The following is a 70,751-nucleotide window of genomic DNA, read 5'->3' as shown; positions in this document are numbered from 1 at the left end:
AAGTATTATTCCTATTAAGAGACAGGAAAAAACTCCAACACAGAATGTATCCAGAAAAGTTGCTGCAGGTTTCACAGCACTGTGTGTATAGAACCTGCAAGAGAAAATGTGCCCCATGCCTTACACAATTAGGGTCACCACAACATGAAACTGTGGTAGCACACACTATTCACACATGAAAATGGCGAAATCTGCAATAAGATGAGAGTAGGTGGACACATTCAGTGATTCTTATTAATATCCGAAAGCAACACTTGCTCTCATTCCATTTTTAAAATCTTTACTTTTCTAAGAGAAAAAACTACAGCAAATTTTCTGTTTGCAGTCTTCTGCTTACCAGACTATATAGTCATACATGTTTAGTTAGACAAAGTGTTAGTCTTAGTTATCTTTTCTTTTACAGTCTTTAATTCTTACCAGTATAATAAAACTAAACATTTCAGCCTTCCCTTCACTATCCAGTCGAATCAGTTAAGGACTTAAAATGGAGAAAAGGATCCTTGCTTGACATGGGTCCTAAGAAGAGCTACTCAATCATCTGTGAAAGAAATAACTTATCAATTTATGATTAAAACAAATATCTGGATTATTGTCAGTAAACCAAGACAATTTAATCTATAATAAACTGCCAGAAGTGAAGAATGATAACATGTGAGAACCACTTTTACTATAACCACACCACCTGAAGGTAACCTCCACCCTTTTTAGAGACCAGTGAGCAGATGGATGCTGCAGGCAGCATCAACTTCCACTAAAGATCCACTTCTCAAGGAGGGCATCAGTGTCCTGGCCAAAATCAGTGCAAGTGTCTTTCAGTGTGGCTGCTACCCTTATCTGCCCTGCAGCTGGCCACATTCTCAGTATGGATATCCTGTCACATGCAGCAAGGGTACTAACTACCAAGAAATAAAACCCAACTCTACACATTCAGCACTGAGACAGGCAAGAATTGCCACAAAAAATACAAATGGGTGACCAGCCAGCACTGTAACCCAAATCACCAGAAACTCCACATGCAACTAGTGAGGATCTTGCCCTTTGTAATAGCTGGTTTCAGGCCAAGAAAAAGTTAGACATCCACAGGGATGGCTGTGAATTGGCCAGTCTCCATCCACAAACACAGAAAGCTGCTGCAGTTCAACCCACAAGTGTTCTTGGAATCTGCTTGCTACAGTTTTTAAAAAGGTCAAATAGAAGGTGCTCAGAAAAATAGTTATGCTGTGATCACTCTGGCTGCTTTAATTGGGCAGCCAACTCTGCCTTGTGATAGACAGCTGGGAAATGCAACTAGTGAGAGACTACTTTGTATCCACATTTAAGCACTTGTGTTTCAGTGAAGCATGTGAATTGTACAACAGGAATTTAGGGGATGGAGCAGCTGCATTATGAGGGGAGATTTCTCTCCTTAATTTGGATACATGCAGGCTGAGTGGGATACAATTGAGAATTACAAACTCATGAAGGCTGTAGAGAAAGTGAGAGCAGGACTGTTACTCACCAAACCTTGCAATACTGGAAGTATGGGCACTTGTTCAAACTATGTGCAAGATAGATTTAAAACAGACAAAAGCTATAACTTTCCTTTACAAACATAGCAAGTAGTGAATTTCTGGTCTCATGAGATTGAGGAGACCAATAATATCAGCAGGCTAGGAAAAAAAAAAAAGCAAGCTATACCAAGAGGATTAATTTATGGACAGCAGTTCCAAAACAGGTAGGAGAACAGGCACAAGTGTACCTCCTAACAATCCTAATCCCATGACTGTGGATGCTGGGAAAGAATGAGAGGAGGGCACAACGTGAAATGGTCAGGAGCAGTACCTGTGCACTGATCAGAAATGACAACTAAATTTCAAGTTTTATAAATTCTAAGTGAATCTCAGGCCATTTATTAGGAATTGCTTTACTTCTCATTGTCCTGAGGGGAAAAAATTAATTATGCACATTTTCACTACTAACCACTAGATGTCACTCCTCCCATTTTGTTTTCATAACTATGCTCTGCAATATTTTTATCAAAAAAAAAAAAAGCTGAATAATCATTCTACGGAGAAATAGCCAAATGGTCAAATATGGCACAAAGCTTTCACAAACACAGCCTCTTCGTAAGCCTGAAGTAAAAAAATCTAGCTTTCAAATACTCACAGGTCATGGTGTTTTGGAGTTGAGGCTTAGATTCAGCACCACTTCCAGTTGGAGAGGGTGCAAAATATAGTCTCCACAGTTATAGGTAGAGACTTATTAACTATCCAATTAATTTCCAATTCAAACACTAACAAAGTGAAAAACTTGGGTAGAAAGCAACATCTCTCAAGCCTCTGCAGAGTCCATTATATTCCCAGAGCCTATGCCTTGAACAGTATATTCCTTATATGATATTCCCTTGGAAAACATCTTTTTAGTCCACAGTCAGCTAAAAAAAAAATTAAAAAATCAGCTACTACACCTCAATTTCCATGTAAACCCAACCCTACCTCCAAAATCCCCAGTAACAAATTATCTCCTCTGTATGAATAGATGGTTGTGTGTGGCATCAAGCACATTCAATATGATACATACAAAAAATGTAATGCATTAGCGAATACAAAAGTATCATTACTAGGAAATTAGGTTTTAGCAAAGCAGGGTAATAGTGATGAATTGCACTGTACAATTCTTTAAGGATAGGGCTGGATTTGTCGTAATTTGGCTGGGATTCTCTTCAGAATGCTTCCTGTGCATTGTTTTCTGGTCCTTGATTGGCATCCTAATGTCCCGGCTTTCTCTAAGCAGAGATATATAGGGGAAGGAAGCAAAGAGGAGACTAAGATATTGGTAAAATAAAAACAGAGCTATATTCTAGACCACTTTCATATTGGAAAGTGCATTTTCTTTTAAGGCCCTATATGTTTTATTTCTGGGAAATAGACTGGAGAAAGAAGCCAAGAACAAAGTTCCCACTTACAAATCACCTTTTCTGAGCATCTCCAGCTTGAACATTTAACTCTGTGGCTCTGCATCAATCTGGTTAAATTTAGGTCTTCAAAACTCAGCATTTTTTAACAAACAAGAAGTGCACACACACTCTTGAACTCAAGCAAAATGCAAACTAGGACACTAGCACAGCCTCTCTGGTCCTTTTCTTACACCATGTATAACTCAAGAGTTTGCAGAGGCTCAGTCTGGAGAAGGAAATGCTGCCAACTCCTACAACACTTTTCAAAAAGTTTTGTTCTCTCTGCAATTTTTTCCACTTTTCAGTCAGAGAATTGTTCCCCTCTCATGAGGAATTTTAATGGAACTCAATTTAAAAATTTGCATGTGGAGTTTTTCAGCCATTCTCTACATTTTGTGTTGATGTTACTGCTAAGACAAAAGGTGGGATTTTGGCATCAGGAATACACCGCAGCTGCACCCACTAACACTCCAGTTTCCTCACACTTCCTGTGCTTTCAAAGATGGGATAGAACGCTACTGACTAATGCATTGTGCAACCAAGAAAATGCTTCCACACTGCAGAAAGCACAAAAAACCCCCACCATCTTCACGTCAGTTAATAATTTGGGCACAATAGGACTACGAATGGTGTGTGTGTAGAGTCAAGAACCAGGAGATTAACACTGACAAAAAGAATGTATCATTTCTCAAGAGATAACCCCTCCTTTTTTTTAATGAAATGTTTTATTAATATTCTTCTAATACATTCCTCGAGGTATAATAATTCCTTTCATCTATGACATAATAGGGCAGATGGATGCATTCCTACTCTAATTTCAATAAAGAAAAGCAGGATGGAAGTCAGATCCATCAAAATTTTATTTGCATTTCCAACAGTGAAAAACAAAGTTTTTCCTTAGCATAACTAATCCCATTCCGAACAATTCTCTCCAGTCCCCAAACCCCCTCTTGTTATAGGAATCAACCCACTTTCCAAAAAATATTGAAGAAATCTTTCCAGATGCACAGAATTTTTATTCACTTACAATTTCTGTAGCCTAGAAACAAAATTAAAGAAGGTTGGCTTGCTGCTTAGGAGAAAACTCACGTTAAGTCCCTGCTCTGCCAGTGTCTTCCTGTATGATCTTGGACAAGTCATTCAGGACAAGTTTACACCTCACAGCAGAGAATGATGTAGAATGCTCTGTGCTGCAGGTTCCCAAGCCAGGAACCACACGTGGCACAGCACTGCTGTACCAGTATGAACCACAGTCAGCACTGGTACGTTCAGATATCATTGCACGGAGGTGCTTGAAAACCAGTTGCCTGGCTCACTCCACTGAGCGTACTGCTCGAGGTCAGTGATCACACAGCCTGCTCAGGTGTCTTTTCACCTACAGCAAAAGCACATGCTTAAGTTCTCCATCTAATTTCTCTATTTGCAAAAGGGGAAGAGTAGCACTTTCATGTTTTGCAAGGATGCTGCAGGCATACAAACAAAACCATGGAAGCATAGACAGAGTACCAGAGAGGAGGGAATGCAGCACAGATCTCAAATGCATGCAGCACTTGAAAGTTTCTCTCCTGAAATAACTTTATCCTAAGATTCAGAGAGGAAAAAAACAAACAAAAAACCCCCATAAAAACCCAAACAACTATTACCACTAAATGACAAAGTTAAAACAGGAAACACTAAGGACAAAACTGTGAACAGAAAACTGCTCAGGACCAATTTGAGAAAATAATAAAAAATTTCTTGAGGAAATACCTTTGCTCTTGGGAAATGCCAGTTTATTGAAATTTCTTAAAGAAAAATAAATTTCTCCTAAGAAAGGTTACTCAGGTTCAAGGAGGATTTTTTGATCAAACCAAAAGGGAGAGGTGCCAATTCCAGAATGTACTGACCATCTGCAGAGTCAATGATAAGACTGACTTCAGTTCAAATCACATGCATGACGAGACTTGGCACAGTGAAATGAACCTAAAGCTCCAAGTAAGTTCCTGACCTGGCTAGTTTGGGAGTGGTGTCTTTTGTATGTATAATTGACTCTGACCCATATAAGAAAGACTCACACTATAGCCCAAGGTCAGCACACCTGTTTGGATGCAAGAATTGTGTGAAATAGAAACTTCAACATACATAGCATTGTTGGGATTTGAAAGCAGTTCTTCCAAAAACCTAAATAAATACCCTGCATGTCAGTATACTCATTATTCTGGTTCCACTTAAATTTTCAGAAGTGTCTGTTCTGTACTAGTGTAGAACAGGAAAAAGGTTTTACGGGATAGGAGCCTGTTTCCCCTCCACCTCTAGAAAAAATATCAGACAGATAGAAAGGAAATTAAGAATCTTACCATAAAAGAACCTTCTAGCTTTATTTGAAAGCTCACTGGAGAAGATAATGAACTTTAAAATCAGGTACACTTACTTTCAATTTATGTTCCACAATTTTTTTGCTAATGTAACTTCAGGTTTTAACTGAGCTATGTCTGTTTAGCAGTCACATAAAAGAAAGCTGTATTAACTCTTTTGTGACTCCTAAAACTGGAGTTTGCCACTCTCTTCAGAGAACAAAGCCCCTTCTCCTTCCCAGCTAAGCAGAATACTTTATACCTGTTAGCTGTTCAAGTTTCTTTCACTGAAGTTTGATGTGAAACTCTATCAGGCTATGGTCTTTGTCTGAAGGAGATAGCTGAACTTCAGAAAGCGTTTCTACTTACAAGTTCTTTCACTTGTCACCATGGTATCATGGTACTTTTTCTGTTCCCTATTTGGATTAATAAATCTTCAGGTACCAGTTCTGCACACAACCCAAAACTCTAGCTTTTGGTCTCACACCCTGCCCCTAAGCTGGGGTGGCACAGAGCATGCAACATGATGGGCTGTTTGCTTCCTTTCCCAACCCTGAAACTCCACACCCAAGCCCTCTCCATGTCCCTTTCATCAAGCAGCATTATTACTAAGAACAAATCAGAAACTCCAAATAAAACAGTCCAATTGTAAAGTTCCGATCACCATCTGTGGTCCTCTCCTTGTTTCAGCAAGTCCTAACCTTTCAGCCCTCCTGAGTCCCAGTGTGTGAATCTCCACGTGTCGGATGATGCATGGCTGGTGTATCGACCGTGTGACAGACAGGACAGAGAATGCCGTGCCACAATGTGCTGGGTTATGTACCAACTCAACAGGCCAATGATAAAGGAAGATAAATGCAGAAGTTTCACAAATATTTGCTGACATTTGATAACTTGATTGGATCTAAGTCTCCTCTCTCTTAGATCTGATCTACACAAGAAAGGTAATCAGTATGACTGCACCTGAATAGGAAAACATGTGGAGTAACTGTACCAGTTTCTGATGAAGTCATTCTTAACTGCCCACAGAATAGGGCTATTCTGGCACTGCTATGCCAATCAATCTCCCAGAGAGACTAAAGGTTACATCAGTTTTGCAATCAAATAACAGAAGCTTTGCTGTTATCTTCAGAGATAGTCCTGATTAGAACCAAGGCAAGAGCTGAATTAGGGGCAAAGGTAGAGTTCCTGCTCTGGGCAATGATCTACTGCCGCACATGCATACTGCTCAGCAGTATACTGATCACATTGGGATTTTCTGCACAGCAGAAAATTCCATCACACAAAGATAGTTGTATGAACAGGCTAAAGGCAGTACAGTTGTGAGCTGGAGAAAACTAAACATAGATAAAGGAAACACCACAGAAACAAAACACACCACTTAAAACATGAGTGTCAACCCTCTATCTTTAACTGAGAGCAGCTTAAAAAACCAACCAACCAAATAAACAAAAAAGCCACCAAACCAAACACTTAAAAAAGGTAGTTCACATATTGTGTAAAAAAGATACAAAACCCCCTTCCATTAAGCCACTCTGCTCCACCCTGATATACACTATTTCTCTCATTTAAGTGCAGTAACTGGAATCCAAGAGGCTGTTTGTATGAGCAAGGGTCATTCACGGAAGTGAGTCAAGCTTACCTCACCAGCAAGAGAGTCCTTGAAATCAGCAAAAACCCTTTCCACCTTCAGTGGTCAACATATTAGGCCACTGATTTTCAGGCACAGAAGAAAGGACCGTAAAGGATTTTAACAGGTCATATAGGTACTTTCTCCTCCTCCCAAAAGCAGGATCAACTCTAAGTCACAGAATCATTCAAGGTCAGGTTGGATGGGGCTCTGAGCAACCTGATCTAGTTGAAGATGTCCCTGCTCGTTGCAGGGGGGGTGGACTAGATGACTTTTAACGGTCCTTTCCAAGCCAAACCATTCTGTGATTCAGAAAGATCCTGATTTGTCACATGAGGCTTTTCACTGAGGTCTTGCAGGAATACAGGAAACAGAACCCACTCTGAAACGGTTACAAAAAAGGAAGTTAGCAGCACAGAAAAGCTTAGATCACAAAGAGTTAGGCCAAGATAGATAAAGACAGCACAACCCCTGCTCATGTTCTGAGCAACATTTAGTGTTATATGAAGGGCTCTGGTTTACACTAAGAAAAGGTATGTTAACTAAACTATCTATAGAAATAGTGGCCTAAAATTGCCACCAAGAACTAGAAATCTCTGATAAGTGTTTTAATTGCTCCTGTGCAAGTTCACAAAGACATTGCTTAAAGAACAGTCTGGTGCTTTTGAAGAATTTTTTTAAAAAACCCCACAAACACCAAACCCCACAACATAACAACAAATGATTGGCAGAAATTTTAAAAGAAAATAAATATTAATCAAAATGTAAAAGACATTATGAAAGAGAAAGTCCACACTATCGCTCACTATCCATGTTTACAGAAACAAATTTTGGATCCCCTCCAATAGAGACAAAACTCCCAATTCACCCAGAAGGAGAGAATGTATTTTTCAAGTGGCCTCTACACCACTTGAATACTTTTATCAAATATTTTATATCTTAGGAAATAACTCCTTTATTCAAAGTAGATCTGACGATTTCAATCCTATATCAACGTTATTTTGTTCTTTCACTAACAGCAAATCTTAACTCTGTCTTCGCAAAGCTTCACCCATTTAAACCAATCTCATGTGTGATTCACAGAGTATCTGCACAGGCTGCCTCTACAGAGCATAGGTAAATGAAAGATTTATATTGTTATTAAACAAAAATGGAATGTTTTTCTAGTCCCTCATCATGCTAGCCACAATAATCTGCTGCCAGAAATTAGAGGCAGTGTTTAATGTCTATTACACAGCCTGCACCACAGGTAACAACATTCAGACAAAGAAACGTCAACTGTGCAGAAGAGGCAACAAAGTCTCTGTCCTCCGCTGTCACCACAGTTACGTTCAGTCCCCTCCGCAGGGACTGCCTCACTCGCCATGGCTGGGCTTTATTCTTTCCCGGCTAAACAAAGTGTAGTGCCATGTTATTACCTTAAAATACTGATCCCCTGCTGCTGCAAAATTATTTAAAGTGATGGCTAGAAGGGAGGGACGCTGCCTAATAATTAACCAATATAAACTGAAGCAAAAATCCCCTGACAAGCCTTATTTTGAACCCTGATGATGATTATCAGCTACATTTTCTCCAACCGAGATTTAAGAATATATTTTAAGGCATTAAAGATACAAGGATGGTATTTCAATTCTACTATAACACATTATTTTCATTTTTAGGAAAAAAAATTCTTAACATGCCAAAAATGCCATCTAGTCTTTACAAAATCTCTGGCTGCAAGTCAGGGTTATTAGCATTTCCCTCTTACAGATAGAAAAGCTGAAGTACAGAAGGCAATGCGAATTACCAAGCATGAACTAGGGCTGGAACTCAAAATTGAAACCAGCATCCTTGTTTCTATGGACAGCTGTGCTTAGTTTCAGCCAGGGGAAGCAATACAGCTCTAAAAGAAGCATTTAAAGCTTTTTCACCCTGTCCTTTCGCCAGTGCTGTTACTGCAAATACACTTCACACTCAACCAAAAATCCAGATGATGTCCCCCAATATGCCTGTGGACTGCCATGGCATGACTGGCACACTTCTAGTCCTGTGTCTGTAGAGGAATTGGGGACCACTGGGGAAGAAGAGACCGAGGACATGGGAGGGTATGAACTTTTCTTACAAAATGCGTGCACTCAAGGGCCATAGAGTGATTCCTGCCACAGGCTGTGCTGCCTCTTTAGCTATAAGGAGTCAACTTCTACCAATCTCCACTTGCTCACACGTAAAAGGCAAAGTAAACCATAATACTCAAAACTTTACTGAAATGATAAATCAACACTGTTCCAGGCCCCCCTTCAAGAGAAAATCCTTATTCAGTGAAGAAGTATGTGTTTAAGTATTACAGTGCTCAATACAGGTCGCATGAAGCAATGCTGGTGATTTGTTTGGAAGACAAAAGGAAGAAACAGGGACGTGCATTTAGCTTAACTTTCCTGAAAGGAAATCAACCTTTCAGCTATTTGGGCAATGTTGAGTTCAACAGAGATGCTGTGTTCAAGTATTTTGCCCTCAGAAATGATCTCATGTGAACATCTGCCCATGGAGCATTACAGGAAAAGGCATTTCTTTCTGATATCCTCTGCCAGTCTCCATAAAGGCTATACCCAGTTCTCAGAACACATCAAATCCCATGGCAACCAGACCCAGGATCTATTTCCCTCATTGCCTACACTGATGCTAAAGGACAGCCCTTTGTTTGGAGTGCTAAAAGCCAGCATTTCAAGATGTCCTTCAGCAGGTTCCTCAACACCTAACCTGTTACTTTGTACACATTTCTGTTACTTGGTGCTTAAGTGAAAGAACACTTTTCTCTTATATTCGAGCTTTCAAAATGGATATTACAGGGTGGGGAGAAAATACAGCCAGTAGTCCTGCCCATGGCAAGAAATCACCCAGCTTTTATAGATGAAGACACAACCATTGTACCAGGAACACACTGGGCAAGAACAGGCTTCCACACGTCTGAATTTTGTGGAGAACCTCCCATCACAGATGTGCTTTTCACCATACTAGAGGAGGACTGAAATAGAGAATGATAGTAAAGCCAGAGCAAAGCACACAGTCTTTCACTTGTGGTGCATCTCCAGACCTTATATAAAGATGCATTTTGCCTCTCTGCAGGCAGAGGAGCCCTGCTGGACCCTTCCCACCAAAGGGACACACTTTGTGTGGCAGACTCAGAGATCAGCAAGAGCCACTTTGTGCCACCTGATAAATCAAAACAGGTACATCCCAATTACCTTCTCTGCCACTCGCTGCTTTCTACCTTGCAATTTTATCCCAGCTCTTCTGTTCCTCAATGTGGAAACCTGCCCCCACTTCCAGTGGGGCTTTACCGCCCAGCGGGGCCGGCTCCCCAGGCTCCCAGCCTCGACGCTGCCTGCCCTGCTCCCTCACCCACCCAAACCCCCAGCGAAGCCCACAGACCAGCAGACACAAGAGACAGCACCCTGCTGTCCCTCACGGCGACCGTTAAACGGTCGCTTCGTGCCCGACCCCGCCCCTCGTGGCCCCGCCCGCAGCCTCACCCCAGCGGCTCGCTCCCGCCCTCCCGCCCCGCCCCCCTTATCGCCCGGCCGCAGCCGCCTCCCGGCCTTATCACCCGCGGGCAGCGGCAACCTCACTCGCACCGGCCTCCCGCCAGCGGTAGGCCGGCTCCGGGCACGGCGGTGGGCGTCCGCCGTCACCCGGGGTCCTGCGAGACCGCCGCGCCGCCCGGCCCGGGTGGAACAGAGCGGGGGGGGGGAGCAGCGCCCAGCCCAGCCCCGGCCCGGCCCGGCCCAGCGCGGCACCGCCCCGCGCGGGGGCTTTGTTACCCCGCATGCAGCATCCGCCGGGGAGGCGGTTGTCCCCGCCCGGCCCCCCGCCCCGCGGAGAGCTCGGGAGGCGGCGCGGCGGGGGCGCCCCGGCGGCAGGCCCGCCCCGCGCGGTGCCCGCCGTCACTGCCGCGGGCGGTTGGGCCGCCGGCGCCTCCCCCGCCGCGGCGGCCTGATGCGGTACCCGGCGCCGCCCCGCCTGGCTTTTTCTGCCCTTTTCCCCGAAACCCCTCCGCCTTGATATCTCTGGGGACGAGGTGGGGGCAGTGACGCCCCGTGCCCGGTGCGCCGGCCATGCGGGGCGCGGCCCCCGGCGGCCCGGCGGCGGGCGGCGGGCGCTGAGCGCGGGTGGCGGCGATGCCGGGGGGCGGCGGGGCCGCGGCTGCCGCCAGGCGCCCCCCGTCCGGCGAGGCGGCGGCGGCGCCGCGGGACGAGGAACAGCAGGAGGAGGAGGGCGAGGAGGATCTCCGCGACGGCGGCGTCCCCTTCTTCGTCAACCGCGGCGGGCTGCCCGTGAACGAGCCCACCTGGGAGCGGATGTGGCGGCATGTGGGCAGGATCCACCCCGAGGGGGAGCGGGTGGCGCAGAGGATCCGGGGCGCCGCCGACCTGCCCAAGGTGAGACCACCCCCCCACACACACACACAGGGGGCTGGTGCGGTGCGGGGTCCCGCCGGGAGCGCGCGGGCCGGGCCGATCCCTGCGGGGCGCACGAAGGGAAGAGGGGAAACGGTGGCATCCCGCGGGGAGGCGTCGCTCGCCAGCCCCCCTTGGAGGCTGGGCTCCCCAGCTCGGGAGTGATCCCTCGGGAAAAGGGCCCCCCGGGGGTGCTCTTACAGGAAGCAAAGCCACGCTCTACCTCGGAGGTGTCAGCGGGGCTCTGCCCTGCCCTAGCGCACCAGCAGCACCCTCTTCTGAGGCCTTGCTGGAAAAGAGACTTCAGATGGCTAATGTGCGAGCCCCCTGGGAGGGAGATGGATTGCCCTAAAGAGAAGGACTGGATTAATGCTGAAAAGATGGGGAGAGTTAGATTTAGAAGAGTCTGAATACTTGAGGTGGGAGGGTGAGACAGGCAGAGGTGAGTCTTTGGACCAGTAGAAATCAGATTTGGGTACAGTTTCCCACGCCAAAAGGCATTCTTGCACAGAACGGTGTCTGTCAGAAAAGGCACTCTTGATGCCAAAGAGTTTTAAGAGAAGTTAGTGAATGCTTGCAGAGCTTGTTGCTGGTCTAGGGTCAGATGATGTGATTTCCAAGCGCGTTCCTGGCCTTGCTGCAGAGAACTCTATGAAAAGAGGAACTGGTGATCATTTCACTTAACCTTGTGCCCTTGTCCCATACTGAAACATTTGCATGTGAATTCTTGTGATTGTTACTATCTGTGTTGCACCTCAGCCAGAGAAAAATTTCCCCCTTTCATTGGCACCCTGTGAACAAAAGACACTGCAAACATTTGGTGTGTCACCCCATTGGTGGGTTATGAGAGTATTCCCATCACACTAACAGAGGAAATTCAAATACAAAAAGATGAAGCTTGTTCTGCTCAGGCTTTTTTAGCAAGAACTTACCTCCTTGGGAAGGTAATTTGAAGTATGCAAGAACATGTTATTATATAGTTCACAGGCAATCCGTACCGCTTTCCATGAGGAACTCTGGAGCAGCGTGTGATGCAACATCCTTTGTGCAGTGAAGAGTTATAGGCAATCTGTGGCAGCAACCAGAACAAATCTTGAATCCTGATTACAGTCCCTATTCTAACTCCAATAGACTTTTCCTTCCTTTTCAGATTTCCTTCCTCTCTTCTGACTTTGTCCTGAGCCTGAGTGAAGGCTGAAAACACGTTCGAGATCAATCAAACATGCACTACTTAATTTCCTGACCAAAAGGGCTGATTTGGCCAGGAGAGGTGAGGGAAGTAAAAGAAAGAAGCTCACAAACAAGAGTCCAGTGCATGAGGGGAGGGAAATAACAGTGTTCAGTCTCTGGTTTTGGTCTTAATGTGAAGTACTTCTGCTGTTCTCTATTTATAGTCTTGATGCCAAAGGGTTACAGTTAGGGGACACAAGTGGTATAAGCTCTTGCAATAGCAGGTGAAATTGGGCTATGCATTTTTTTTGGCGTTTGCTAGCACCCCTGGGAACCAGATCTATAAACTCTAATCAGCGCTCTGCAACCCAAGATCCCATGCCGAAGCTCACCAGGCAGACAGCTGAGAGGATGCTGGGATGCAGGAAGCAGCAAGGATGGATGGGCTCTGTTTCCCTACCTCCTTCTCCCCTCTAGACATGGGTTTTTATCTTTGAGGGCTGCATATATCACCACACATCTCCATGCCATCAAGTTTCTTTGAATGACTGATGCAACGCATGAGAATTAGGCTAGTGAGTGTACTCTGCAGGGCTAGCTCCTCTGAAAAGCCAGGTACTCTCCATGTGCTGGAAATTGGACAGTGGTTTGTCTGCTCTCAAATATTTGGCCTTGCACGATAGCCAGTATAGGGTGTTGGGGGAAATAACTCTCAAAAGAGTCGTCCATAAATTAAACTTAATGCTGTCAAATGATGCCTCCAGGAGGCTGTCATAAAGTCTAATATAAATATGTTCACAGATCAGCTGCAGAGGCTGTGTCTTTCACTGTGGTGTGAGAGCTCAGAGATCTCCATTGGTCTCCATTTACTTCCAGTACATTTGGAGTGTCCATCAAGTGAGCTGTGCTGTGGTGGCAGGACAGTTGGTTGGCCATGTGTGCTAGGCTTGGGAGTGGCACCCTACTGTAGGTTGTTTCCTTTCTAGCAACAAGGTGGAGTATTGCTCTGCTGGGAGCTGCTGGGACCATCAAATGCATGCACACTGGAAATACAAAGTGATGTGTGCTTGCCTCATTAAGAAATGATGGATTTTAAATGAGGTGGTTATGAAGGCAAAGACAGGAACAGTTGCATCTAATGGGTTCATATATAGACAGAGGGAAAAAATAGTTTCTTTAGCCAGGCTAATAACTGGCATTGGTATTGCTCTCATGTTGCTTGCAAAAGGAAGATTAGGGAGGTGCTTGGATCTACGTAAGCACCATAAAAGAAACTGTTGCTAAACTAGGCTGGCCGAAAAAGCACCTCTGTGATATGGGTAAGGGTGGAGCTTTGTCTGTGCCTCATTCCCATCTGCCTTGTCTCATGTACACCATGGCCCACTTAGTACGTGAAAATCTCTGTTGTTCTCTGGATCCCCTTTCTAAAAGCAGAGTCCCAACCCCATGCATATCGCCAGCCTGCTGGACTGCGTGCATCTAGGAGTGGGGTGATGCAACCCCTCCACACAAGTGATGAGGGACCAAGGACATGTTCACTCTGCTAAGCCTGGCAGAGGTATGTGCTCTGGGAAATCTGGGCTTTCTTCCTAGCTCTCTCTCCAGCTTTCAGAATAACTAAAGGGAAAGCAAAATAGATGTGATTTTCTCTCTTTCCTCTTACAAATAAATTCCTCTCTGCTTTCTGGAGGATTGTGAAGACTGTCTAATATTTATAGCCCTTCTGAGATGTGCAGTGGATGAGGTAAGAACAAAGTGTTAGGGTCTCCCATCCTGTCAGTGTGGGATTGAGGGATGGAGACCTTATTCCTCTCCTCCTGCTTCTATTGCCCCATTAAAATGCTATAGACCTGATGCAAAGGGAACTGTAGCCCAGTCTGGGCTGCAGGCCCAGATCTGAGAGAGAGAGCATGCTGTACTTTCATCAGTTTAATTACTTGAGGTGCAGAAGGCTCTTCTGCATTAACTAGTCCCCTGCTGAACTGGTTGCCATTATGCTGTCTCAGTTTTGCACAGTCCTTTGAGGAAAAGGGGATCTGGGGGCCTGTACTAGTAAAGGGAGGAATAACTACCCAGAATCATTACCCTGTGCTGTCAACATGCACTTAATCCATCGGTCTGCCTGAAAAAGCATTAAAGTCTCCATGCTGAAGAAATGAAACAAAGTTAGATAGCCTGTCCTGGTTGTCACCTCTTTCATTGTTTCTGCCTGGAAACGATTTCCCATGACTCAGTGTGTCAGCTCACAGCATCCAAACTGACTCAGCTTGTGCGGTTCCAGAGATGGCTCCATCCCTGCACCGCTCTCTGGAGCCTTCTGTGGTCCGGCTGTGGCTGAACAAACCCAGTTTCACATCTGCTCCTGCCGTTCCTGTGCTGCCTCCTGCAAGTGAGCCAGCTGGTGCCTCAGATTGCTCCAAGCAGGGTACAGAAATGAGGCACTGGAGATGGCAACTGGCACCTCCAAGAGGTGCTAGGAAAATGGGTACCAGCGGCCAAATGGTGCTACTTAGTTTTCCAAAAAAAGTAAAGGAAGATCAAAACACAGGAGAGAAAATGGGTAGAGACTGAGTTTAGCTCAGTGTTTACTTGCTGATGGTGCTTGGAGTTAGACTGAAAAACACTTACAGATTACAGTTTCCAGAGGCAGCGACAGCCCATCTCTCAAGGTTAAGCACTCTCTGGCCCCTGTGCTGTGCGGGCACATGCAGAGTGTGACCATGTGGCAAACCAGGACAGGGAACTGATCTGACTGAAAACTGCCTATGCTTGGCGGTTCAGCTTTCTGCTGCTTCAGGTGCCTGACCTGGTTCACCAGTCACTTGTGCCAACCCAGGGCAGAAGGAGGAGGTATGGTGGCCACAGAAATACCTGTGGAGGGTGATAAGTGGCTAAGCAGCGCTGCTGGCTACAAAACCATGGCCAGCAGAGGCAGTTGTGCACAGCGAGTGGAAGGCCCAAGGGAAGATCTGGTTCTGACTCACTCTTTCTTAGATGGGGATAGCCCAGCTCTGGGGGAAGTCTGAGGAGGAACTGAAATGCTAAAAACAAAACTGCTGTGAAAAGCTGCAGTCTGGCATCAGAGGACTGTGTGCAAGGCATGAGCTATCCTTCAGAGGGAAAATGCTGGGCTGTTTCTCCAAGCCTGTCAGTCACACCAAATTTGTGTCATCTTTAAATTTGTCCTGTGGACAGGAGCCTTCTCTTTCCTTAGACATATTTTCTGAGCTGCTGACAAGGCTGCAGTTACCTCCTGTGGAGCAAACTGTGAGGAAAATCTGACTGGACCAATAAGGCCAAGGCCTCAGAATGGGACAGCAGTCTGAATGGTGAACTTTCAGAAGTCATTCTCTGGCCATGTAATTCAAAACAACAGACACTGCAGTGGGGGGCAGTCATGATGCTGTCAAGCCTGTGTCCTAGTCAGTGCCAACTCACCTGAGATGCCAGGAGGCAGTGAGAGACCTTTATACCCTTGCCTGCAGGACTGCTCTATGCTCCAGTGGCTTTGGGGAAACTCACACTCTGTTTTTGCCTCTCTCCTTCTCTTATTTTTGTTTTGTGCCTTCCAGTTTGCATACTCAAATGAGGCCAAGCTCCATTGGGTGATAGCTTTCCTGTCTCATGTCTTCCCTTGTCATTTTATGTAAAATTTTATCTAATTTTTCCAATGTAACATTGCCTAAATGCAGGACCCTTTCACGCAGTTTCTCTTGCAGCTCTGTGGTGGTGCTTCATTCTGAATCTCTTCCCAGTTACCAGTGTGGGAACAGAGGAATGTTCCTGATGTGGTCACTTCGGGCAGCAAAACAGGGCTGGTTTCAGAGGAACACACTCCCTGTAGCTATGTGCCACTGAGTTCAGCAAGAAGCTGGAGAGGTTTGGAAGCAGTGATTTACGTTCTGCTCCCCATTTCAGATTCCCATACCAAGTGTGCCTGCGTTCCAGCCGTCCACCCCTATCCCTGAGCGCCTGGAAGCTGTACAGCGCTACATCAGGGAGCTTCAGTATCCTTTAATGTTACCTTCGTCACTGGTGTGATAACCCAGGAAGAGGGAGCAAGGGGAATTTCTTTCCCTGTGAAGAACAGAAAAGCTCCTTCTGTTGTAGCTGGAGAGCAACTGAAACTTGCTCCCTGAAAACAGGAGGCTGGATTTGGGATGATGGTTTTGCTGCTGTTTCTTTTCTGCCCAAGTTATCTTCTGATCCTGTTCGCTCCATGTAACAACCAGGCATGTTGTCAAGGGCCTTTCCCCGCTACGCACCCCTCTAGGTCAGTGGCTTTACAGTGCCATTTTGTTAAAAACTTGCGTATCTGAGACCCTGACAACTGTGTCTCAAGTGGACTACAAACTGTGTCACCTCACTGTTCAGGCATGGGTGAGCTGTGGAGGTGAGAAAACTGCCTCTCAGGTCATGCTACTCGAACACTCTGTAGCTGTCTAAAGGACCATCAGCCACTCTGCTTTTGTGCATCTGTGGTATCCTGCCCCTTTATATGCAGAGCTGCCTGTGTGACTGTGTCCTGGGAATGAGATTTCTCCATCCCTGTTGTGTGGGACAGCAGGTATGTGCCACGCAAGCACAGTCTGATCTCACTGATGAGATACAAAGCTAGCTCTGACTTCAGCCGAAAACAAGGTAAGGCAGCAGATCTTTTGGCACCTCTCACCCATCTAAGGTGGTTGTGCAATGGATTGGATCCCAGTCAGTCTTAGAAGAAGGTACCGTGAATGTTTCAATGCTCTGTGTGCTTTGTGCATACTGGAGCAGGTCAAGATCTATTGAACTTTGTTCTGCCCAGGTAACTGGAAAGCTGAGCAGAGCGTGTGCTGTCAGCATGGGCCTTTGGAAAACTGTGTGTGGGGAGGAGAAAGAAGAATTGATAAGAAGGAACTACAGTGGAAGTAAGGAGGGACTATAAATGGCAGAAGTGCAGGAGAGGGAGGTGGGAACTTTCTTGTGTTGTTATATTTGTGGGATCATGACTTTGCTGTGAGAATAGTAACACGAAAGTTCTTCAGACAGGTTTTCTTCAAACTCTACTTTCCAAGCTGCCAAGCCCTTAACTTCTTGCCTCCAGGTACAATCACACTGGGACACAATTCTTTGAGATTAAGAAGAGCAGACCTCTAACTGGGTAAGTCCTGGCAGCCCCTACAGCATTTAATCCTTGCTTTAAGTTGTTGGGGCCTTGTTATACCCACTGCTTTTTCTTCTATCCCCTGGCCAAATTCTAGGTGGCACTCAGGGCTTTCAGTACTGCAGCTCCATGCTACTTTAGGTGACTATTGTCTGTTGCCTGGGGCATGGCTGAGTAGAACTGCGTCTGGCCTTTGTCATGGACAAGAGTAGGTTTTGTTGTCGTGAATCAGTACATCAAATAAAATAACGTAAATGTACTTCAAAGATGGGCAGATTCTGCCTGCTTCTAATTTGGAATATAACTATATGAACTTCTGATTGATTCTGAAATTAGCCCTGCCCTAAACAAGCTTCGTAAAAGCCAAGTATCCTTACAGGCCTAACTCCCTAGCTCCTGTGAGTGCCTTTGCAGAATCTAGGCTCACTAAGCTTCTGGTGTCTCACAGTTTAAAGGAAAAGGGAAATTCTCCTGACTGCAGATTTTGGGAAGTGCTGTGCCCCATAAGTTCCTGGAGATAAGCACTTGATGTGTATTGACTCTCTTGGCCAACATATTGAGAGTCTCCTGAGACTGGCTTCTTACTATTGGTCTAGTCCATAGACTTATGTGACCCCAAGTATCTTGTGCTGTAATCAGTGCAATGTCTCCTCCACAGTATTTGTTGACCAGAGAGTAGGGTTGATGCCCGAGTAGACGGCTTCACTGTCCTTGGACCTTGTGAGGCAAACGTTTCTGGCTTTTGGCCCTTTGAGGCTTCTGCTTGTGGTGTCCATCCAGAACTCACTGAGCCAAGTGCTGTGGTCTCCCTGAGAACAGAGGTTGGCCTAGTAGGCAGCTTTGCTGTAACTCACTGAAGGGAGCTCCTTGTAAGTAGTGACAGCATGTGGTAGATTTGGATTTAGTACCTTCCTTGTCTTCTGTTCCCTGTCCTCAGTGGGCAGCCTTCTCTCCTGGAAACCTACCTTACATATATAGTGCAGAAGGGCTGAACTGGCCGTACTTACATAGCACAAGCCCTCTAACTGTCCTCATCTTTCCCTTGTCCCACTCTGCAGGCTGATGGATCTGGCCAAAGAAATGACCAAAGAGGCCCTGCCAATAAAATGCCTGGAAGCTGTGATCCTGGGAATGTATCCTTTCCTCTTAGACTTGTGCATGTCTGCCTATCCTTCTGTTTTCTCCTCTGCTCTCTTATGATGCTTTGAGGCTGCTGGAAATATTGTCACCAAGCCCCACATCCCTCTGTTTTCCCTCCCCACTTCTCCCAAAAAGCCCCACATATAAAATCCAAATCCAAGCATTCGCTGAAATATCAGAATTAGCTCTTAGGAGTTGCTCCTCCTTCCCCAAGAAGGGTGGTGCTACTCTGGACAACTCTACAAGTGAGTAAAAGATACAGGAAGGATCTAATGAACATCGAAAGAAGTGCAAAAATACTAGCTAGAGTTAGGTCAGGAAGTCCTTTGTGGATAACACTGTTCCCTTACTGCAATGTTGCCTGCATGTGTTTTACATTAAAATAAGTTAGGCATCCTCCCCAATTTCTAATTATGGTGTATGTCACATTATTATTATGTCTAACACTGCCTGCCAGCTTAGGCAATACCTTTATTAATTCTAGACATGTGTCATCTTTAAGTACACATCTTTCCCAGCTATCTTCCAGGTTTAGTCTATGCCAATCGGGCTATAAGTTCTTGATGCATATTGGCAAAGCCACCTGGAGGGGCAGAGGTGGCAAGTGAATGGTTCAGAAGGGTAGTCTGATGAGTATTTTGTCCTGAAGGTTCCTCGGTTTGTGTGTGAAATAGCAGCTAGTAAACCGGATTAAAACAAACTGAGGAATAATGCTACAGCATTAACAGTTTGGCAGCTATGGAATATGGTACACTTGAGGTGTTAGCATTGCAACTTCTGTGTCACAAAACTGCCTCGAAATTAACTTCCCTTTGCTGACTTGTTGAAGAGGCCAAGTCTGGTTTCCCCATGACCCAGATGAAAGTAGGGCAACTTGCAATGAGCTGGACTCTTGATGAGGAGAAAAAAATCCTGCCTATGTGATCCCTGAATCAGTGGTGAGCCTGCTGAGCAGGATGGGAAGTTTTGGAGCAGGAAAGAGTATCTTGTCAAGAAAATCTATCACTTGGTTGTTTCCTGAATAGTGACTGCTGTCAGTTACCTCACCAACAACATGACCACGCTGGACCGTTTCCCCATCAGCTTCAAAACCCACTTCTCAGGGAACTACTTCCGACACATTGTGCTGGGGGTGAACTTTGGAGGTCGCTATGGGGCACTTGGCATCAGCCGACGTGAGGAGCTCATGTACAAAGCACCCGTCTTCCGCACACTGAGCGAACTCATCTTTGACTTTGAGGAGGCTTATCGCCGCTGCTGGCACACTCTAAAAAAGGTGAAGCTGGGCCACTGTGTGTCCCATGACCCACACAGTGTGGAGCAGATTGAGTGGAAGCACTCCATCCTGGATCTAGACAAGCTAACTCGGGAAGACTTCCGCAAAGAGCTTGAGAGACACGCCCGTGATATGAGGCTGAAGGTAGGCAGCGAGGATGGAGAAGTAGTTTGCTGCTGCATCCGCTGTCTTGCTGACAGCATGCTGGCGGAATGAAGTGGCAGGAGGCTCTCCTAGATGGCAGTGGAGTAGAGGGTGAATTGGAGGCTGGGGGGCTCTTTTCCTTGGTATACAGGTTGGTCCCCTAATGGACACTTGTGCAGTACTGCAGTTGTGATTATCTTGGACTGTATACAGTCCTTGGAGACATAGCTGTCACTGTAGCTTGTTTTTTCTGGCTTTTGCATTTTTTGATGCACTTGTCTTGCCTTTTTGTCTTTTATTCCCATATAATTTATCATTGTTAGGCTTTGTGTTTTGTGGTTACTATTCATATTGGTTTTCTGCTCATGTTGCTCTTACTTTATTTTTTCTCGCAGATTGGCAAAGGAACTGGGCCACCATCTCCCACCAAGGACAGAAAGAAAGATGTTTCCTCCCCACAAAGAGGTCAGGCCAGTCCCCATCGTCGCAACAGCCGTGGGGACCGACGGTGAGTGGGGCTGCTGAGCAAGAGACCTATCTAAAGCATCTCTGTTTTACTCAGACTCTACCTTGCTGTCTGGTTTTGGATCCTTCTGATGTCTTATTGGGGTTCTTTGTAACAGGGGATACTTCTCTGACCTGCAGTAGCATTCTTCCCTAGTGTGTATCTTTTTGAGTTTATCATTGCTTGGGGAGTGGGGGGGGCAGCTGAGGGGTTTCTTGTTTTGGCAGGGAGGAGGAAGGCAGCTCAAATAGACAGTGATCTTGGTAGCTGAACTTAACCTTACACAGGGGTCTGAGCTCTGGTGTCTCACAGACCTGTGCCCCAAAGAGATTCCAAAAATTACACTGCTGCAGGTGAGATTGTTTTCCTGAAACCAATCTGGCACCAGAGTGGCCTTCTTACTCTTCCTAATCTGCATTCTCTTCTGTGGAGATTGTTGGGAGAGTTACTGGAAGTTGCATAAAAATCCTGCCCTCAATAGTGTAGGATAAGTCTGAAGCTTTCCTATACCTTTTCCTGTGCTGCCATCTCTATGTGCAGCACCTCCTGACTGAGAAAAGAGTTTCTGAATAGTTCTTACCCAATTCGCTCACAGGCCATCTGGTGAGAAGAAGCCCGCCGATTCCAAAGCCATGCCAGACCTCAATGGGTACCAGATCCGGGTGTGAAGAGAGCTGTGCCTTGTGTGCCTGGCTCCACAGACTGCTGGTCACAACTGGGACCTGGATCCACCTGCAGTGATTCTGACAAAGGGGACAGGGGAGCGGGAGTGGAACAGAGCGCTGATCTTCCCAGGTACTTCCTAGAGGGCCAGTCCCAGAGCTGGATCCCATGGGTCCCAGAGGATTCACCTGCCTGTTTCTGGGAGAGGTGTCCATCTTAATTCACTGAAACAAGTTTTTTTTAAAAAAAAAAATAATAATCTGTACATTGATGGGAGTTTGCTGCAGGAAGAATATGAAGTGAGTGGGGTCAGCAGCCTTGCCATCAATATTTTTGTGTTGACAGCAAGTAGACGAAGCATCTTGTCGACAGTACTTCTTCCCTGTCTGCACAGAAGTCTTCAACCCATGCAAGGCCTGCAGGGCTGAGGGAGAAGTGATGCTGGAATGGGATGGCCCCTGCATCTTGTGCAAAAACTCCTGGTTTTGTAATTATGAACACTTTGTTTAGCATTGCTCTTGTGAAAGACAGGGCTGAATTTGCTCAGCTTGAGTTATTGATCATACAAGGGCCTCTCATCCAGAGAAACCACATTTTGTGTGTTTAGTCCTGCCTATTTCAAAGCATTTCATTGTCTCTGGGAGGGGGGTAGACAGTGGGATGATGATCCTCTTTACCCACTGTGATAGTGGTGAGCTGTTGCTCTAAGTCCTTTTGTGCTGAGTGGGTCAGGATATGCCTATGCCATTGCTATATGAAAACAGGCACAGAGACCTCAATTGTCCCAGCAGTGGAGGCAGGGGCTGGTGGGAAGCCTGAACTTTGTCATCTCTTCATCAGCCTTCTCTCTATTAACTTCCAGTGACTGCTACTGTGAAAGCTTGCGGAAGGCACTTCAGTCACTGAGGTATGAGTTTTAAGAATAAATAGTTAAAGAAGGATTTAATGATGTGAACAGGTTTTACAAACATTTTTCCTTTCCACAAAGTTCTTGTTCATTCCTCACTGTAGTGTTAGTGCTAGAGTTACAGACACCTGTTGGTGGGAAGCCCTGCTTGAGGAGATTGCAGATGCTTTCCTGACAGCTCAGCCTGGAGCCTCCTGAAAGTAGTTCCTCTCCCTCAGTCCCAGAGCTGTGCTTGTGTTCTGGCTCTTTGGATAGCTGCAGTATTTAACAGCACCACTTATGCGAGCCTTCCCCAGAAGGCTAGGCTGGGCCAATCTGCCTGCTTACAGCCTTGACTCTTCCTACACTTCTTTTCAGGGGAGTGTTGTACTACTGATTAAGCAGTGTAATGCTTGTCAGAAATCTGGAGTGTTGTCAGACCCCTCTTTGAGGCCTAGGGCCTGGAATCAACAGAGTTGCCAGAAGTCAGAACAGCATGGCCTTGAAAAGATCTGGATGTGTGGATCTAGGGGATGCAAAAACTGAGCTTGGGAGTGGGAGTATCCTTAAGAGAAACTATCTTCTTTTATCATAGCATTGGCAAGGAGTTAAAACTTTCTGAAATATATGTTTTAAATTTTGTTAGAACTGGGCTTATTCTTTCCTGTCAACTTGTTAGAAGCGCGATGGAGCTTAGCTCTACCAGGTTTTTTGTTGCAGTATTGCTGTGCCACACCGTGATACAAGCAGTGCTATTTTGGTGGCAGAGAATGAGTCCTTATCCCCAAACAAATCAGCTCTTCTGTCTAGTTAAAGCAGCATTAATCCTTGAAGCGCCACCCACAAGCGATTTAACTCAGGCCTTACAGGTTCCTAATTGTACATCCTTAACTGTGATGTAACTTGCAAGGCGCTATATCCATACCACTGCACCCTGTCCTTCTGAGTTCTCTTTGTAGTTATGCAGTACGACCAGGAGGACAATCCATAGGGAGATGGCAGAACTTGCTGCTGATCTAAGACAAGGCTAATTTAGAAGAGGATGCCAGTTTCTACACTGCAGTGCAACACCTGTCCCCTCGCTTGCTCTCCAGCTACATGCAACAATTTGAAACTAGACAGCAGTAGCAAGCCAAGCACCCATTTGAATGTGTCCTCTGGTCAATTTTGTGTGGCTGTAAATTAACATATTTAGTGTCTGGATGCTAACGGTGATGTTAGCTGTAAAGGTACCACAGTTACCTGTAAATAATATGGGTCGCTTGGAAGCCACGAACTGCCTTTGCATAATGTTTACTATGCAGTGGACTGAAAGTTCAAGTGCCACTGTGAATCATGTGATAAATACAAGCAGCAGTCAGCAAGGGAGACTGAATGTCAGGTTTTATTAAAGTGGATGAAATCCAGAAAAAAATTTATAAAAGCCACTTGGATAAAGCTAGGATGTATCCTCACCATGACTTTGGTTGGTTGGTTAGTTAATTCAGAGTAACTGGAAAGCTCTTAAGAATAATTAGGAGCTTCATACAGAGCAAATTCAATAGCTGAACAGACTTGAGCCTTTTTAGATGGAAAGGAGGGGAGGGGTGTTGGAGGGAGGAAGACTTCAAAACAGATGGGGCAAGTGAGGGGTCAGCTGCAAGCTAATCATGCTTTCTTGAGAGCAGGGCAAAAGGGATGCTCAGCAGTGTTAGATAACCAGGGCAGAATGGCTTAAAACAAAATGCTTTGTTTGACCTGGTAATTAAGTGCTTTCCTGCAGGATGTAACTGAGGCCAATAGCTTAGAAAACCAAAGGAAGTGGATGTTTAAGTAATGAATGACAGGTAGAGTTCAAGGTCTTTTAATCCTCAGCTGTAGCCAGATAAGAATAGCCTCTTTCAAGATTTAGTTGCACAATTATGTACGTTAGGAGGCATTCAATTCTTATGTATCTAATGTTGATGATGTCTCAAGACGGACACAGGAGCAGACGTGAGCCTTCTACTAGGGTCACTATTTCAAGCCTTCTACAATGTTGCTCTGTGTGGCAGAATTCCTGCCCCTTACTGTTCCTGTATCTCCAGTTTAGCAGATGGTGCAAGAAACTGGAACATGACCAAGCAATTCTCCTCCTCTTGTTCTTGCTCCCCCCATCTTTGTAAAAAGATGAATCACTTCAATACAATGCTTAGCTTCCTTGCTAACAAACAAGACAGCATCCCCCTGTGACAGAGAGGATTAGGGCAATCCAGTTTTGTGCCGTGAGAAAGCTAAGGGTACAATGAAAGACAAACTTTTGCACTTCTACTTCTTTCCTCCCTCATCTACCTGCTCTGGCTTCTGGTCTGTCTGCCTTTAACCATAAGGAAAAATAGGCTGGAGATGAGTCTTTTTTACATCTGCAGTCTTTGGAGCTACAGAGAAGGAATGAAAATATGGAACTAGACCGTAACTCATACTCCTTAGTGCCCACAGAACAAAAAAAGATAGATCTTGAGTAGTCCTATTAATTATTTAATGTTAAATATTAATATGATTGCTCATGTAGCTCTGGTGTGTAAATGTCACTGTTCGGTAGGTCTCATCTGATGTCTGTTCTGCAGAACAAATCCTTCTGAGCTCTGTGGAAGGAACTGCGTCCATACTCTAGGAATGGACAGATACTGCCTATGTTGTATGTGAAGTCTAGGTGAGCTTTGAAAGACTTGAACAAATGCTGACCTACTAATAGCAAAACTATTTTAAATGTAATGCAAACCTTGAAATAAGAGTTCTTTATACTTTTATGTAGACAAGTCCCTCGATACCTGGCCAACTGCAATTTTTTTAATGGATGAATGGATTAGTGAGCAAAACTTTCTGCTACAGTGTCACTCTGATATGAACTTAATACACTGAAGAGCGGGGTTGGGTGTCCATCAGCCTGTGACACACTGGCCTTTTTTAACTCTGATATGATAAGCTAAATGAGTCTTTAGGAACTTAAGGTGTGTTAGCAAGTGTTTTAGCTGGGAGTGGAGTGCTTTTTTTCAGTTGACTCTTTTACCTGTGTGCCACTGTATGGGTCAGTACATAGTATGCTTGGATCTACCAGAATAAACGATTCCAGAACTGTGGTTCAAACATAGTTTCTGTTCCTGCAGCAGCTGTATTGGTGTTATCAGATCTACTTAACATGAAGAAGGTTTTTTTTAACTATTTCAGGTGAAAGCCTTAATGAGGCACCTGCCCCTTAAGGTAGGCTCACATGTGGTGGTGTATAAACTGAAACATGATTGTCCTTAAAATTGTGGAGTTTAAGAAACCATAATGAACAGAAGAATGCTCCTGTTGCCAAAGGGTAAGAGTCTGGATTAGATAGGCTTGACCTTGCTCCAGTGGCTCTGGCTCATCACTTCAGGTGGCTGCTTTAGCCACTTGCTCCTTCTAAGTGAAGTATTTCAAGTAGTCCTGATTATCAGGCACTAGATATAAGCAGGAAGTGCCCTATGTCCCATGCGTATTCTGTGCCAGTCTGGCTGAAATAACATCCCTTATTCCAGTGGTCTTGCACTGTTGTCCTGTCAACATTAAGACCTGTGTTATGGATTTATAACTTAACCTTAAAAAGCAAGTGCTATTCTGGCTTGGTGTTTGCTCTGCCAGAGCAAGGTGGAGATGGTCCCTCTACAGCCAAGCTGAACTCCTTAGGGAATTTTAATATTTTTGTCTGTTTTCTGAGCAGGTGTTTACTTGTATCACAGCCACTCTCCTTCATTGGTGCCCTGGCCCTGTCTGCTGAAGAGCAACTAAATTTAGGCCCAGAAAGCTACTGAATCCCCTGTAATCTCTGCAGAGCACAGTTTCCCTCCAGGTCAGGGTTGAGATGGTGCTAGTGGGACCAGAGTGGTCCCCTTCCATGCACATCAGTATTCTACTCTAGCACTGATAGGGTGCTCCAAAACCATTTACATCCTTATCACTGGTACAGCTCAGAGCTAAGAAATTGAAGGTTTCTTTCTTTAAGAAAATATCATGTGTGTCTTTTTGTAATTAATCAGTGTGGTTCTGTGTTTTTATGTAGCCAACACAGAACTTGTATTTAGATTTAGTTCTTACTGCACTTCCCATAGCCCTCATGTTGATACTTCTTCCTGCTTCCTTTGACACTTAGACAATAAAATTCCCTCTGTACTGCTCTCAGCTTGTGCAGAGAAAACAAGATGTCTGTACTGTCTTTCTTTCCAATTTAAACTTTCCTGTTGTCAGTCAGCTGAGAAGTCAAAGGCACAACCTTGAGTGATGGTATCAGACAGATTGTGTATAGATGCCCTGTGCTTGCAACATTATGGACATGGAAGAACCCTCATTCTCCTTCAATCATCTGAACAGGCAAGTATGTCTGTACACACAGAAGCAGCTGCCAGAGAATAAGAAGTATGTATGTGGCTGTGTAGCAAAGGTTAAAACTCATCTTTTCCTCTTGAACTGCCATCAGTCATGCGGGATGAAAAAAAAAAAAGTCAGTGGATGCAGCAACAGAAATGTCAGTCTTGAAACAATACTGTAAGGGTTAACACAAGCCTCTGCTTGCACTGCTCTACTCTTAAATACATGATCCAGTCTCCTTTCCTGGCCTGGAAAGCAATTCTGCTTAAGGTCTGTAGTTCAGTGGCCTTCCAGACTAATGACCTCACCGAGACTTCTCAAGACAAATGCTGGGTTAATAAAGGACAGTCAGCTACAAGATTCAGTGCATTTCCCCAGCAAGGGGGATCCAGCTTTATTCAGGCTATCATCTTTCAGGCATAACATACCCCTTCTCTCTAGGGAAATGAGTAATAGCTGGGACCAGGGCCAGGATATAGGCAAGCCTACAGTGTGTAGAAGAAAGGAATAAACATCCACTAGCCTGTTACTCCAAAGAGAATGGCACATGCAATAGTCCCTCCTAGCTAAGTTAACTGTATGAACACCTTTTGCCCTGAGGGGAAGGAACTGCACAGCACCTAGCAGATGGTATGAAGACACACAAGGAAGTAGCCACTTCATAAGCCTGCATGGCCTGTGCTCAAGCTCAGAAGTTTACAACAGACTTCAGCAGCAGTCAAAGGCTTCTTGCTCCCCTATTAAATGCTTGAAGATTAATAATAGTAGTTTAAAAAAAGACTAAAATGCTGTGACTTCTATAAACCTCTGCTTCAGGTGCTTGCTTGAAAATACAAGCCCTCCGCCCCATGTCTCACAGACTTCGCTAAAAATTGGGTAACTCCTAAACCCCCTGTAGATGTATAGGTCAGGGTGATTGCTAGACAATGGAGTGAGAAAGGCAAAACAGTGACTTGGCCGCAGCTGAGATTAAAAATAAGACTTTCTGCTCCCTCCTAGATCAGGCTTTCCTCCCTGCTACTGACAGTTCCTACAGTTCTAGATTTTTAAGTCAGTTAGAGATTAAGCTACTTGGACCTTAGTGAAAAACCTTTGTTGTGGAAATGATACACAACTCGGCGAAGCAGTAATTAAAAAAAAATTAAGAAAAAAAAACCCCAGTCAGCTACTATACTGAGAAGCCCAAGACTGCAACACTTGGGGCTCTTGTGTACCTAAAAGCATATAGAAATCTATTCATGACAGTGAGACTGAGCCTTAAGAGCACCATTCATGCTGGATTCACTGCAGGATTATGGAAGGCAAAGGTATAGGACATGCTGTGGATAGCAGGCCGTTACAGACTTCAGTTAACTCGGCTGAGTTGGCTTTCCGGGCTTGTATTTTTATTTGACTGCCATCCTATCTCCAACCTCACTCTGGGGGAGAAAGGGAGGAAAGGAATAGCTATAGAATAACTACTGCATTCATCTACTCCCAGTTCAGGAGCAGCTCCTGAAAGTGGCCAGTAACCAAATAAACTTAAGACTGCTGTAGAAGGCTTTCCATCCAGAAAGAAGAGACTGAAAAACTAAATAACACTGCTAAGGCTTAAAGTATTTTTTGTGTATAAAAGGAAAGATTGGATGGAACAAATGCATCTTTCATTGTAGCACATGCCAGCATCTAGTCCAGTCCCTCTCCCGTTTGCCACCTCAGCACCTTGAAAGCTGCTGCATTTGTCTAACCAAAGTTAGGAAAAAATTTCCAGCTCTACTATACAGCATTCCTATTCCCTTATACCACAAGAATGTGCAGTCTAGATCTGAAATAAAATAAATAAATTTTAAAATAAATAAAAGGAAAAAGAGCTTCAAGACTAGAATGACATTTTCAGTGGAAGTTGGAGGATAACTTGCCTTGACAGGAGAAGCCGAACTTGTACCGCTGACAAAAGGAGGGAACTTGCCAGCTGTTAAATCAGTCATCTTGGTTATCATTATAGCAGGTAAGTTCCCTACAGAAACTCAGTTTCAGAGCTTGAAACACGATGCAGCTTGTGCATTTCAGTGTGAGGGTGCTATGGAAAGCACCACAGGCCAGGCAGCTACAGCCTGGTAAGGAGCAGGTCATAGCCAGCAGTTAATTAAATTGCACAACAGGAACCCTACTGAAAGGAGATGCTATCCCGCTAAGGCCTCTGTGCTCCCCCTTTAGATGAGCCACAAAAGGCTTCATCTGCATTTGGATGAACCAGGGATATGTCTGCAAATTCCTAACAGTATATCCAATAAACGTTCATTAGTGAGGTGGTGGTGAGGATGGAAGGAGATACTGCGCTGTACCAACACTCTGCTTTGCAGGCTGTTTGCCAACACCACTCTCAAATATCATTAGGAGCAGGACACATACCTTGATCTGCTCTTAGATTCTCTCTGAGATGCTGAACTGTGCTTAGAGCCTCTAAGAGGCTCCTCAGAAAAGAGGAACTAAGGTCAAGTATATTTCAGAGTTCTGCTATGCTTCACAAAGCAGGTGGCACACGGGGCACTAGTGATAAACCTTAAACTTTTTTTTTGTTTTATATAACAAGAATTTTTCCCATCTAAGTGTTGGTTTCAGAGCTTCTACCCCTCCCACGTAACTCTTCAGGGGTGAGGGAACCCACTATCTTATGGCTTGACACTATTTATATGTTGAGTTTATAATAAGACTTAGCCCTAAAGAATTCCACCCATAGTTTTTAACTGAAGAAATACAGCTGCAGAAAAAAATAAACATCGGTAACTTAGATAACTGGATAAGGCACTCGTGGGAAAACAGCTGCTAGAGAGATACCTCATAAGGAAAAGGCATGGAGAAAGATGACCTCAAGCAGCAGCCAAATTTCATTTATTGAGAAAAGGAAAGAAACTAGAGCAATTATATTGTTTACCACTCCTCCCATCCCATGTAATTGGGAAAACTGATTATAAAGGGCATCCTCCTGAAGTGATGAACTTAAAACTCTGAGAAAGTGAAGGAAGTCCAACTTCTATCTAAATAGTGTAACTAAATACAGCCTAGCAGCTGTGGTGCAATCTAAGCTAATCTAGCAAAGACAGTTTGTCAAATATGTGTTTCCCTCCACAGCTGCATGCTCTTGAATAACAGGGTACGTATACACACTGCCAGTGGTCTCAGGCATCCCTTCCCTTAAGTACCAGTCTCCCTGAGCTCTACGTCGAATGATGTAGATGATCCTACCTCTATGATACCTTCCCTTTCTGAGTACAACAGGTATTCCTGTTGTTCCACTTTCATAACCATTTACAGACCCCTCTATAATTCATCAGAAAGCTGTGCTAATGACAACTAGTCACGCATTTAGGTCAGGAAATAGTGTTAAGAGCTGCATCTGCAATCTTAGTTCTGCTTCCCACCACAAATTGCTCATTACCACAGTCTCTTATTATATCACTGTGTGCTATTCTTAAAGCATCACAGGACGCATTATTTTCTCCCTACAACTATATACTAGTTGCTATTTTAGTAGTAGGGACTCTTTCCACCCACCCCACCTCCAAACTTCTGCTATAGTCCCCCACAGCTGGAGGCATTTGCAGGTCTCCAGATCCCTTCAATGTTAACTCCAAATTGCTCTAAAACACAGGTTTTTTTCTTTCCTGAAACAGGTCAACTCTGTAGGGGTCTATACCAGAGCTTCAGGGACAGTGGTCAAAATAATATGGATCAACTCTTCAGCTCTGCCTTTGTGTGTCTGTATGCAGTCACTAGCAATGGTCCTGCATTACCTTCAATAGTTTCACCTAAGAATGCCCAAGGAAGCATGTGTGAGTGAGGGCTTGGGGAGCTGCAGGTCATTCTGGGAGCTTTCTAAGCTTCAGAAAGAAGAATCAGAGAATTTGCAGGCATTGTCCTGGGGTTTCTCAGCACACAATTCCATATCCAGTGTTCAAAAACTTAACCATTCCAAGTTCATACCATACTATTTCATGTATTGAAAGAGAAAACATTAGTTTGACCTGTGGAACATCAGATTTTCCAACAAAATATAGCTGGAACTTTAAAATCTCCCTGACAGATGCCTTCATGCAAGTTACCCAAAAGAAAAGTCAAGTCTTTGGTTTAAATAAAATGGAAGAAGCACTTGTGATGTTGAAGTACAGCTCCTACGCCTCAGTTACATCACAGAATTGGCAGGGTGCTTCAGCCAGTGCAGGGGCAACCAGTTCATCTGTGTACTGTGCACACCTTATGGGTGCTCAATAGGTGGGGCAGGAGAGCTGCTTTCACACAAACACGCACTCATCAATTGACCATCAGACCTTGCCAGCAATTACAACTGAAGCAGAAAGCCAAAGCTGTAAGTGCCAACACTATGAGTCACAATGTTTTTTGTTTTGCTTTTGGCTGGTTGTTTTTAAACCTTTATTGTCTTCCAAGTTTCCTATTACAATGTTACCAGCTGGTGGGAGTTATCTGCAACCTGGCTGCTTTCTGCCAACCTCTTTTGAAGCCCAGCAGAAAATAAAGCTCTCAGTTCACCAATTTCCCTTTCCTCCCCTCCCTTTACAAATACAACCAATTACAAAATCAGAATAAGAGTACTTGCAGAAATCACTGCAACTGTCAGACAGAGCCATAGAAATACACAGCTCTACATCCCTCCCCATGTACAAACACCAGTGCCACACCAGAACTGTTACCTGTCGAAGTAAGGACAAAGCAAGCTGCAAACTCATTCACCCCCAGATTGCTGTTTGCTTACACAGACTCTTACATGTCATCCCAAATTGGGTAGCAAAAGCCATCCACACATCACCAGGCAAATACCACACCATCTAACAGGAGCAAGAAGGGAATATGCAGTCCTTACACAATCATATTGGCACAGAACACAATCCCCATGCACCCCTCTTGTTTCTGTACAGTTTACAGAAGTGAGCTGTGAAAGATCAGCAGTACTTGCTTTCTTTGGGAGGGGGGGAAGGGTTCCCAAATGCAAACCATTTTGCAAGACAAGCCCAATGCCAAATAAACCACCTGGGACCTGGGGATGTGCTGGGAGACAACAGCTAGGCCCACTTTCCTCTCTTCAACGCTCATTACTGCTATCTTGTGTAGCTAATTTTTCCTCTCCTCTTTCACATCCCATCCCGCAAAGCCATGTTGAGCAAGTCCTCAGAGGGTTCAGCTGCCAGGAGCACAAGGTGCTGCAGTTACTTTGTGTTTTTTTCTTAGATTAGAAAAGTTTTATTTTTAAATAAAGAAAGTAACATTTAAAATATGAAAGTGCCCCAATATAACCCAGGAAGAGAGAACAGTATTCAAGTCTCCTCGTACCTTCCCACAAAAACCCAAGGTGGGACCAGATTTCCCTGTCTCATTTGTGAGCAGAAGATTGATAATGTTTCTGGCAACATTGCTCTCATCTCTCATGGAAAAATTCAGTGCTAAATGTCAGTCTGAACTGGGGAATCTGCCCTAGGAACAGGTACAGTTCTATTATTTTTGTACTGGCCAAGCCACTGCTGACAAAAGTACACTGATAGGACACCAAAGGTACACTGGGATCCAAGCAATTGACAATCTGGCTCCAAGTTACACAGCCTTCCCCTCCCTCCCAACGCCTGTCAAGAGATAGGAGTCAGTCCTACAAGTTCTACCTACTTAAACGTGGCTGGCTCCAGAAAGCAGTAGCATGAACTTCAGGCTGGCACAGGAAGATGCTACAGGTTGGCTATCTGACCCTTGGCAGACTGAACGGAATCAGGAGGGCACAAGAAAGAGTAAGGCAAGTGACAAGTATCAGCTCTTCCATCTGATGGCTCTGCTGCCTCTCACATGCCTTCTGTTTTTATCCCTCTTTTGGGACTTCCCAGAGCTATAGCCTCCTGGGGTTGTCATGCTTTACAGGATGATTTTTTCCACCTGATATTCACTGAGAGGATCATAAATACTTTTCCTACAAGTTCCAAGCTAGGTACCATTCTGAGACTGCTAGAAAGGAAGGGAGCCTTCCCCAAAGCCTCTAGGCTTTTGCTGCAGTTCTAGAGCTCCTGAAGCTGGCTCTGTAGAACCCCTGGCTCCACTCCTGGCAATCCCATTCCCTGGTCCATTAGTCACAGCAGGCACCTTCTTGTAGAAGCTGTTCAACTACACAAACCCCTCTGCCAGCAAGGCAGCCCTTACACATTATTAAGTAAAAGCCATTTCCAAGCAGTTCAGAGTCACCACTCTCAAAGGCAACACGACAACTAGTCCTGGAAGGACCATACTTCATAAACTATCACTGATAAATTAAAAGAACCATTGTTTTGGTGTGAAAGCATATTGGTGTATCTATCCCCTGCTGCTTGGTAGCAAGCAACTAACTAACCAGAAGGAGGCAGCGTTGCCCCTCTTTCCCAGCTCCTTGAAGATCTCGCACAGTGACAAATAAATATGTTCCCACAGCACTAAAACATCCGCTAAACAAAGCAGTGGAACAAGGATCCCTTTAAGAGATGGTAATGCCCAAATGCAACTGGAAGCCTACTGGGAACACAGCTCAGGTTTGGCAGAGACCCACAAAATACCAATGCAAAAAGCACTCCAACTCTCCCATCCTTGCTTTTTGTAAGGGTGTGAGGGGGACTTCTAGGGCATGACAAGGAAAAGAGTTTTCTTGCAAGCAGGTTGTACAATCCAGAGCCTCAACTGCTGTATTTGGAATAGCTTTTCTTTAGGGAAAGGGAACCAACACTAACCCTCTCTGAGGCCGGAGATCTCCAAGCCAAAGCTAGCCAGCAGGCAGAGATGATCAGATGAACAAAAAGGATTTGGTAAGCCATTTGCCAGCAACAGGACATCTTCAGAGAGAAGGGAAAGGCGGCCAAGCAGTTTCAGGGCTCCATCCTGGTACAGCCTGCGTCCTGACAAAGAAAATGGAAATAAACATCAGCCAGAGACTATACTGTAGATTAACTCCAGACACTCACAGAGGGACACTTGTCAATGCTTTCCTATTCTTTCCCCAACCAATGAAGACAGGCTGCACAAACACTTCATGCACCTTTGAGTCTAGATGTGAAAGCAGTGAGCATCCTTTAATACTGCTGTTCATATACTTGCAGGCTCAGGAATCAAGTATATACTAAATTCACCAGGCAGTTGCTTACATGGGAAGTTCATTTCATGGTACTAAGTCCTAGAAATAGCTTCAGATTCTCCCCTGAGGAGGAATTCATCTCTTCATTTCTAACCTCCTGCCCAAAGTTGATTCTGACACAATCCAAGCCAACCCAGAGACAGTTCCTGGGTGCATTTACATGCAGTCTTTCATCAACATTACTCCTGTTTCAGGTAGCAGAGAGGTGGTGCTATTGTAAGGTAACCAGAGTCACCACCTTCTAAGGCCAGTGCATGGACTCAGTCAGACTAGAAGTCCAAGCCTTGAACTAAGGACCCAGCACTGCCTGTTACCAGAAGCACAAGTAGGGTACTTGTACAAAAGAACAGAATCCATTCTGTTCTAGCTTCCTCAAAAGTCTACGTGAACCTAAGCTAAGCAGCTTCAGTTTTTCCAGCAAAGATAAACACTGTCTTCTCATGATATCTGAGCAAATGCTGCTTCAACTTTGTGCATCATTTCAGTCAAAGTCACACCCCGTATATCCACCCCAGCTTAACGAAATGCACTGCCCAATGCTGAGCTGCATTCTGGCACGCCTCACAGCCCTCTCCCAACATCACAGGGATAAGCCCTGCACTGCTGCACTCACCCCCTCTGTTCCCCTTATCCACAGGCTTTGCTGAGTAGAAAATATAATCAACGGTGGCTCCGAGCCCCATGGGCATCGTTGTGACCTCCGGGCGTCCCCTCTGTGGCAGGAAGTGGCTGTAGACAGAGGTCAGGTTGAGACCATGCTGGATAACGCCTGAAGACCTGCACACAAACAGCCAGAGTTTACCAGGGAAGGAAAGAGGATGATGCAGTGTTCAGTACTGCAGTCACAGCTGAAGTTGGATGTTCCCTTGCTGATGCAACTGTCCAAACTATTTCTACTTTGTGAACACATAAAAGATAGTCTTTCAGAATTATTCACTCCACTTACACCAAAGACAAAGCAGACCATGAACTTCCTTTGTCTCCAATACACAGTCCAATCTATGCCCTTAATTCCTGACCTCACCAACACAACGCTGGTGCCCAGCTGCTGGGACAGCCCTGGGTGGATCTGCCTCTTCCAGATACCCCTCCTTACTATCTTCCAACCTCACATTTATTTCAGTCTCTACTTCAGCCAGATTTTCAGTGCTCAGGAAAACGAGACCAGGCTTGAAAAGTGGGGCCACTGAAGGTGCACCAAATTACCTTGGGACGAATGGCTGGGGATCAGGGTCTCTCACCACAGCAGCAAGCTTGGGCCAGTGTGCAGGGCGGTCTGCAAAGGAGCAAAGAGATTCCAGCCAGACCCACCCAGATCCTGCAACAGACTGCTCATCCCAAGTCTGAGAAGCTTCTCCTGAGACCAAATGAATCTTTTTGCCCAAGAAGAGCAGATAGCTTCCAGTCACAGGCACTGGAAGAAAAATATTCAAAGGAAACCCCAGCCCTAAGACTAACAGGAACATCCTGAGAGCAGATCACTGCAAACAACTGAGAAGTCATTCTGTCCTGCTAAGGACATGTCCTTAAAGCATTTAATATTATCAAAGCTCTGGGTACTTCAATGTTTGCTCTCAAAGAAAGTTCATTTGCCTTAGCGTACAGCTTACTCAAAGGGTGTCTAGAAAGGCAGAAGAGAAACGGAGAGAGCAAAATCAGCCATGCCACAAGGCCCAGAAGTGAGGCAGCGTCTACTGGGTACCAGCATCCAGAGACATTTACATTGTGGCCATTGTGACATTACAGTCTGCAGGTTTGTGCTCTCAAAAAAAATCTTGAAGCAGAAAAAAAGAATATTTTTTTTCCACTTTTATATAAAACAGCCTCCAAAAGAGGCTGAATCTCAGTGCATCTCAAGGAACACAGTCAGTATGTACGAGGGTGGTGAGCTCTCATGAAACCACACAGTCACAGAAGGCACCCTTCTGCCTTTCTCTTTTCTCACCAGATATTACCTCCACCTCACATTTTCATCAAAATTGAGCTAGGAGAACCACAAGCTGAAAAATATCCCATTAATACCTGGTTTAGCATCTGTCACACCTTCCAAGAGGACCAGCTGTGGTGGTCGTTCACAGGCAACATCGCAAAAATGAAACTGGAGCAGGAAGTCCCGGCTGTACTTACGTCTGCCTGCAGAGAAAAATACAAGTCAAAGGAAGAAAGTACTGCAGCAAAGTCACATCTACAGGGAACATCTGCATAATCTTTAGACCTTTACACCTCTTAGACCTCTTTAGTTTGAGAGAGGTTTCTATACCCAAGCACTCTGATACTATGAGAATGGGAATCACTTAATAACCTAGATGTAGAACAGAACAGATGTGTAAATGTAGAAGAACAGAGCACAGTTATTGCTATCCCTTTAGCTAATGCAACGGTTGTGGGCAGCACCTTCATGAAACAAATCGCCTCTGAGACACCACAAGTTCAAGCAACTTTTAAGCAGATCAGTTAGTGTGCAACTCAAGGAAATGTCTGCCAAAAAAGAAAAAACACTTCTGGAGATCAGGTTGAATACAAGCTCAACATTAAAGATTCCAACAAAAGCTCCTTTAGTGTGGGCTCTTTTTTTTTTTTAATCCTCTCTAAGGACAGTAGAGAACAGTCATGATTGTCACCGGGCTTCTACAAATTACTTCCTAACACTGTTGTGTAAATACTGCCCAAAACTGCTCCCACAAACACCTGCAGCTGAAAGCTGTGGCTGCTGAACATGGTTTACAACTGCACAAAAGCGTAAGAGTGGGAATATGGAAGAGATATGTAGAGCAGGGGTTGCTGGTAGGGGAACATTTAGCTCCTGACTAGAGAAAGAAAATGGCAGAAATTGGGCTACAGCAAGACTCCAGAAAAATTAAATTTAATTCATATACCAAGGAAAAGAAGAAGAGAATATTTGCTGAGTGCCTCATGCAACACATGCTCAAGCTACTCAGAGAGACAAGCAAGGCCAACAAACTGTCCATCCTCAGCAAACTCATGTTCTCACTGGAGCTCACCCAATTTCTTTGGCTGGCACAGAGCGACATATTGGCAGTTGTCCGTTACTCCCAGCGAGCTTGGCCACAGCGGGGCCAGCAGTTTCCGTTGATACAACTGTTGGGAGAAGTCTTCCTGACCAGACACCTGCAAGGAGGTCAGAAACAGAGAGGAAAGACCAACAACACAGAACAGAACTTTTGCAAACTATAGAAAATGTATGTATGTATATACACTTGCCAAGAGCAAAACAGAAAACCCTCGAAGAAAGGCATCAACCAAGCAATTCACAATATGGTGCAGATATAAGAAACCTTCAGCTGTGTGGGACGGATACAATTAGCTAAAAGTCACCTGATAAGATACTTTGCAGGTACCTATTATTGAACTGATGATTTAGCTTGAAAGCCAACAATGTATTTGATCACGGATACACAGTAACAGGTAACCACAAGAGACTCTACTATAGGTGTATGACCTGAAAACAGTTTGAAACAAACATCCATGTAAAATTTCAGTAAGTCTTAGTGGAGTTATACTCCCATATAGTTCCAGTCACCCAGACACAAAAATCCCATAGCAAGGGAGAATCAGGACCTGAAATTCAGTGGTCTATTATTACTGGTCTGCTTCAAGAGAAAACAAAAGAGCAGCAGTGGAAACAACACACACACATTTGTCTGCCTCTTTCCCCAGCAGTGCTGTTCGGCACTGGGGAAGACTGCCGAACAACTGAATTCAATATTCGGACTGTTTCCTCATGAAAGAAAGAATGCAGCCAGGCATTTCTCCTGCAGCATGCAGTCCAGAGCTGCCAACCCCAGTTCCGGCTGGCACCTACCTTCCAGGCTGGCATCCCATGGTAAGAAAGTTCACCATTCCGGATGAATTTGTAGAGTGGAGAATCAGGTACAGAGTTCAGGTCTCCACACAAGATGACAGGATAGTAGCTGCCTTCAGTGGTTTTGGCAATCTTGTCAATCTCTGCTAGGAGCAAGGCCATCTGGGCCAGTTTGATATCTCCTCGCCGGGGATTGAACAACACATGAGTATTGGCCACACACAAAGGACTGACTGCCTTCAGATCTAGGCCCTCCGGGAGCAGAGGCTGTAGCAGCAGCACCAAACCCACGTTATCCCGATTGAGGACATCCAGGCCAGGCCGGAAATATTCTATGGGGCTGAAGCTGATCAGCTGGAACCTGCTGTGCTTGTAACACACTGCACAGCCATCTGTCTTAGTTCCAGTTCTCCGTTTATAGAAGCATGCAAAGCCTGAAAAGAAACCATCATCCATTAAAAGGTTTATCTGGCACTACCTCAGGCTTCTCCCATCAGCTGGGGAGTTCAGCAAGTCTGTGTAGCAGAAGTTGTTCTTACTACATCTGGGTACAGCATTATACCCAATTCTCTTCCAATAATCACAGTTTACCATTTATCACTGAGGGTATTTTCTCTCTCCTTGTCCTTCTAGGACCCTCTCAGTTTTGTTACTCTGATCTGTCAACTCTGAGAAAGATCAATTACAAAAGAAAGGGTAAAGGTCTAGGCAGACGGTTCAGAAGTAGGGGCAGCAGCCACCTGACAAACAGGAAGAGCTCTCTCAAGGCCAAGTGCTTTGAAGATGTTCAGGAAGCACTGCTTGGCCAGTCCCACAAGCTGGAGGTACAGACACACAAAAGCAGGGCATACCCATCTCCTTGAACGTCGGTTCCAGCTGTTCCCAGTAATGGTTCTCTTGTACCTCCTGAAGACACAGAACCTGGAAGAAAGGCAGAGATCTCACTCACTCCACCAGTATTTATGAGTTACCTTGTTTTAGGGAAGGAGAAAGCAGAAAAGCACACTCACATATCAAACCTGCAACCAGAAAGGTCATCACTGCAACTCTGTCCTGTACTTACTAGGTAGGGAGAGATAACTTTCTGGGTCACATTAGCTTATCATTCCAGTGATGAGGGAGAAGGTCCTTTATCACACAAAGAGGGCTCAAGGAATAGAGAAATACATGAAGTCCTCTTCCACTCAGGCTTCCCCTCCTGTACTGCCTTATAAACCTGGTCCTTTCCTCCCCAAACACATACTATGTCTTCTTCCTCTGTTTTTGCTGTTTAAAGAAGTTAGGCCCCGCTATCAAAGTATGACTAGTTTCTACAGTAACATAATCAAAGCAAGACACACACCCCAAAAAACATACACACAAGGCCTCAAACACTCTCAGAGGAATCAGTGTTCAGTTACCAAGCAGGCAGTATCTTTCTAGGACTTCCTCCCACTCTTTCTTTTTTAATGCTGTTAGATCAAACAAGGAATTCAAATTCTGGTGACACTGATGTGGGAAGGGCTCAGTCATACTCACATCAGGATCCCAGTGCTGGATCTCCTGCAAAAGGTTTGGAAGGCGGTAGTTCCAGTTCAGGATGTCTGGATGACAGTGTAGATAGAGATCAAGGCCCTGCTCCACCAGGTCCTGGGCAAGGATGTTGTAAGACATGATGCGAAATTCAAAGAGAGGAGTGTTTTTCGAGACCTGCTCTAGCACACAGGGCTGGATAGAAAGATCCTCCCAGTCTCTCCATAAAATCTCTACATGCAAGAGACAGAAAGCCATGTTACAGCCATGCTGGGTACTGTGTGGATACTTTTGTTCCCCTGGGACACAGAAAATAGCCATTCTCATTCTCTAAGCTAGAGTGTTCTACCCTCACCCACTCTGATTTCCAGGTAGTCTCTTTAGATGCCTTTGGATAGTTGTCAATGGGGATGGCATAACAGAAGACCAGAGTCAAGCATAGTGAAACACTTGACCAGCTTTTGGGTGCTTTTCATATTATAAAGCCAGCACTTGGGAACAGTTCCTGGGAAATGAACATATATTGATGTTCAAAGCAGACAGTCTAATAGCACAGAGACTACCAGCTGTGACCAGCACCCCCTCAGCAAAAACTCACTTTATGCTTTTCACTAGCAGATCCTGTCAATTCTGCATGGATAGAATCAATCAATGTCTTACTGACAACAAACTCAGACACAATAACCTGACCACATTCACTACGCATGCAAATCCCAAACTGAACATTAGATTCAGAGCTGTTACTACTGACCATGGTAGGGTACCTCTGTCGGGAAAGGACAAAATTGTACTGTAGCCTGAATGGGCCAGGTTGGGGGTTCCGTTGGCACTGTCTCTGCATCACGCGCTAAACTCCAGGCCAGCACAGCTGGGTCTTCATTCTGCACTTCTACGTCGATAGTGGCACAGCCGGCTATCTGGTGATCCGTCTGTGGCACCGCAGCTGCCCAAGGGGCACTGCCTGCTACAACCACTGGTTCCTCTGCTGGTAATTTTGTCAGTGCATGATCTTGCAATTCTGAAGAAGCCAAGGTGTGTAGCTCTGTGAACTGCTGACCAGCACACTGGGTGACTTCTGGAGACGAATTCAGGTCACTGAGGCTAGTCATCAATAGCTCTGAACCTTCTAACCAGTCACTACTGAACGTAACTGATACTTTCCCCGCTGCTGGAGCACTCTCACTGGCTGGCAAATTCCCCGCTCCTTCCTCCAGCCACTGCTGGAGAAGGGCTTCTTGCTCTTCTGGGACCGACCTTCCTCTGGTCGCAGCAAAGACGCCTTCTATCTGGGTGGACGTGCTCTTCGCCAGAAGCACATTCTTTCGGCAAGTAAAGAAAGCATCTGCCATTTAAAAACAAACAAAACCAACATAAGACAGGCAGAAATACTTTCTCACTCTCTTCTTTTTCCTATGCATTTGCTGTATCTCAGTGCAATGCAACCATTCAGTATAGCAACCCAAACAAATGACATCCCTCAAGAAAAACAGTTACAGCCTGAATAACTTACCCTGCCTCTTCCTGAATGCTAGGCCACAGTCCAATTCTAGTCACATTAGTCAAAGTTACTGACACCACACAGGATGGCAACGGCTTTACCAACTCTAGGGAACGCAATTCTAACTTACACAGCGCCACAGTCAGTCAGCCAAGCTAAAAGGCCTTGTGGAAACTATCAGCTCTCAGCAACACATCTAAAAGCACAGTCTGTAGAAGTTAACAAATGGGGCGCACGGGCTAAGAAGCCAAGCTCTTGTAGATGACCACTTGGAACAAGTTTCTTTCCAGGGATGGACTAATAAAGTAGTGTTCAGCTAAGAGGATCAAACATATCACAAGAACGTGTTATAGAAGAAAAACTGTTCTGCTATTAAGAGATGAAAAATAAAGACACAGAGGGACCAACATGTGCAGTTAAAAGCCTTGTTAGAAGAAAAAAAAAAAAAACCAAAACCCACTGTTGTTAATGTAACACTCGAATATAATAATGTTGGTGGGGTAAAGTAGAAAAAGACAGGAACTCTCTTCACTTGCATCTATGTAATAGATGTCAGCATTTACGTTTTGCTATGAATTCTGCACAGACACTAGTCCCTACAGTTGACTAGCAATTTCTGTTGTCTACAAATCACTTTTTCCTCTAGTGTATCTCTGCAACAGTCAAGTCAGCCAGAGCAGTAACACACAGGAGTCAGCAATATCCATGTGTGCTTTTACTGTAACTTTTGTGTCAAAGCTTTCTGTATGTGTCAGAAATGGAGCTTTAATAACCATACTCCTCTCTGTAGTTTTGTAATTAAGTTCACGAACATCTAAAACACCAATGCACAAAGGTAATATTTTCACACACACTAGCCAGGCACAGCTGTTACAACAGCCTGTTATTACAGGATAGGAGCTGAATTTGAGAGGAGTCAGCTAGCTGCTCACTATGACCACAGCGTGCCAGTGGCTGCTACAGGCCTGTGGACAGGTTCAGGCAAGAGGGTGGCTTTACATCAGCACAGTCACCAGGGACTGTGAAGTAGCAGCAGGATCTAGGAAACTAAGTGAAATATTGATGCGTGCAAAGCAAGAGTCCATCCATGAGTCACCCACAGGTCCTTGGGGAGTCACAGACCTCCAAGCAGGCCACCTCCAAAGATCTCCCCAAAGCTGCAGTGCAGGTCCGGGGCAGAAGGTTCAGCCTCCACGCTGACTGCAGACTGCCACTGCAGCACAACAGCGGGCAATCGCTTCCCCCAAGATCCCAGTCCCCCGCGCTGCCCCGGTGGCAAGCAGCCCCGGCCCGGCACAAGTGCCCTCGCCAACCGGGCGGCAGCCCCAGGCCCCACCTGCCCGCCTCTCCTACTGCCCAGGGCCAGGGACTCGGGGAGCTACCGGGCAGCTGGGACGACCCTGACTCCCAGCCGCCGAGGCCCCTCCGGCCACACCTCCCCCTCAGGCCAGGGCAGGCGAGAGGCACCCGCACCCCGCCCCTCCGGACCCCCGCCGGCTGCCCCGGGCCCCGCCGCCGCCCGCCCGGGGCCGGGTTACCTCGGAGGGCCCGGAGGAGCCGCGCCGCCGGCAGCAGCACGTAGCAGAGCACGGTGCCGATCATACCGCCCGGCGCGGCCTCCACCACCCCTGCCCGGCCCCAACGAGGCGACGCTCTGCGCCGGCTCCGCCTCAGCAACGACCTTACGGCGCGGCCTCGGCCCGAGACCCAGCGCCGCGCAGGCACTCACCGCGCCGGGCCCGCACCGCGCTAGGCCGCTGCGCTCGGGCCTGGCCCTCCTAGTGCGGTGCTCCGGGATCGCCCGCCCCCGGGAAGCCGCGGCCGGCGGGTGGGACGGCCCCAGCTGGGCGGCCCCGGCCGGGGTGGGGCCGTGCCCGCCCCGCTGTGGGGCAGGAGGGCAGCCGGGGCCCAGGCCCGGCCCCGCCGGGGACACGCACCGGGCCAGTCCCAGCCGTGGGGCCCGGCAGCACTGCTGTGGCCGGAGGTCGGAAGTTGTGACCCTAGGCTGGGTGACCTCAGCTTTCTAGCCTCGCCATCCTGAAATCTGTGTTTTCAAACAAACGTTTTCAACCGCCATTCCCCAGAAATCCAAACAGAAAGGAAAATACCCAAGAATTTTTTTCCCCTGGAAAGCCACCGAGCAAATAAAGTCCCATTTGCTCCAGATGAGTTAATAATTACACAGGCTTTGCAAACACAGGTGATGATAGTCAAAGTTTTGCAGACTGCAACCTCTATGTGGACAAACGCCATTGCGGGTGGGTGAAATACGGGTGTGGGAGCGTGCTCCCCCTTGGAGTGCTGCTCACAGGTCAGCACAGCTCTGCAAAATCACCCCCTCTCACCTGGCTCTGAGCACACTGTGGCTTTTGCAAGTTGAGACCCATCACATGTTGAAACCAGACAGTTTCTATATGAAAAGAGAAGTCCTGGCTGAACTCTACATTTTTAATGTTTTGCATCATTCCACATTCGCATGTGTACAACATCTAAAGGCAAACGGAACTGAGCCACCACTATGGCTTTTCACACCGAATACACACTTCTAAATTGTGATCTCGGTAGCCTTCTTCCACACTCTCTTTAAGATGGGCACTTGCAATGAAATCAAGACTCATGTCATCTCTGCCTTTTGCACTGATGAGTGCTGCCAAACTGCTCCCTTGATGGTGACCAGCTGCTGTCTCATGGGTTATACTTAGACAAAACACTTTCTGAAGGACAACGGGCCTCTTACCCTATTTGTGTATGGTGATTAGCACAATGGGTATCCACGGCTAGGACCTGAGCTGATGTTATAATGTGTAATAATCCCACCAGTCCCATTTTCAAATCCTCAGTTATAAAACACCATGGACCATAGATGCAGTGACTTGTCTTGAATCCCAAGGATGTCTCTGGCAAAGCACAGAACTGTACTGTGGTCTCCCATCTCCTGCTGCAGTAAGCAAACCTCATTGGTTTCTAGTCAGAAAATAGAGGGTGTTCTCCAGAGGAAGGATCGGCAACATTAGAGACTGATGACGGGCATTTAAAACAAGGCTGTTCTTTAAAACGAAAGATTTAAGAAAGTATCTTCAGACCCAACCCACATCAGGATAATCAGACTGAAATCAGAGAAGGTTAGCTGGTGCCACAAACAAGCAAGTATCTGGACAGCCACAGTTATTTGGCCTACACTAGAAAAAATATTTACAAACTTTGGCAATAAAATCAAAGCTGACAATGGTCATCTGCTTCAGGGTCAAACCTTCCACTGGCTTTTGTGGCATTTTGTTCTATATCCAAATATAACCTACCATGGCCTCTAATGACTGGACTACTTGAGAGGTTTATGTAGAACCTAAGGGAATAAAAAAGCTAAAAATACCCTATCCTTCGGGAAATGGACTTTTTCTTCCTCTCTGTGTAGCCCATATTATACTGTCTAGGCTACATAAACTTCAAAATCTATATGAGAGATTATGTTCATAATGGAAGGATTTCTAAAGTGTATGTATTGGTTCTGCTCAACCTTTATCGGAAAGCCTCTTCTGTTACAGTTTTGGTTTTAGCCCCTTAGAATAGGTCACAAAGTCCTCGGTATAAATGATGCAAAATAATAAGCACTGAACCAATTTTGGCACCAATGGTAGTTGGTGGCATGAGTGAGCACTTGATTCGAGGCCCCATTAAGTGCTGACATGTTTACAAGCCACACTTTATTACCGAACATACCAGGAATTTGGCAGTAGGGAAGTCTGAATCTGTTCAAGACTAATAAGGCAAATATACCCCTTCTATCTTCATCTCCTTTAAGACTGTAACTGCCATAGTCTGGTTTTCTGAAATTGTACAAACTGGAATATAAACTCAAAGGAGAGGAGAACTCCTACCAGCAGCCTTGCACGACTCTGTGATACATCCCGGAGGGGTTTAATAGCCAGAAGCGCAGCTCTTCTCAGTTATCAGGAGCTGAGGGGATCCCAGAGCAACGGGGTTTCCAGCACTGAATGTCACCCCTTGGAGTCGGAAGGTGCAGGTGAGGTCACAGAAGGATGGTGGTGGCAGGAAGGGGGGGATGGGGTGTCCACAGACTCCGCAGGGCTTTCTTATGACACCTGGCCAGTCCCTATAAGTGGGAAATGGGATTCTCCTGTTCATAAGCAGTATAAATCAAGAGAACACAGATCTTACAAGTGGCACCATTCCTCCTGGAGATGTTTTAATTGTAGCCAAGCAGCTGCACTTTTTGTGTGTAGGTGCGAGGAACTTACAGGGTCTAGGAGGTGCCTGTGAACTCCTCACTTATGGAAGAGAAAAAGCAAATGAACCCACTGCTCACTGGTGGTGACATGGAGAACGAGTCTAAGAAGGACGCAGGTGGTGACACGGAGAACAAGTCTGAGGAGGACGCAGGTGCAGTGTTTAGTTACTAGCAAACTCACTTCAGAAATAGTCAGAAATGGCCAAAGGAAAATCGCCAGCACCCAAGAGGGACTGCTGCTGCAGCAGGCTGATCACCAGGTGGAAGGCTTCCCTTCCCCAGGCCAGGCAGCAATGACGAGAAAGGTGGTGATCCAGGGATCAAGCGTGCCGGTGCCCAGAGATGGGAGCTGCCATCCAGGAGCAGCTTGGAAAAAACAAAAGAGGGTTTGCCAGTACCAGCTTCCAGGCAACTCTGCCCAGCTGCCCCTAATGCCCACAGGAGATGTTGGAGCTCAGCACCTTGTGAGACCAGATCCTGTTTGAGCCGTCCATCGCCCAGAAGAACAGGCAGAACATGAGGGGCAGAAGAGTTTCCTGAACCTGCTCCTGTCAGGCTGTGCTTGTACACCACAGAGTCAGGCTCTGCGACTGCTCACAGCATTTTTGCCTGACTTCCCAGCTTAGCATTAATGGTTCCTCTCAAATTTCAAAGCCTCCTCTGGCCTGTCACTTAGTCATTACAAATTAAGTTCTTATTTTCTTTCATAATGCAATTACCATAAGGTAGTCAGACATGCTGAAGAAGGATAGATTTAGATTAGATATAAGGAAGAAATTCTTCACTGTGAGGGTGGTGAGGCACTGGAACAGGTTGCCCAGAGAGGTTGTGGATGCCCCCTCCCTGGCAGTGTTCAAGGCCAGGTTGGATGGGGCTTTGGGCAACGTGGTCTAGTGAAGGGTGTCCCTGCCCGTGGCAGGGGGGTTGGAACTAGAGATGATCTTTGAGGTCCCTTCCAACCCAAACCACTCTATGACTCTTTGGTTCTTGTTTTTCAGTATTTAAATTGAGTATAATGTAATTTATAAAGTGTTACATAATAATTTTCCCTAATGGTTGCTCTAATAGATGAGCTCCTTTATCAGATATTTTGCATTGTTTCAAAATGACATTTGTCTAAATATCCTTTCTTATTTTTCTGTAAAGGTAGCTCTGGGAGGTTTTTGGATCCAGCAATCACAATTTATTGCCTGTTTAGGATTAGTCCCTTTTAGATTGCTTTTCTGCAAACAAGGTTTCTGTTCTTGGCAATGAACTCTTGAAACTTTCACTCCTTAAGTGGGATCTGACAAAATTAATTACCTGCTATCAAGCCCAAACAATTATATTAAAATTAGTATTTCACATGGGTTTTTGACAGTATTGACTTAAAAAATATTATCACTAGAAAATACCTGGTCAGTTAATAGTTGGTTGCCATTTTCCCTTACATATTGGATTAAATAAGTGTGAGTAAAATGCTGGCTGAATTTGACTGACAGTAGCAGCAAGGAGAATGTTATAATTGTTAATCCTATCCTATTCCAGAGGCAAATTGTTGTCAAAATGTCTGATTGTTTTGCTTTTTTTCTTGGTCTAAATTATTTATATTAGAAGGGAGGAAAAAAAAACTGTTTTTATTTTTTTTTCCATAAATATGTAACATATTTGTTTATAATTTCTCTAAAAGTCTTTTGATATTCAGTGGCATGACTTAAAATAGGATATAAGGATTTGATACCCTTGACTAGATGACCAAGCTAAGGCACACACAATTTTTTCCAAACCACAATAAGCCTAATTTCTCAATTTTTCAATAAACAACAGCATTTAGAATATTAATTCTTAAATACTTTGCTTAGATACAAAATCACGTGTCTCGTAGCTGTTTCCTCATTGATTCCTTCAACACTTAATACTCCCAAGTTAATACAATTATATAGTTTGACATATCACTGAATTAACTGATAGAATGTAAAAAAATGCTTATATTTGAGCATTTACGTTAGTATAATTTTGTCTGCTTACTGCGAAATGCTGTGTTCCATTTTATGAGTTGCCCCAGTTGGGCTGTTACTCTGACGTATTTCTCATGCCAGACGTTCAGAATGAAAGAAGTGAGGACAACCTTGGTAGCTTCTTTCACAGCTGAAATACCTTAGTATGTATCAATTAGATTTTATCCTGGCAGAGGAGAACAATTTATTAAAATCTTCATCTAACCTTTATGTCCATCACTAGTGATTCTAAGGGAGACTACTTCATTAGTTTAGCGGCACAAACTAGGACCTTGTTGCAATGCTAGGCAAAAGGTAAGAAACATTTTCTTTACTCCACAAAACTATTGATGTAAAAATAGCTAGCGTGATTTATTGAATATTTGTACAACACAAATGAGGGGACAACATAAAGCAAGGTACCCAGAGAACAGGCATTGTTAACCTAGCACGAGAGAAGGGATTTCCAGTTATCTGGATGCATCCCTCACAAGTGACACATCAAACCATGGAGCGAACTCCCCTCTTAGCTCCTGGTTCGTGACTGGTACAAGCCATGTATGAGGCAGGCTGACCAGAAAGCTGTGTCTGCAGCCCCAGCACCTGGGGAAAGGTGAGGGTGACAAAAGAGTCTCCAGACTCATCGCTTTCTATTGTATTTGTTTTAACACCAACAATCATGATGCAACACTTTTCAAATTTCTGCTTGAATTATTATCATCTATATCAGTGCCAACTTCTACAGCTCCACAGGGGTGCAGGAACCATTTCTGAATCTACCTCAGAAGGCTGAGTCCACACACTGCGGGACTGGCTGATGCACTGGGCACATGACAGCCATCGTACTGGGGGATGAACAGTCTGTGTGGGTTTTGTATTTTATATTCCCAGAGTGGGAAGTTTATTTTTATCAGGATGTCCAGCATTGTAGGGCTATTAAGCAAAGAGGATCAGTGGTTACTGTCATAATGTCCCAAATCTTTGGTTCTGCTTGTCTCATGAGTGTTATACATGAGATTTAGACCTATTTTTACCCTTTCTTTTGTCTTTCTCGCACTAAAGTAATGCAAGAAACCCCATCATTTGAACAAATAAAGTCTGGCAGAAGGAAAAGGTCTTAATGAAGGAGCTGCAGCTGCAGGGCTGGTTGAAATGCAGTGATGTGGGTGCCAGCTGGCCAGTCTTTCCCTCACATAGGTCTGAATGAACAGCTGACCTGCAAGCTCCACGTCACACATCAATCCTAAGTGACACCCAAGAAGGGTACAAAATTACAGGTTAATAACCTGGAGCTCTAAAGGAAAATAAGGAGTAAGGGAAGAAGGTAGCAAAAGCAGAGACAAGGAATGAAAAGGAAGATTCAGAGTAGGAAAATAATATGCATTGTGCTATTAGCCAGGAATTATTTTGGCAAAATTACTCTTCATTATTTTTGTATGCATTTATTCCTCTTAAAAAGGAATTTTTCAAATTCTCCTTCTCTCTAACTATAAAATAAATTATGAATTGTAGGCTAGACAAGCTGTATCACTTCCAGTGGGTCTAGTTACACTCAATCCCAAGACACAATAGCATTCAAACATTTTCTCTTCTGCCATGCTTGAAGAGTACTACAAAGCATTCCCAGTCTGATCGCAAAGTCAGCCAACAGTGTCCTGCCAGGGCCTGGGGAAGTGTGAGTCAGTTCAGGAGAGCTAGAAATGGCATGGGTTTGGCCTGTGGATTTCTGGGGAAATGGGATGAAGAGGGGAAATATGCCTTTCCTGATGGGCTCAGAAATTGAGAAAGGGGAGAAAGGCAGCTCTTAAGGGAATGAAGACCTAATGCGGGAGAACTGTGAGTCCCTCGCACACGGGCTACAGAATTTGGGGAGGGCTTTTTCCAAAAGCTGCCAAGCCATGGCCAGTCTGCAGATCTGTAACCCCATGGTGAGCCTGTCCCCACACCAGGGCCAGCACCGCATGCGTACAATGCACAGGGAGCGGTGGACACAAAGCGAAGCTGAGGAAGGAGTGCATCAGCAGCATGTTGAAGAGAGGCACAGGCTTCAGTGAGAGCAGTGGGAGGTCTATCACATCCGGGGAGTCACATTTATGCTGGGCTTGCATTGACAAAATGAATCTGTTTGGTTTCATGGTAGGCCAGAATGAAGAGACGTCCGAAATCAGTGACGCTCCGGAGTCTGTGTCACTGGCTGATGCCTCAGCAGAGAAGGCCACGCAAGGTTCTGACACTGACCTCAAGGTGGAAGGTGAATGTTTGCTGACCATCTGCCCTCACTAGCCTTTCCCTTACAGTCAGAGCTGTGCCTACCAAGTGGTATGTATCCGAAATGGAGACCAAGGACACAACCCTGCCAGTGTCCTGACAACCACATGTCATCTGGCAATTGATAAAGGCAAGGAGGGATGAATTTCCCTCTAAGAGCTCTCCCTTTAATGTCAAGCATCTTCCTTCAACTGCTTTCTACACACCATGGTTATTCCTTTGTTCCTTCTTCTCTCCTCCAGTCCTTAATAACCAACACTACCAGACCAGCCTGCTGCCTGGGCAGCAGGAGCAGCTAGCTGAAACGAGGGATGGGACTGAGGCTCTGTTTGTGCACTCCTGATGAAACACTGCATAGCAATTGCGGTCTGCATACCATAGGTTTGCCGCAACTGTCCTAGACTTTTCTGGTGGCTCTCCCCTTTATCTTCTGCTTAGTGAAGTCAGTCCTCTGGCTAAACAAGTCTTGCACTCATTTTTGTAACAGTAGGATTTGTCCATAATTTAAGATGAGAACTTTTAAACTTGTTATAAATGGAAGGAAAATCAAAAACCATAAGAATGCAAGAACAAAAGACTGTTTTGTTAGAGGCCTCAGATTGAACTGGAAAATGGCTTTGATGAGAGGGGAATTTGTCTTGAGGTCAGACCACTGAATGCATATAACAACATGGAGAAATATGAGCTCTAAGTATGGGGTTTGATGAAGGAATTCCAAATGACAGGTTTTTGTGGAAATGCAGCCGCCAGCTGCACTGATATGTCTCACTGCAGCTGTGTCAACAACATCCAATGGCCAAGATAAGAATGCTGGGATTCTTTCTGCTGGTTATAAGCCAAAATGTTCTGAGCTGCTCTAGCTCTGCTGGCAATATCAGCTGTATGCTTCAATTAAGATTTAAAAAAAAAAAAGATGAAAATGTTTTCGCCTGATGTCAAGAATTCTCAGTTACACCAAGAAAGCTTTAGTCACACTGCAGACTGGTGAGAAGCTGCAGCAAGTCACTGAATGCCAAATGGAGAAGCAAGGAGGATACATTAACTCTTCGAGGTCTGGGATAAAGGGATGGGGAGAACCAGGGGATGATAACCCTTTAAGAGTAAAACCCTACTGTTGTTGCATAGTGTTTATTAAGTTACTTCATTTATTTAAAAGAGGAAGGAGAACACTGAACGCACCATTCATCAATATACTTTTTCTCTGTAGATCCTGAGAAGGCCTTTGCACGCATTACGGGCACAGACCTGTACTTGGAAGCATGCAGGCTGATGGAGGTGGTGCCTGTCTCACACTTTATTCAGAACTTGGCCAAGCCTTACATAAACCTGAACCATCATGGTCTAGGACCCAAAGGTGTCAAAGCCATTGCTATTGCTCTGGTGGTGAGTAGCCAGGAAGAATGGGGCCTCTGTTCTCAAGAACAATAGGCATTTTAGGCCTCTCTCTGGCCAGGAAGCCATCCCTGAGTACACAGCGTGGGAGAAAAAGTAATGTATATAGGATCTCTGAGCATTCCTAATGCTTCTAATCCACTGCACAGGGAAGTCTTGTGTGGCAACTGCTGGTCTTTGCTGGAGTTACCCCCAAGAGCAAACTGATGCTTTTCAATGGGACACAAGTGCCCAGTGTTCCTAACCCCTACTGGGCCAGAGGTAGGGCTGGAGGGATTTATATCCCCCACTCTGCATTCTGCAGAGGGATGTGCTACACCCACCAACAGACAGGCCCAAAATGCCTAAACTGGAGCTTGGATCTGAACCTGGGTCTCCAGGCTGGCAGAAAGCAACGGGAAGTCCTACCCACTCAAAACCTCTCCAAAAAAGTATCTCTTCTATGCCAATTCACACTGCCATGGCTCTGTCATGTCCTCTGATCGCTGCTCTGCTCAGAACCTGCAATGCTTTCTGAGATTTGGAGGAAATGTTGAGCTGAGGAAACTATTCCCTTCATTAACTTTTCAGCAGTTTTCTCTGTGTCTCTGTTCACCTTTGTGTCTTCCCAGTCCAACGCAACCGTCACCCATCTAGAGTTGGAAGACAACTACATTCTGGCAGAAGGAGCCATATGCATAGCAGAGATGCTACGAGAGAATTCCTCCCTTCAAAAACTGGTACCCAATCTGATGTAGTTTGTAGCCAAAACTATTGCTCATCAAGTTCAATCATCTGAAAGAAAATTAATTCATTCCATTACAATTTTAACCAAATAACCATTGTTCTCATGCAAAAACATTCACATTCTGAAAGTCATGATATTTTATGCTGCTCTATTTTTAAATAGAGAAGCTTCTGAAAAGCAGAAGTGTGCAGGTGATGGCAGTCTGGTGAGTCTGGAACTGTTCTCTTCATTAGCAGATGTGACAATAATTACCATAACTAAGTCTTTTTAGTTCGTGCTTAGCCAACAGAAAAAGCATTTTGGTCAGGAACTTTAATTCTCCATTATGACGTGGGGAAACTTTTCTAAATAGATTAAGGAAATAATGCAAAACTTTCACATGTAAACTGGTAGAAATGTTCCTTCGATCTGAAACTGGGGTATACAAAATGCATTTTGATGGGTGATGGGATCTATGTTACACTGGAAGAAAATATTCTTGGCCAAATGACTCTTGGTTCACTGAAGACAAAGACCCATGTGAAACTCATGGCTCTAGGGCTTTATACCTGCTAGGTAGGATACAGGGTTAAACACATCTATAACTCACATGTTAATTACTGTCTGGCTAACATTTCTCATATTGCTCATCTTGCATTATTCCCTTGATATCTTGGGCATTAAGAAGACAATAAAGCTGATTTATTCTTTGGACCCATCCTTCTTATCCTCCCTTCTTTCCTTCCAGAACATCTCCAATAACCACCTAGACACAGCAGGAGCTGCAGCCATTGCCGGTTTGCTTTTGGATAACATGTCCTACCTCCATGCTCTTCAGCTTTCAGGTGGGCTGTATGCACCCAAACAGTGACGGCAGTGGAAGTGAAATAACGTGTTTCATTGCAGTCTCTCATCCTGAGAGTATTAGTCAGACTATGGGCAAAATCAGTCTCTCAGCTATGTCTCTGACGGGAACCCACAGTAACAGTGGAAATCTAGATTTATAGTGATGTGATTAAATATTTGGCCTGCTCAACCTCCAGCACCTCTGAAAAACAGTCCTTTACGAGAAACTTAGATAATTGCTGGAGCGTCTCCCAAATCTTGGGGTAATTCTGCTCTATGGAGTGAAGTGGAATAATGACTAACTGCTTACAGCCAAACACGGGCCACGATTAACTGGAGGTTCCACCTAACAGCACAGCTTCCTCCAGACCCCAGCACAGCACTAAGGGAGAGATCAGCACACTGTTAACATACTTTTCTTCCCCAGGAAACAACTTTGGAGAGGAGACTGCACCATTCTTTGCTGAGGCATTAATGGTGAGTTACCTGAAATCCAAGGTCATTTGCAGCCCTGGCTGTGTAGCAGACTCTCCTCATCTTGAAACTGCTACTCACTTGGCATGATTCCACTTGGCAACGCCCATATGATTTCCTGGCATAATTTTGCTAAGTGCCTCTTGCTTACTTCAGAAATGAGAGAGGCTGGGAGGACACAAAGCAGGATGAACTGCATTAACATTTTCTCAGGACAGCTGCATGAGTCTGGCTGAGAAACAAACCTTCAGGACTGTGTAGCAGGACAACAGAATGACATCTGGGTGACAAAAAAATTTCAAGAAGCATAAGTAGCCCAACTTCGTAACATTTTGGAATTCTCCAGAAAAAATAAGATGCTTGACTTCTCTGGTTAGTTCCTGTCTCAAAGCCTCTGCATCATTTGGCACCACCATTGACCTGCCCTGAAGCAAGGTCTTGACCTGGTATCAGAAAGTGCTTTTGGTCAGGGTACAACAGTGGGAGTGAAACAGGGGCAGGAACAGAACTGCAGGATGTGTTGCAGGCCAGACATGAGCTGTGTGAGAGAAGTTTGCACAACACAAAGTCCCATGGCTTTTGATGTTTTGGGAAGATAATCACTGTGATGTTACATGCCTGATAAAGTTTTGGTTTGGGACATGCAGTGCTACAGTCTCTGTGCTGATGATCTCCCATGCACTGAAGATTTCAGTGTGTCTGATATCCTTCTGTTTCATCCTCATGTGGGGGCCTTGGCATGGCATCTGGTTGCAGCTGGCTGGAAGATCTCATTGTCTCTGCACATTTGTCTCTCTGCAGGGCAATTACCAAGTGAAGGAGCTGGACCTCAGCCACAATGAGTTCTCTGAGAACGGAGGACAGCTCCTGGGACAGATGCTCGGTAACTTAATTCATTACTCCTGCACAGCTAGGAGTACAGGCACTGGGGGACTTGATGGCGTCAGCACAGTGAACATGTGTTTCCTTCCCCAGAAAAATGCCCCATGACCTGGTGGGTAGTATAAAAGTCAGGGCACCCAGATTTAGAGCTTCCTGCCTGGTCCACAGGCTCACACTCATCACCACAGGTGAATCTAGCAACTATGACTAATGTATCGGAACACAAATGCAGGACAAGAAACCACAGTAACAGAGCAGCCTGTGCCAGAGAGAAGAGAGCTGAAAGAGAAGTCCCTCAGGAAGTATAAAGCAGAAAATTGCATTTTACTAAAACCTAATAGGATCAGAACTGTTGCGGGTTTTTTAAGCTTTTGATTACAAAGTTCAGGAGTGATTTCAATTTTTCTTAAGTAGCCCAAACCCTAATGGTTTGAGCCATTGCACAGCAAGCAGCAAGGGAAACAGATTAAGAAGAAATAAAATTAAGCTGCCTAATTTATCTGTTCAGAAAAAGTGAGATCCAGAGTGTGCTAGCAGCCCTGGAGAGAGAACACAAACAAAACAATTACAGTCTTTCAGTAATCTCAGGTGCTATTAGTGCACTGGGACAGACTTGCATGAATATTTGACAGCTCTTCTTCTGTATGTGTATGTGTATGTGTATGTGTATGTGTACGTGTATGTGCAACACGCCTGCTACCATAATGGCCACAAAGCATGTGCTATGAGCATCCAGTGTTCCTCGAGCATTTCAGTAACACAATGCCTTCAGTTTAATTAATGCTTTTCTTCTTCTGGTTCAGTATTTCCACTGATACGTATCTCTTTCTAATTATAGTCCATGTCTTTAAAAGATGGATCAATTAAAACTGCAGTGAGGCCAAGGCACTGTAACCCTGCCTTGGACAAGCCTGCAGGCAACACAGAGATCAGTACTAAAACTTGTGACCTTCCTAGCCCAGAAAAATGCCTCCCCAAAATCAAAGGTCTTACAGCTCTTCTCTCCTTCCGCCTCACTTGAGGCAGGAGCAGCAGAGATTACTGCAGAATCTGTTACTTTTCTGTTTTGTTTCTTAAAGGAATATTTTAAGTCAGCTAAACTCACCATCTGCCTCCATCCAACCTCCCATCCATGGAAAATCTGGATGAGAAATTCCCTCTGAGAATGGGAAGGAAGTGTTGGCAGCAAGTCCTACCCCTCCCAGTGTCACAGTAGACACAAATGAATTCACACATACCCTGCTCTAAGTAGAAGTTTCACCATGAGGTGTGCTATGCATGTGAATTGCCACTGGCACATATACAGCTGGGCACAGCTACCATATGAAGCTGAATTCCTCTCTTCTGCTAATCAAATGTACGCAGAGTGAGTCTTGATATTTTAGATGTGGCAAGGAGAATCCAGCCATTTTTCACAGTGAGAAAAACAGACAGTGTCTATTAATATAGAAAACCCTCCCTCTTTCTACCTTACTCCTTCACAACTTATTTTTTTATTAAGTCAGAAAAAAACCTGTGTTCCCTTTCTGCTTGTGATCAACAGCCCATTCCCTGTTCTTTGGGTACTTTGGACAGCAAAGACTCTAGGTACAGGTTCCTCCCACTGCAATCCATGAAGGCTGTTGCTGAACCCACAGCAAACTTTCTCTTAGTCCCTAAGTGGGTCAGCAGCTGTGTCCAGACCACTCTTCATGAGCTAACATCTCAGTTTCTCTCCTAGCCAGCAACGCAACACTGGAGATTCTGGACCTGAGTTGGAACCACTTGAGGAGGAAGGGAACAGTAGGACTGGGCACAGGTCTCAGGGTAGGAACACCCCTGTTTTGTGATACCCTTCATACCCAGGAGCTGGTTGAAACACTTACTGGAAACTCAAATCCCCTGTGGTCTGAGCAGGATTCAGTAGCTCCAGCAAGGCTCATCCTACTGACAGTGGCAGTCAGCACCAGGAGAAAGACTAAAGCAGTGAGTAGGTCTGGTGACTAACGTGGATGGAGACACCCTAGTGACATTGCAGAGATGTTGGATTCATTAAGGCTGCCTGGGTGTGACTTGAGGGATGCTCCTGTCTCAGCCAGTCAAGAAAGGGTAGAGTGGTACAGAAGACAGGCATGCAGTAGCTAACATCTCTTTTCTCTCCCTGGAGGGCAATGTTGCACTGAAAATACTCAACCTTTCTTGGAATGGCATTGGCAATGAGGGAGCACTGGCCCTAGGAGAAGCTCTCAAAGTCAATAATGTGCTGGTTCACCTGGACATCAGCAACAACCAGATCAACAACGAGGGAGCCAAGAAGCTCTGCAGAGGCCTTGAAGTCAATGGAAAACTCAAAATCCTGAAGGTAAAATAAAGCCCAGGGCTGGAGGAATAAACAGAGGGAACAGAAAGATCTTGAGTCAGGGGGACAGAAGACAAAGGTGAGCTGTCTGAGCTAGAACTGGAGGAAATGAGTATTGCTCTGGGTTGAAGGTGAGCAGAGTGGAAGGAAATTCTATCCTATGAATTTCTTCCAGGGCAACTAAATTGCACTGTTCCCTCAAAAAATCCCCCAGGGACTGGCTTGGCATAACCCCACGCTCATTATCACTCCAAAATGGCTGATTCCTGTCATGTCTAGTCTCAGTCGAGTGAGAACCTAGGTATTCAACGTGTCTAGCAGGCAGCCTAGGCATTCAATGGCTCTGCATACATACATAAAATGTAGTTGTGAAGGTACATATGTACACGTACTATGCATTTCAACCGAAGGCAAAGGTGCACACTGAAATTTGCAGGTGGGCAAGAGTGCACCTTTCTGTTAATGATTTGCTAAAAAATTATTCAAACACAGGATAAACTGTCCTTGCCTCATCAGGGCAATGCCACAGCACTACCTAAAGGAGAGGAGTATTATGAAGTCCTGGAAAACCAAAGCCAAAACTGCCTTCTAGTAAACCAGGGATCAATAATCCTGGAAAGGGCAAAACCGAATGACCAGCCAAGCTGGCTTCAGAGGTTAGGGTTGAGAGCTAACATGTCTTCTCAAACCAAGATCATTGTCTAGGAATTCAGCTCAAAAAAGTCAGCTTGCTTATGAGCTGCATTCTCAGCTAGATCTAACGTCACCATACTGAGAGCCTGCAAATGGCAGTATGGTGGTTGAGGGACATCTTTAAAGCTGTTCACGTAGGCCTGTCTGTGGACACCGCTGTCCTTGTAAATCACTGCAGCCACACCCATCTTTGGGACTGCTGTTTTAGATTATATAAATAAATGTGTCTGTTTGCTTTGCTCTTAACCTGGCTTGAGGTAAGGTCACTAGCTCACACCAAGGCATTCCTCTCTCTGTGTAGCAGCACAGATTGTCTTAGGAGCTGGTAACACACAGGACTTAAAGAAGGACATGTCTTCTGCTGGCCAATGTTAACCAAATGTTAACCAAGGAAGTTTTCTTTCAAATAGTGGGAGTGGAGACTGTACATGAAGTCCAAGGTGGGCAAGAGGTGATGCTCACACACTAAGAGATGTACAGGGCAGTGCTGACCCCATAACACCAGATAGCTAGACCATGTAAGCCAGAGGAAGCCAATCAGCCTGAGCTCTGACCTGCTGTGCTGCCAAGAAGAGCCAAAGGTATGGAAAATGTCCCGAGGGGCAGACCCTCATCCAGAGGGACCCTACCAGCAAGCACACACTCAAATGCAGCCCATCGCCTCAGCCTCTCCCTATCACATGGCTGAACATGATCCACATCACATACCCTGCATGGCAGATGTAAGGGACCTGGTATGTGGAATTTCACACAAGGAGACAGAGAGAAGCTGAGAAGGCAACTCCACTGGGAAGCTATATTGCAGAATTTTGTGGGACAGAGACGAGAGATGGTGAGATAACAGACAAACCCATCAAAAGGGACCACAGTTATTCCACAGCCCTGCTGAAGAATGAGAAGAAAGGGTCATCCTTGAGGTTACAGCATGCCTTCTGCCAGGCATGAAATCCTCATTCTCACCATGTCTGGACCTATGTCTCTTCTTCCACAGATGGCCAGTAATCCCCTGACCTTGGAAGGTGCCACTGCGCTAGTCACATCTGTCAGAAAGAACCCCAAATCCATGATGGAGGAGATCAACATCCCAGTAAGAGCTTATGTGCTGGAAAGCCTCCAGGACCATACACTATACATTTTTAGGAACTGGGTGGATCACAGAGCTGTCCCCTTCCAAAACTGTTTTGAGACTTGCTGTTTGTTTAATTTATGCACACCCATTAATAAAAAGAGGCTACTGTTTGACAGCCCTTCGAGAAGCCATGTGGAAATTACAGGGCTTTGGTCTAGCTCTGGAGAGAGGTGCTTGTATCATCACATTTCACTCCTTTCCATTTTGCAATAGCAGAACAAGAACAAGGAGTGAATTCCCACTGGAGGATGAATTCTCTTCATCCCCTGAGCTGTCTACCTCCAGGCTAGCCTAAGATGCTAGATACTGTGAAGTGCTTTGATACCCTGTCAGTTTGTATGAGAAGATGGATGCTTCAAGGCATTGAAAGCAAAGCAATTTTATTAAAAAACAAAAACCAAACCAAAACAAAATATTAAAAGGCTGGTGTGGAAGAGGAAAAAAATCAGAGGCCAAATCTTAGTATGCTACTGTGTAGCAAGCTGGGAGCACAACACTTATTGTTGTAACCTCATGTGCTGCTTCTAAAATGGGAGACCCAGAAACGCTTCTGAGCTCCTGAGTGATGGTAGGGGTTGCACTGCCGACCAACACTGGGGAGAGACCTGGGCACACATCAGTCCACTCCTGGCCCTCCCATCCATGAATTGGTGCTTCATGGGAGCAGTTACAGAATGTGCCAGGGGCCTCAGGGCCCTCCATCCACCTTTAGGAGCACTGCAATTAAAGGAAAGAGCATTTTCACAAAGATTAAGTTTGGGACATGGAACATAAATAAGAAGTTCCCACTTGAAACAAGCTTAAAAAAAATTAATGGGCAGTTTTGGAGACTCACGTAATGGGTTGTATCTAAGTTACATCTGCTTGTGTTTCTTTGTCCTGTGGTTACTAAACCAAAGCAGAATAAATAATATTAACCTATGGTCTTCCCTGATTATAGAGAGCTTTCAACAGAGATCATCTGAAAAACAGGCATTCCTCTAGGGCAGACAATTTTTCCTGCATAATTAAGATCAAAGAGAATTATTTGCCAAGTCTGCAAGGAGTCAGGCCTCATTCTGCAAAGGAAAACTAAAATGGGCTGTGTGGGGGTAAAGGACTTCATTACAGTATACGTGGTTCTGCTAGTTTTATTACTAATAAATTAAACAGTTCATAAACCCGGAAAGAGTAATGTATTTTAGCTAAATTCTGAGAAATTAAAGAAATTATTGAAATGCATTTATTTAAAAAGAGGCACTCAAGAAATTTTTAAGCAAGGCGTTAATTAACATTAAGAATCTTAAATCCCACCTAAATCTCACTATGAATTTCTGCTTTTTAGGGTTAACAGATGCTCTCTTCACCTCACCCTTCAAAAAGTCTAAATCACCTGGCATTTCACAAGATAAATTGTCAATGGCATAAATTTATAATGACATTTCAGTATCCCAATCAAATGTTTGTAGGCAAACATCTAATCTATCTGACAGACTTCATTCCACCTTTGATGTAGGGGTCTTGCATTTCAGTTCAGAGTATTTGTAATAATACAGCTCCAAAGATCTTAAGCTGTCTTAAACCTTTAAGAAATTAGTAAAGGTTTTAATCTTTTATAAGAAACTTAAGGGAAGACATAAACAAAAGCCTCTTCTGCCCCTTTTCCCAGTGATAAATGCTTATCTTGACTTTTAAAGAATTAATAATTAGTGTCTCTGTAAGAGGAATCTCGAATAAGGATCACATCTAGAAACCTTCACATGGGTTTAACAGCACTAGCAAAGGCAAAGCAATAGAAAGGCACTTTTTTAGGAACAGCTTGTTGCTTCTGACAGCATTTCTAAGCATGACTGTTCCCCACATCTTTAATAGGGTTTCACCTTGCAGATACTGACTATCAAACATTTTGTATAAGTCATGAATCAAAATAACTAGCACATGCCCTCTTCACCATCACAGTACAAAAGAAAATACAGTTGCTTTTCAGCTGTCCATGTGTTGTTTTTCTGAACTATGGACTGACTGTGTCAAACACGCTAGGACACTCTGCTTGCGTGCGTAGTGCCAGAGTGAATGGCTTCTTTGGAGAGTCACTCTCTGTCCATAAAAGCCAGCCAGACTCAGACTCATTCAAGACTGTCTTCGGGTAGTAACAGTCAAGACCTCACTGCACAGTAGATCATAAGCTTCTAGATGGATCCTAAGAACAGTTGTGGTGGGTTGACCCTGGCTGGGGGCCAGGTGCCCACCAGAGCCGCTCTATCACTCCCCTCATTCACTAGACAGGGGAGAAAAAGTACAACAAAAAGCTTATGGGTCGAGATAAGGACAGGGAGAGATCACTCCCTAATTATCATCATGAGCAAAACAGACTGAACTTAGGGAGGGAATTAATCTAATTTATTACTAAGCAAAACAGAGTAGAGGAATGAGAAATAAAACATCTCCCCCCACCCCTCCCATCTTCGCAGGTTCAACTTCACTCCTGGCTTCAACCTCCGCCCCCCCCCAGCGGCACAGGGGGACGGGGAATGGGGGTTACGGTCAGTTCATCACACGGTGTTTCTGCCGCTTCTTGATCCTCGGGGAGGACTCCTCTCATTGTTCCCCTGCTCCAGCATGGAGTCCCTCTCACGGGAGACAGTCCTTCATGAACTTCTCCAACGTGAGTCTCTCCCACAGGCTACAGTCCTTCACCAACTGCTCCAGCGTGGGTCTCTCCCACAGGGTGCAGACCTTCAGGAGCAAACTGCTCCAGTGTGGGTCCCCCACAGGGTCACAAGTCCTGCCAGCAAACCTGCTCTGGCGTGGGCTCCTCTCTCCACGGATCCACACGTCCTGCCAGGAGCTTGCTCCAGCGTGGGCTTCCCACGGGGTCACAGCCTCCTTCAGGTGTCTCCACCTGCTCCGGTGTGGGGTCCTCCACAGGCTGCACGTGGAATCTCTACACCCCCTCATCCTTCCTCCATGGGCTGCAGGAGGACAGCCTGCTTCACCATGGTCTTCACCACGGGCTGCAGGGGGATCTCTGCTCCGGCGCCTGGAGCACCTCCTCCTCCTCCTTCTTGGTGTCTGCAGATGTTCTTACATCTTCTCACTCCTCTCTCTGGCTACAAAAGCTCCCTAACTGTTTTTTTTTTTCCTTCTTAAATATGTTATCACAGAGGCGCTGATTGGCTTGGCCTTGGCCAGCGGCGGGTCCGTCTTGGAGCCGGCTGGCATTGGCTCTGTCAGACTCAGGGGAAGCTTCTAGCAGCTTCTCACAGAAGCCACCCCTGTAGCCCCCCCACTACCAAAACCTTGCCACGCAAAACCAACACAACGGTAGTTCTTAAGCTTCTAAAAAAAAGCTGTAAGAATGCATTAGGAGACTTTGTAAATAAACTTCAGGAAAAAATACAGTGCTTGATGCCTTGGGAACCTCCTGCAATGACAAAACCAGAAGCTTTCATTAATTTCCTGAACTGCCTTGAAATTTCCAACAATTAAATGTATAACAAGATAATACATGAACAATTCCCCTGTCATCATGGATATGAACAAAATCATAATCATGTTTTTAAAAGATCAGTCAAGGCAAAGGCAAATCTTTTGTAACTTAAATTTAGAAGAATAAATTAGTGACATCAGTAATATTTCCATTGATAGCTTACTTTCTAATATCCCAAAAACCCTCAGTCAGGACACTGTGTTCCTGGTGATTCTGTAAGTGATAAAACAGAAAACTCACAGTGTGAGCTCTGAAATGCTGAGCTGTCACTACCCTGTTTGAAATTCTTAGGAAAAAAAGAACGTCAGGTCTTGTACTGCTGACTGGAGCTTCCTGTTAGGGTTACACAATGAAACAGAGCTTTACCAAAGTTCTTTTTCATCTGGAGACAACTGGACCCTTCCCAGATAGGTGCATCTTTCTTGTCTGGGCTATAAAGCTACATTGCTGGAGATACTAATCCTTTTAGGCCTTGGATGATTTTATTTTTTTTTTTTCATTTTTGTAGAACTCTATGGCACATTTTGGCCATTAACTGTTTAATTTGCAGTCTGCATCTTAACCAAATGGAGAGGAGATCTATCTAGAACTGTCTCAAGGATGAACATGAATCACTTGAATCACCTAACATAACAGGTCTTTGGTGTAGATGTTTACCTGATGAACATCTGACTTGCATTAAGCTAACTTCTACATAAATTGGTAGACCTTTATCTGTCTCAGACATGGGAAAAGAGAAAGGATAACACTTATTTAGAGTCGGCCTTCATGGGATTCCTGAAAGTGAAGAGCAGAGATAGGAGATGGTGCTACCCTTAGGAAAGAATAGTTAATGTTGACTTTAGATGGATTTGTGAATACAGACAAGTCTTTGTTGTTCTTTGGGTATCCATGCTGACTGCACTTTGCTTCCTCCTACATACCAGAATGTGTTGGTGAATGAAACTTTCATCAAGTTGCTGGATTTGGTGTGTCAAACACGTCCTGAACTAGATGTCATCTATGGTGAGGTCGAAGGCCATATTGCCAAGTTCCCTAAGCAGCATCCAAATCCCATGAAAGTGATTCAGGTGAGCTACTGAATTTGGGTCCATAGCTCCCCTGTACACAGTGCACATGCTCCAAGCACTTGGAGGGATGGAGGTTGGAAGAGGTAAGCTTTCTTCCAAGTGGGGAATTCATCCAAGTTCCTTCAGGAAAGTATATTCACAAAGACTAACACAATGTTCATGTATCTCAGTCCACGTGGACTGACCAGGTAAATCCTTTGATTTTCAGGAGAAGCTGATGCCTTGGAATCTGAAAGCACTGGGGAAAAAAACAGTCTTAACAGATGTTCGCTCACTGTGTAAAACAAACTGGTTGATTTCAGGTCTGCTCCAAATGAGTGTCCATCCTCATCACAAGCTCACCGCAATAGCTGACTTTCATAGAACCTTTCACTGACGGTTGTGCTTTGACGTCATAATTAATATGCTTCATAAAAGTACGATATTGTATTACAACAAAATACTGTCCTAAATAGAAATTACTTACCTGTTCAAGGTCTGTAATTTCTATGGATAGCAGCAGATGGTGCTGTCCTCCTTGCTGGAAGGCAATGCGAGCACTTGAGCATTGCTGAGTTAGTGAACACTTTTGTACTACCAACATCACTGTGTTTCTTAGCTGCTGTGCAGATTTTTAGCTAATTGGGTGAGACTTTGCTGTAGATACGGATTCAGATGAACTTAGCAAAAGCTTGGGCTGTTAGTTCACATCAGACAGTGCTGCTGTGCTTCACAGTGAGTGAGGCTCACATTGCTAATGTGTTTTTAACAGCAGTTAGGGTACTCAGATGTGTCCTCATTCAAATAGACGAGAATTCAGAGAAGAGCAATTAAAGTGATCAGAGATCTGGGGGAGAGGACTGTCTCTGGATTAGACAGCCTAGCCAAGCAGTGGCTGCTGGGATGAGACCAAATAACCACATGCAATTATCAGAAGAAACAGGTTTACTACTGAGTCTTGTTTCAAGGTAAGGGGAGAAGGAGGTATAACTGAGAAGAATGGGATTAGCCTGAGCAAAAGGATTTTGTTCTGACAATAGGGTGGCTGGACAAGGAGTTATGGACTCATATATTTCAGTGATAGGGTAGTAAAGGCAGGGTGACAGATGGAAGAACAAGGGGAGAGCTGGAGGCAGGCATCAGTTTCATGGTTATGGCCATGTTTTATCTCTGCTTCTCTTAGAACTACTTGAAAGAGCACAACCTACAACTCTGGGACTTTTTCAGGAATATAGACAAGGATGGAAACATGAAGATCCCTGTGGCAGCCTTCCGGAGAGCCATGATGCAGGTGTGCCTCTGAAAGCACAGCCAGGATGTTCTTCTGGCAGGGTACTGCTCTGGGGAAACCCCTCTGCTGCAGCAGAGCCACCAGTCAGCCTTGCTGGTGACACTGTTCAGACTAAAAGGTTAAATTCACCTATTGCAAAAGTTGAGCCCTGAACAAAAGTTGATCCTCAATAGAAATGCCATGACATCCAATAAATACTGCAGATGGCATCAGTGATACTGGATCAACTTTAGAGTATCACAGGACCCTTGTAAAATCACAGAGGTCAGCTGTTTGTATAGGATATACAGGATCTTGATATAATTATGTCTTACTGCTACGGTAAAGTGAAAAAGAGGCATTTAAACCCACACCCCTACACACTGAGTAGACAGTTCTCTTCCTGCCGAAACCACCATGGTGCTTGGGATTAGTAGCAATGGTCAGCCAGCCTTGATGCTAAAAAATGTTATTTTAATCCTAAAAGAGTGAAATCATCTACCCAGCACCACTCTGTGGATTTTTTCCATCCTTTCTTCCATGCACCAGGCCATCTGCTCACCTATTAAAAGATGACAGGTCCCAGTATGATATGGGGGATTTTTCTGCTTGAAAATATCCAGGTTTGCTAACATTTATCTTATCCTCTTAGCAATCACGCATCCCACTGGATCGAGTCCAAACTGGGGAACTAGTGCGCAAGTTAGACCCGAATCGGACAGGGGTTGTGGACTACAGGTGAGTGAGTGCCTCCACTTACTGTCCTGGCTTGCCTTTCTTTTTTTAATTTGGCTCAACACTAAATAAACATAACTTTAGAAGGTGAAGGGACATATGTTTTCTGGCCAGTCCATTACTTACCTAAGTAAAAGGTAGATTAAATAACACCTTGCATGCTTAGAAGCCCCGTTGAGTCAAACTAGAAGTCAGTCTTATTTTTCTGTTTGATAAACTTGCTGTGAGAGTGCAGGGATCTCAGAGCTGAATGGCATTTTCATTCACGCTTGTAAGCCTGTGTGAGAAGCATCAGCTCAACACTGTCCTCCCTCTGAAGCCAGGGTAAGATTTGCAAAGACAGCATATCTCTGCCTTCAGACCTTTTCCTCCATCCGCAGGGACTCTCATTTTTCTCTTTCTCTCTGATCTTTCTTCTTAGGAGACCTAGTTTTCCCTGGAAACCCACCTTCCAACTACAGAACTATTCATTCTCTTGAAAGTGTCTCTTCCTTAATGCCTGTAGCGATCATGTCCAAGTTCTGAGAGCCTGAGCAGTCAGCAGCAAACTCCTTGGAGGCTGTCAGTCGCTGCAGGCTAAACCACTTGTCATTGGACCCAAAATTCCCCCTAGATTTCTCGTCAGTTCTGGCATGTGACTCATCAGCTGAAAGCCCTATTAATTGTGCCCAAATATTCCCATCCCTCAGCACATATTGATGGGTTTGAATATATGCTGTAGTCTAGTTTTAAGGCTAGAAGCAATGGGTCAATTTTGCAAATCTCTTCACCTCTTAGCTTCCTAACCTTTTCAAAGAGAAGCGAAATACTTTGTTAGATCTGGTCTTTATTCCTTCGCATACATCAGTGCCATACTAAAAGCATCCATGCTCAGATGACAGACAAGCCTTAGACTGGTTAATCTTGAATCAGAGGTTACATGGGGTTCCCAAGTACTTTAGGCACAAATTGCAGAACTGTGGTTAAGTAGTAAGCAAATTAGGAACCATTAAAACCCAATGGTCAGCAAAGACTTCATTTGGTGCTGTTAATGCTGCCAAGTTGATATATGGGGAAAATAAATACTAATATCTACTTCTTGTCTAGCAGCTTAATGCATTTTAGCACTGTACCATGTGTGGTAGTGGTAATATTCACCTCGTAGACAACAGTCAGAAGAGTTGTGACCTTTGCTGTCCTTACTGTTCCCACCTCAGGCTGTTTCTTCAAGGTCCTCTCAGCAGCTTTAAGATATCTGACAGGGAAGGTTCACTTTACTAAATTAATACTGGTTCACCTCTTTCTTTTCAGTCACTTACAAGAGCCAAAGCCAGCACAGAAGCCTGTGGAAGGGGAAATCGAGGAGGAAAAGAAGGAAGAGCCATAAAAATGAAGCAAGGAGGCAGGTCAGACAGTGAAAGACTGTAGGAGAAATACTGGAAGAAATCTCAGTGACCTTGGGCTGGGGAGGCCCAACACTGGGGAGCTCTGATAGTTTAATTTATTGAATGCAGAAATAAAGTTGATGTTGCACTACATGACAGGTCCCTGTACAGTCTGGTCCTTCTGGTTAGGGGCAGAAGAGACTGGTCCTTTGGAGCTGGTTACCAAATCCGTCTCACTCTGCATGCTGACAATGCTCAACTTATTTGCAGAGATGGAGACAAAAAGCAAGAATGGGGAAACCAAGAGAACTCATATTTGTATTATCCCCTTCTGAGGGAGAGTAGATGGGCAAAGAAAGACTGAAGGAAGTGCCCTGCAGACAACCCCTACCAGACTTAGCAGTTCTGACACAGGGACCTTCGCAAGAGGAGAATAATGAAATTCATGAGAAACTACAGCTAATGTTGCTTAAAAAAGTTATGGGTAATAAGATTTGTATTAAATATTTCCATGGGAAAAAAATATGCTAGAAAGGTAGAAACCATAACATTTGAAATTTAGTAGACATGGTGGTGTTGGGTTGACGGCTGGACTTGGTGATCTTAGAGGTCTTTTCCAACCTTAAAGATTCTATGATTCTATAAATGGCTCAGATACTAAACTGCTTTTTTTAAACCAATATTTTAAAAAAAAAGGTTTCAACAACTCTTAAGAAGGAATGAAAGCCTTGTATACATTAATATTTATACATAAATAGAATTTATAAAATGTAAAAATATACAGGAAGTATATTTTGCCATGTGCAACTGCCCATGTAGACTATACCACAAAGAAACATAGAGAACTGGGAAATGTTGGCACCTCTGGGACGACCAGCCTCCAGTGGAAAGGAAAAGAAGCTGGTTACCATCTGGTAAGCCTCTGTCTGTTTCCCGGCAGACTAACCAACTGGAAAAAAAAAATATCTTTGGAGTTCAGGTGGCTCCAGTACCTCATCAGAGGTCAACATGACTGGTGACATGATGGTGTTGGTACGACTGCTCAGTAGTCATCCTCAACACATGACTGACTGCTAGGCTTTAACTCATTACCCCAGCAAGTCTGTGCCTTCTGATGTCTGTGACTTCTAGAATTTACTTGTGATGGCAGTTGGTGTCTCCTTCACATACAGAATATGTGGGGGTTCAAGATGAAGAATCAAAACAGCAGAGATTTGAGATGTTGGGTAGTTTGCACATGCAGGGGCATAACACTGTGGGGTTTTCTGTATCCTGTTCCTTTCCTAATTATTCCTAAAATGCATTTAGCTTGTCTTCACTGTTCCTAAGCTCTGAGATGTTTTTTCACAGAAGCGTACGCCAAACCTGCAAGATCGCACTCCTGAATACTAAGGCTCGGGGTGGGCGGGGGAGCGGTCCATACCCACCATTTTACAATTCGAGCTCACTTACTCCTAAGCAAGCCCTCCTAAACACACTGCTCCCGTGAGAGGAAAGGCCAGTCCCGCTGTAGAGGGCTCGGCCAACGCCCGAGGCGGCTCCTGCGGCAGCCCCTGGGCGGCAGTGCCCGCGCCGGCCCCTAGGTGTCGGGGCAGCCCCAGCGGTGCGGGCAGAGCGCTGCCGCCGCTGCCCGCGCAGGGATGCGCTGCCACCCGCCCCCTCCTCTCTCGGCAGGGATCTGAACCCCCGGGAACCCACTGGCTGTGCCTGGAGCCTGCTTTCAGCTCCTCTTCTGAAAACTACTTCGTTGCTTCTTTCCTGAAAAGCCGGGGGATCATTTTAGCTGTTGTAAGACGTTTGTCCACCATCCTGGTCGAGGCTCGTGAGCAGTGCATGCAGGACATTTTGTGCTCCGTGGATCTGAGTGTAGTTACTCATAATTTCTGGAGGGGGATGATGTTTTAAAACAGGTCATCTTCTACGATGTTCTTCAGTGGCTCCAAGTCTGTTGACCGAGTGTTCACCATCCAGTGGCCACGCCAGTGGAAAGTATCTATGCCTCTCTCTCCCCTTCAGACCCAAGAAATCTTTTTTTTTTCCAGCTTAAGAGGCATGCAATGTAAATATCAACATGTGCACCTGAGAATTAAGGCCAGGGAGCTGGGAACACCTAATGATTTTGTATTTGCACAAAAAAAGAGTGGAGTTCTTTGACGACACCAGCAACTACTGTTACCTGACAGAGAAGATTTACAGCATCCCAGATTTTCCTCAAAAACGAGCCTCTTGGCTTATCAGCAGGCAGATGCTCTAGGAGTCAGTTAAGCTGGATCAGGGGGGAGAAGTTTCTCACTTGTTTCCAGACTGGAAAATATTTAAGAGAGAACAATGGGATCTCGGGGTACCTGATGGCAGAGAGCGAAGGTTGTGCTTCGCTGTCCCTGCAGCACTGTGTTAGTTCTGCACAAAAGGGTGCACTCTGTAGCGAAGGAGTAGCACATATAGACCGTTAAATTATCTTCATCTTTTCTTCTCCACAGTGTCTTGGGTTTCTGTTGCATACATTACACATGCATCTTTATCTCATGCAGAGTGCTGTTGTGTATTAATCACACATTACTATTCTGCTTACATTTGCACAGAATCAGGTGCCTGACTAAACTGATTTGTCCAATTATCACCCTTAAGATTCCAGATTAGCTACAGCCATCAAAAATCTTCTGTAAGAAAACAACATAATCAAATAGAGATGGGTACTGGCCTGTGACAGGTATGGCTTTTATTTATTTCAGTGTCCACTTAAACTCCAGACTCAGCAATGATGTGGCAGCTAGGTTGTACCTTTACACCAGGAAAAACCTACAGGCAGATGGGATGGTTTCTTTCAGCTGAAGAGTTTGAGCTGAAATTTCCATTCCAGAAAGGCTCGATAAATAAAAAGTATCTACTTTGCCAAACATAAAATCAAAAGATATTAGATCTCTGGGAAGAAATTAGATGCAACCTTCCATCCTACTATGTGGCCTGATGCAATTAAAATACTAGCAAAAAAATGGGAGTGCTAGTGAAAATTTTAGTTCTCCAAATTCACATGCAAGCAGTGTGGTGGAGGGATGTAGTTGCAGTTTGTATTGTTGCCGAGTGTCTCTGAGCACTCTCAGATCAATAAAGCTTTTTTAAGCTTGGCGACAGCATTTGTCTCCTTGCTGAGAATTCAGGGATAAACTGGTAGATAACTGAGCAGGGGCAGTCGGGGAGTGGAACATGAATTGCTCTGCTGATCCCGCACCTGTGAAATGCTGCAGAAGGAAATGATTTGGCCAGCATAAATTAAGGCAGCTCTGAGACTCATCTAACATACCTCAGGAATTCAGCCTGCCAGCACAAAATTAGACAGTGCAGAAAGCTGGCTAAACATAATCTTTGCATCTTCCATGGCTTGTGCGAGTAACACAGCCAAGTGACATTATCAGATCTCTTCAATATTAGAAACAAAATAACACTGTTTAAGTAAGTTTTGAAAACACAGAATGCACACCAGAGTGTTTAATGTGTTAGCTAGTTTAGATGAACCTTTGGATCTCTTAGAGGGGAAGTCATCTTTTTGTTGTGGATCTCATCCAGCAGAATGAGACCCAATTCAGAGTGATTTCCTAGGCGCCACCGCAACACTTAGGACAACATATCATTGCATTAAAAAAGACATCGTGAGTCAGAATCTCTGGAAATCTCGGACTAAGTATAAAGACTAAATGTTATATGCCAAACTATCTCAGCTTGTTCACAGTGAAGATCTTTGATCTGTCTAGCTGAACTGGCCTAAAGGTTTTTGGCTTTACTTTCAAAGGAGAAATCTCACAGGCTGCTGAAGTGGGTACACTGATACTAGTCTTCATCTTTTAAACTTGCATCAATAGTTCTTTGTTCCGGTGGCCTCCCATCCATATAGTATCAAAAGGTGTTCAGTGTATATCAGTGGCCATGCACCTTATGCAAAGGGGCATCCTGCAGCCATGCACGAAATTGAGCATCATGGGACTGGGAGCATGCCATGCACAATGCACCAGTCAGTGCAACTGAGATGCTTAAGTCCCCCATCCATTCATTCACTGAGTAAAACCTCACCTGGATGTGTCACAGAAAACTGAGGAGATGATTGAATGAACGTTTGCAAGGACAAAATCTAATTTTTTCTGCATGAGGCAGCAGATTCGGGTCAGTTGACCAATGCTAATGGTTTTTACAAGGCACTGGAAAAGGTCAAGATCATAATGGACATCTCAGTTTTTGAAAATGTATATTACAGTTGTTCTTTTCCTCTTATGTGTGTGACTCCTTATCTATCACGACACCAAAGCTATTTCATAGTTTCTTAATCCAGAGAGCCCAGCCAAAGGATTGCATTCTGCATTTGGCCCACCAGAAGAACACAATCACTGTATGGTTCATTCCGTGCCACCTTCTTTCTTGCAGGCTGCTGAGATGGCAGCCAGACACAGACTGCAGGCTGGACAGATTGCTCTGGTAGCCTTCTCTGTTCCAGAAACTTCATGAGAACCTTAGTTCCTCCAGTGACATGCTATTAGCTGTGCATCTCTGAAGAGATAAACATGCTAGTTTTCACAGCCTCATGGGAAGGGGGTGTCTGATCACGTCACAGGAGGACAAGGAAATGTCCTGCCATATAACCTTAGTCACAGGATTCTCCATTCCCTGATGGTCTATGCATTTGAGGCCACAGGATCAAGTGTTCATGTGGTGGAGAAGGTCTCCAGAATATGGTCCTCCCTAAGGGACTGAGACCAGATCAAATCATGATCTTCCCCTGTAAGGGAAGATCAAGCCATTTCGACAGTCCTCTTTGCCAGTGGTTTCTCCCCAACTCATCTTTGTGGAGCTGGTATGGGAGCCAGTTGCACTGGGTACACGTGCTGAGAAGTCTGATCAGGGCAATTAGGATCCGAGCCTTACTGCTGTTGTACAACTTCCGGCATAGCTACCAGTCCTCCTCTTGAGTCACCGTGAGGGCACTGATGTGTCGATGCCCCATGCACTGGCTTCTCTTCAGTGTGCAAGTGTCTAAGAAGCACCTACGCCTTAGCAGCGGCAGCAAAAACTGGGTCCACCGTAGAGCTGCCCCTTTGCCCGCTTTTCCTTCCTTTCCACCTAGCAGAGGGCGCTCCGCTCCCAGAAGTGGGTCCTCAGCACATTCCTGGGATGGAGCTTAAACCACTGGAAGGAAAAAGTCCTACACACACACACACACACACACACACACCCTGGGAGACCAAAAAAAAAAAAAAAAACCCAAGCTCAAAACAAACTGCGCTGAGAAAAGGTTTGTTGAAACCCTTGAAAATCCAGCCAGGCAAGAGGCTTGTGAGCCAGCGAGGGTGCG

The 70,751-nt window shown here is 45.0% G+C and overlaps 3 protein-coding genes across 4 annotated transcripts; 2 read left to right on the top strand and 1 right to left on the bottom strand.

The window, feature by feature from the left end:
- The first annotated feature begins 10,826 nt into the window (after positions 1-10,826).
- On the top strand, positions 10,827-26,444 carry VASH1 (vasohibin 1). The gene is made up of 7 exons (XM_075753821.1): positions 10,827-11,316; positions 16,423-16,511; positions 17,588-17,644; positions 18,706-18,780; positions 19,826-20,207; positions 20,603-20,715; positions 21,308-26,444. The coding sequence occupies exons 1-7, from the start codon at positions 11,056-11,058 to the stop codon at positions 21,378-21,380; spliced, it is 1,050 nt and encodes a 349-aa protein (XP_075609936.1). The 5' UTR covers positions 10,827-11,055; the 3' UTR covers positions 21,381-26,444.
- A 3,016-nt stretch (positions 26,445-29,460) lies between these two features.
- On the bottom strand, positions 29,461-42,545 carry ANGEL1 (angel homolog 1). Of its 2 annotated transcripts, none has more exons than XM_075753820.1 (10): positions 42,306-42,545; positions 39,830-40,420; positions 39,085-39,311; positions 38,418-38,487; positions 37,567-38,000; positions 36,746-36,872; positions 35,766-35,876; positions 34,950-35,019; positions 34,357-34,520; positions 29,461-33,507 (listed from the first exon to the last, which is right to left on the bottom strand). In XM_075753820.1, exons 2-10 carry the CDS (start codon positions 40,185-40,187, stop codon positions 33,338-33,340), a joined length of 1,731 nt encoding a protein of 576 aa, XP_075609935.1. In that variant the 5' UTR covers positions 40,188-40,420; positions 42,306-42,545; the 3' UTR covers positions 29,461-33,337. The 2 variants fall into 2 exon arrangements, with proteins under 2 accessions (XP_075609935.1, XP_075609934.1); XM_075753819.1 differs by lacking the exon at positions 42,306-42,545 and adding an exon at positions 42,115-42,273.
- Positions 42,546-44,910: 2,365 nt separating this feature from the next.
- Positions 44,911-65,432, top strand: LRRC74A (leucine rich repeat containing 74A). Its single transcript, XM_075752993.1, has 14 exons — positions 44,911-44,974; positions 48,939-49,049; positions 50,274-50,449; positions 51,070-51,177; positions 51,913-52,009; positions 52,438-52,487; positions 53,286-53,367; positions 55,087-55,172; positions 55,513-55,707; positions 57,389-57,484; positions 61,922-62,065; positions 63,228-63,335; positions 63,967-64,052; positions 65,340-65,432. The coding sequence occupies exons 1-14, from the start codon at positions 44,911-44,913 to the stop codon at positions 65,413-65,415; spliced, it is 1,479 nt and encodes a 492-aa protein (XP_075609108.1). The 3' UTR covers positions 65,416-65,432.
- Positions 65,433-70,751: the final 5,319 nt, after the last annotated feature.

Source organism: Balearica regulorum, chromosome 5 (assembly GCF_011004875.1).
Source record: "Balearica regulorum gibbericeps isolate bBalReg1 chromosome 5, bBalReg1.pri, whole genome shotgun sequence".
Classification (NCBI taxonomy): domain Eukaryota; kingdom Metazoa; phylum Chordata; class Aves; order Gruiformes; family Gruidae; genus Balearica; species Balearica regulorum.
This window is presented reverse-complemented; position numbering and strand designations above follow the sequence as displayed.

Bases quoted from the DNA above. Each gene is read 5' to 3' on its own strand.
- ANGEL1 (XM_075753819.1), bottom strand. From the start codon at position 42,178: ATGATCGGCACCGTGCTCTGCTACGTGCTGCTGCCGGCGGCGCGGCTC. The intron at 36,873-37,566 runs GTAGGTGCCAGC...ACCTCCTTGCAG, and splicing joins ATGGGATGCCAGCCTGGAAG to GTGTCTGGTCAGGAAGACTT. The intron at 35,020-35,765 runs GTATTAATGGGA...GCTCCTTTGCAG, and splicing joins TGTGACAGATGCTAAACCAG to ACCGCCCTGCACACTGGCCC.
- VASH1 (XM_075753821.1), top strand. From the start codon at position 11,056: ATGCCGGGGGGCGGCGGGGCCGCGGCTGCCGCCAGGCGCCCCCCGTCC. The intron at 18,781-19,825 runs GTATCCTTTCCT...GACTGCTGTCAG, and splicing joins GAAGCTGTGATCCTGGGAAT to TTACCTCACCAACAACATGA. The intron at 20,208-20,602 runs GTAGGCAGCGAG...TTTTTCTCGCAG, and splicing joins CCCGTGATATGAGGCTGAAG to ATTGGCAAAGGAACTGGGCC.
- LRRC74A (XM_075752993.1), top strand. From the start codon at position 44,911: ATGGAGAACGAGTCTAAGAAGGACGCAGGTGGTGACACGGAGAACAAG. The intron at 53,368-55,086 runs GTAACTTAATTC...TTTCTCTCCTAG, and splicing joins GCTCCTGGGACAGATGCTCG to CCAGCAACGCAACACTGGAG. The intron at 62,066-63,227 runs GTGAGCTACTGA...TGCTTCTCTTAG, and splicing joins ATCCCATGAAAGTGATTCAG to AACTACTTGAAAGAGCACAA.